The following is a 69,002-nucleotide window of genomic DNA, read 5'->3' on the forward strand; positions in this document are numbered from 1 at the left end:
TCTTCTCCGACTAGCGCAACCAGAGCTGACTGGGACCAACCGATCGGGGACGTCCGCCCGGAAGGGACCAGGGAATGAACGGAGAAAGCAAGGCAAGGTGCTCAAGTCAAACCATGATACCAGGGACCATACCCTGTCACCTACAGGAATAGTACTCTGCAACCGCCCTGACACAAACAGTATTGTAGGCGCCGACATTTTCTTCTACAGTATTGTGGGCATCGTTAACTCCCATACGATAAGGCTCCCCACATGCCTCTGGGCATCGATAGTGTTGTGGGCGCCGGAATTTACCGTACCAAGTGAACATAGTAAAACTACTCACATGCCTCTGGGCATCAACAGTATATGCAGGTGCCGACATCTGTCATACCCGAAATAAGACGACGTAACCTCCCACATACAACCGACATCCAACAGTGTTGTGGGCGTCTACCATCCTCCTGTACCCACCGGCGTGGGCAACAAGACTTAGAAGCATACGAACGCTCTCCCTCTCACTTGTAAGGCCATCCCCTTCATCTATAAAAGGAGATGCGCTCTCTCCCAAGAGACTAAGTGAATTCAAGTTCATACAAGTTAATCCAAATCGATCAAGTTCACTAGCTCACAATCACAGAACCGTTAGATTCGGACCTCAAGCACACGCTTGAACACTTAGCTCATAGAGGAGCTCTTGTCGCTCTCGGCCCTTCCAACCAGAACCGACCGGACCTCTCGTGCATTCCATCTTTCTCCTTCTCGTTTGTAACCCCACTGCAAACTTCGAGCACCTGGGCTCAGGAATAAAGTCACCGACCGACTCAAACTAGACGTAGGGCACGTTGCCTGAACCAGTATAAACCCTGTGTCATTGAGTGCTAGGCCACCTCCTATCACAACGTACGATAAAACTACAAATACTTATTTGTTGGTCACTTTCTGCACCGACAGGAACTGAGAGGGAGAGAGAGAGAGTTGAGTGAGCCGGCTCATGTTTTTTTAACTCGCGCGGTGATCCTTCGTGTCTGTTAATGCCAGCGTGGCCAGTCAAAACCAGGAATACGTCAGCGCAAACCACCTCAATCATGTCGAGGGGCTTAAACTGAACGGGTTTGAAAGTTCCGGTGCCCAGACCAAACGGTTTTATACTTGGGGGTCAAAATTAGACCGATATGAGAGTTGAAGGGGTCAAAAGTTGACTTAATCCTTATTTTTTTAGCATCTTAACGACTTCAAATGAAAAAACTCAATACTAAAAAGTTATAGATCTTATTGAGAGCTACAATTTTCATATAAAGATCATCTTCATACGGGATCATATGAAAAATATACAATTTTTCTAAGTTGTGCCACGTCAGCGAGTCAGCGCTCGGCTGACTGTCATGTGGCGGGCTTGCCGCGTCGCCGTGCATGATGCGGCAGTGTGGTTTTTGCCGCGACGCCATGCATGGCGCGGTCAAAAGGGTTAGTTTTAAAAAAAATTAAGACGTGTTGATTTGAAAATAGTGTTAAAAAAGTGTTAAAAAATCACATCGGCTCCCCTGCTGAGCTGATGTTCGGGTGGTACACCTGCGGGCGGATGGCACAATATATAAGAGATCGTCGAATCCATTGAAACGAGAAGAGAGGGATCGAGACGTACCTTGGTTTTGAAGGTGATCTTTGGGGGCTTCAAGGGATAATTGTCGATGAAGTCGATGTCGACGGGGAACGTCCCTCCGGCGAAGGGGCTGCCATCAGGGCCGTCGATGACCACCTCCCAGTGGAGGATGTCCGTCACCGGCGAGGCGCCGGGCCGGCAGAAGTCCGGCGGGTCGACCCACAGGGTTGTGAGCTCTTTTCTGGATCCGTTTTCTAGACAGCTCAGAGCCCATCATCCTTCCTCCCAGGAGTGATCCGGCCGATCTGTCGTCGTATACTCGTATCGCGGGCGGTGCCGGCCGAGCGCGCCTCCGATGGCCTGTGGAAGGTAGTAAAACCCTACTTTGTTCTGGCGAAGGCTGCGTTGACAGTTGATTTACAACGAAATTAAACGTACTAGCCCTGGAGAAGAGATCGCTTCGAAATCCACGGTGTCGGTGTCGACGCTTCAATCTACTCGACCCCGGAGATCAATATATATAACCACTTTTTCCGTGTCCGACACGTGGAGTGACCCTCGGGGCGGTACGGACCACTGTTGGTGCGCTCGCTCGCGAGCCCAACGCGCTAGGTGCTCGCTCTTTTCCTGTGCAGGTAGCATCCGGACGCTAGAGCCCAGATCGAGCGCTAGCAAGTCCGATGTATGGAAGGCTGGAAGGCCTAATCTCAGTGTCCATAGGCGTTGTCTTTTTCCTTTTCTCCTCGATAACTTTGAGCAACGCCATCTTCATCTCAGTATACACGTGTCTACGACCTCTGTCAAGTGCCGCGTTGACCTCGTCGACTCGGTCAATCTTCATCATCCTCTGTCCAGATGTCTTCTCGTACTCCATGTGAGCAATGCAGATCACCCATGGCTTCTTGAATTAGAAGTCCCTTCTTTGTCAAAGTCTTACCTCACCCTACCCTTCGCCAAGTCTTAGCTCGCCATACAACACCATGTGGCCCATAGGCGTCAAGCCTCCTTGCCATACACAAACCCACGGTCCATCAATGCCGAGCGTAGCCTACTACCCTTCACCACCCAGCCGGCTGCCATGTCACATATATCATGAGCCAAAAGACATTTTCCTTCGACACACATTCCTATCACCACTGGTTAGTCCCGTGATAAAAACATACATTACATGTGCCCTACATGGAACTACACGCACTGTATTCACACAAGCTCAAACATAATCTTCAAGCACACACAAGCACTGCCCTGCACACAAGCATGTCGATCATTCATCACACATAGAGTAGCCGAAGTCACATCTCAACTTGGTCTCTCAATAGGCATCTGTATACATTTCTTTTTATATATACACTGGGCACAGTACAACATTTATTAATTCAATTATCTTTGTCAGTTTAAGGATGACCACCTAATTTATGCTGACAACATTCAGAGCACTGCGGTACACCAGACCCAACACCCGTTTGGTTCCACATCAAAACAGGGAGTCAAGATACGAGTAGTTGCACAGGCGGCCGAACTGAAGCAGGCTGCCATACATCCTATCCCACACACCAACGAAAAGTGTGTCAGTGTCTGGGCTGAACGACGTGCCGGATATCTCGCCAAAGAAGTCCAGCTCCTGCCTTTTGTTGTAGTCACTCTTCACGTCGTAGATGTGCACAAAGTCAGCAGGTTCGGCCATGGACATGAACTGGCCATCCGAGGTGAAGCGGATCGACCTGATGGCTCCAAGGTTACCCCTCAACACATGGACGGATTTTGAGAGATTCCTCACGTCCCAGATTCGGCATGTCTTGTCTTGGTTGCCAGTAGCAAATGTTCGCCCATCAGGGCTCCAAGCCGATGCAAATGAATAATCCCGATGTCCTTTTATGGAATGAAGCGTCTGCATCCAGAAGCAAAATCAAATGGTCAACTGACCTAATTCACATCATTACAGCACTTTTACACAGTCTGGTAACCTGAGCTTAGTAAACCATATTGATTAGTGATGGTACCTTTCCAGAGTTGGCATCAATAAGTAGACCATCAGGATCATCCCCCACAATAACAACTACCTTTCTGTCAGGACTCAACGAAGTATGCTGCATCAACAAACTACAAGTAAACACAGATACAGCAACAAAAATAATGAAGAATTGCACTAAACTTGACCTACTCCCTTCATTCCAAATTATAGCTCACTTTATCTTTGTTCTAAGCCAGGCTTCTTTAACTTTTGACCAAGTTTTCTAGAAAAAATGCACCAACATTTACAACATCAAATCAGTCTCATTAAATTTTCATGAAATATGTCTTGATGGTGCATTTATTTGAACTTTACTTTGGAGAAAAAAGAACTTATTTGTGAAATTCATACAGATGTTGGACCCATTTATCCTCTACATTATGTTAGAAAAGGTGACAAGGAAGAGGGAAGCTAAGGATGCCATGTCCAGAATGACCAGGTATATTGAAGGGTGCCAGCAGTGCATGTCACTTTTCTTTTATTATTAATACTGTATCCAGAAGATGGGAGCCTACTATGTCATCAACTGCGGCAATAGAAATGTAAAGGCATTTTGGATTTGTTCCACAAACCAAGTATAGGTTTATGTATCGGTATTGCTAGATTCACCAACAGCTATAACCAATAGGTCAAAAACATGCCCAAGAAAGTAGAACAAGCTGATAATACAAGCACAACTATGGGGCATATGAAATAGCAATGAAGTCTGTATTCTGTAAATTTTATTTGCTGACAGCATGTGTAGAAAGATGTACCTTGTAATGATAGCACCAACAAGAAGATCCAAATATAGAACATAAAGGTAATAGAAATAGCTAAGAAACCAAAGGAACCTACATTCACTGGCCATTCAAACTGAAAATGCTTGAATAGCTGGAACCTCTCCATGTCATAGTATCTCACACCAGAGTCGTTATTTGATGCGATGAAGTGAACGGCGCCACTGGGGGTGCAAAAACAGAATTAAAATGAATATGTGTTCGGTGAGATAGCATCTTTAGTAACACAGATAGGAAGTTACCTAGAGGTATTAAATATCTCAACAGCATTTGTAATAGCATTATCATCATAAGTTGTTCGACAGCAAAAACTAATACCTTCCCGATCAAGGTGCTGCAACATAAGATAAATCAATTGAACAAAAGATCAGTACAGAGAGCACACAGAAACATTAACCACGTAAACACATGCACAACATCCATCAGCTCGTTAGTAAAATATGGTTGGATAGTCAATTTATATGGATCAAAACTAGATATTATGCTGCCTAATGTAGCGAAGCTGTTGGGCAGACCGTTTATTACCTGGTGCCCAATCCAGAATCTACCCATTTCCATTGACTAATTTTACCCATCCCCATGGATATGCCCAATGGGTATGGACTATGGGTATGCCCGTTTCTGCCCAGATCTTTCTTTGTTCCTACATCAATCTCTGCGTGGACTAATTATCCATGTCCTGTGATTAATTCTCCCAGTGGCGCCAAGTCCCAGGCCGGCGACCATGGCCTGGCTGCGGTTGTTGTCGCCTGCATCCGCCACCAGTGTCAGTCCCCATCCCAAACTCACACAGGCTGCAGCCGGCGACAACCACGTTACCAAAATTCTGGGGCAGCAAAGCAAACGACGCAGACGGAGGAGAGATGGCAGACAGAGAACTGCGACATAAGCTGTCGCCAGTGGACTCCTGAGACATTCTTCCGCACCGCTGATGCACGTCTCCTGGCCTCGCCTGACTAGCTGACGCCTACTCCGTGCTCATCTGCACCATCCTTTTCTCTGTTGCTGTCTCCGCCTCCCTGGCCCCACGGGTCTACTTCACCATCACCGTCTCTCATGTTTAGAGTGGGTATGGGTGTAATGGGTATTACCCGTTGATACCCTCCCCATATCCATTCTTTACTGGATAATCCATACCCACCCCAAACAACACGGATATGAATTTGGGTACAGGGACTGGATACCCAGTGGCATCATTAGCCTAATGCGTGCATTATATGTCCACGTTTCTACAGAGGATTCCAGTAGTAAGAATAGATAGTGTGCTGCAATCTTTAGGTAAATATCCAATAAAAGAAAAAATAGATATATATACTGGTTAGCAGAGATAATGTGACCACAGTCCACAGCAAAGCTGCTGTGCCAACAGCTAGCACATCAACGGCTTGGATTCAATCGAACTTGATCCATAGTTGTTAACTTACTTTACAGATTAGCTCTCCTTGAAACCCACCAGCTACCAGTAAATTGTCCTTGACTGCCAAGGTACTAACTTGAGTCTGAGAAAAACCCTCTAATAAACTTCCTGCATGCTTCTGTACAGCAATGCCCATCATCAGTATAAGTTGAATAACAAGAGAGGATGGGAAGACAACAGACAACAGAAAAAGAAAATGATATCATACCTCCCTTGGTGCCACATGTCCTTGGACGTTGATAAGTTCAGTATTCACACCACTCAATGCTGACCAGTGCCGAATTGAGTAATGTGATACTAGGTAGACGTCGTGCTTGGACGTAGCCCATACCAAATTCCTAAGCTGTAGGCACAAATCAGACTCTGTTTCATATTACACCAAAACCATATAAAAGAGAGGGCAACATTGATCAAAAGTTCAAGACCATTGCAATAGGTTAGTTAAAATGCAGGGAAATCTTAGTTTACTTTTGAAAATCAAACATAGGCAGAACTGTGTAATTGGACCATGCAGACAACCCTGGTCCCTGAATATATTGAACCATTACCTCAGCATAATATCTCCAAATAGATGGAGTTGAATTACTACTGAAGGTAGCACAACCCTTCACACATTTAACAGGTGTACCTTGTGCTTATGTCACCGCATGGCTTGCATGCAAAGCTTGAGTATTTTTTTGCGTAACTCAGTATACATCCAAGAAACCAACACAAGTGTGTCGGTGTTTCAATGTACACAGCTTCCTCTTGGAATCAATAGTTAGTTTGCAATCACAAACAGCGAGTTGAGTGAAATAGACCAGCAGTTAAGTCACAATTGAGATAATCTTGTAACTTCTTGCCATTTATCAATATTTATGGAGAAATTGCTCAGCAGATATAAAAAGGACGTACCCAGTGCAGAGAGCTCCCGCGCTGTGCGGGGTCTGGGGAAGGGTGTTAGTGGCAAGCCTTACCCTCGCCTGTGCAATGCGAGGAGACCGCGACTCGAACCCAGGACCTTCCGGTCACAGGCGGTAAGACTCTACCGCTTGCACCAGGCTCAGCAGATATATTACAGAAAAAAAATCCAAGAGACAAGGTGACTTTAGAAGTACAAAATTGGTTTATGAAAAAATTATAGCATGCTCCTGTGAGGAAATGTCCAGAAAATTGGTGCGGTCTATCAACAAAATACCTTAACTCATAATTACCCTGTATCATATTCTATCAAAGGATTAAGAATACACAAAAGGGAGTTAACTCACCTGAAAATGTAGAATAGTTGATTTAACCGATCTAGTATTTTGTCTGAACTCATAGTACATTCCACCTTTCTCTGTTGGTTTGCAATCCTATACCAAGACAAGTGTCAACCACATGCGGATAGAAAATTTTACAAAGCCGAACTTCCAAAAAGAGTAAGAGGCAAACCTTCATAGCTTCTTCTCCAGAGTTAGGTACATTCTCATAATTTTTGTACTGTTCTAATCTGGACTGTCTGTATTTTTTACGGGTTATGTTTATCTGCTCCCAGGGTATTCCTTGAATGTCCCTTCCTTTTCTTGCATCCGCTGATGAAGTATCTGGGATCTTATCATTCTAAAGAGAGAGAAAAAAGACAATCACTTAGAGCAATATAAGTGACTGTATAAGCAACATGACCAATGTTCGAGTTGTAACACAAATGGTACAACATGCCAGGGTTGTGGAGGCAATGAACTAATGAAGTGCACAATAAACAATATAACATTGACTTTATTGGAATGGATTGTATCATAGCTTCCAAGTCAAACAGCGAGTTGAATCTCAAAATTCATTTGCATGGGAAACCAGAGGGGTGGTACAATAGAAAGAAAAACCAAACTCATACAAAATTGCGTCTGCAAAGCTAGAAGATAAATATTGTAGAGTCATAGAATGAACCATGGACACGGCCATCATCTTATATACTATTACGCTTCCAAAGACAAACCCAAAATGACAGCAATTTACCAAGGGCTCAGACACCAAGACAGAATAAGCAACAACATAGCAAAGACAACAGAAATTAAGGATAGAGAGGAGCAATTTTAGAAAGATAAAAGAGAAGATAGCAGCGAATTCATAATTTGGGTAATTGCAATTTTCAGCAGACAGACATTTTGCAACTGTATGAGGACATCACTCTATATTAAAGAAAACAGACAACTGTAAGAGGCTATCAAGTACATGCAGTATGAAAAACAAGAATTGGTGTTCAATGGATTCATTTAACTAATAAACACAGGCATGCACAATAAGTGGATGAAACAAATCACTGGCAGGGGGGTCTCATTGGTTCAGTGTCTAGTCACGCACACTCGCTAAGCAATGGCATGCCAACTACATAAATGAAACACTACATCAGCATCCAAGATAATATGCTCTACATCAGCAGAACTACATGCTACCTAGCCAATAAGTTTTGCAAATGAGAAAAGCATATAGCATACTGTTACAAGCAGCATGTGGGGTAACATTGGTACATCATGCGGCAAATAAATATCTCATTGATTTGCTGCATATTGAGATACCGTTGCAACTAGCAATGTGGGGTATGTAAGAGATATGCTAAATCAGCATTCTAAATGATACAAGCTTGTTAGTCATCAGTTGATAATGTTCTACTCATCCAATGAGGATTGTGCATCTCAAAAGCGTTGTGAAGACTCAATTGCACATGCAATAGATGACAAAAAGAAAAGAAAACGCACCGATTGGCCATAATCATTATCCTCCGCATCAGAATCCCTAAGCCCTCGCTGCTCGTCTACCATGTCATCAGCAGGATCATCCATATCATAGTCATCCTCCATCTCATCAATGTCGTCGTAGTCATCATAATAATTGGACATTGATCCTCTCATACCAGAGAAGGTGTCCCCTGCCTGCAAACAAGAACCACCACGAGTGACCATGCCATCCTGAAATAAGTTGCATATTTGCAACGACAAAAACATCCTAGCCCAAACAAAAATCACTGCACTCTTCGAAATTTGTGTTGGGCACATAACTCAGCGAATTCTAGCCTCATACAATTTCGATTCTAACATCAGGGGCGGACCCAGTACTTGTAATTCGATCAGATCCGGATACAAATAGTAAGTTAGGGTTCGGGTGCTCGGTTTCGCACAGCAGGAAGGGAAGACCAAGCGATGGGCGGCGTACCTTGTGGTACTTGTCGCCGGCGAAGGGCCCGAAGAAGACCTGGGCACGTGACGTAGGGCGGCAGCGATGGCCCCCCAGTCGTCGTGACGAGAGAGAGGGGGGAGAGAGCGCGTCTCCGCGCACGCTAGGGTGAAGAAAAGGCACGGTTGCAGGCTTGCAGCGTATAGGCCCTGGAGGGGGCAGACTATAGTTCTGCAATTTACAGCCGGTTGTTTATCTATTCTCTGCTCACTCCATTCCAGATCATAATAATAACCAGTCGTTCTGACCTTTTTAATAGTTTTTATTTAGTGTATTTTTGGAACGAAGAACTGCCGATTATATAAAAAAAAAGTAGGAAAACAAACTCAACAAATAGGAAAAGAAAAATAACTCTAGTCAGATCGGATTGGGACATCGACATGAACTGCACAACGCCGAAGCTCAACTCAAAAAAAAATAAGAAGAAAAAAGAGAACCACCATCAACTCCAACCCACCACATTGCACAGCCACTTCCCGGACAACTAAGAACGTCAGGGCGAAAACACAGTCGTCACCGCTGACGCCATCGTTATCGACGATAATCCACCCCGAACTAGCCTGCTACCCAAGCAGGACTAGCCGTTGTAGGTCGCTACAAGCCGTGTAGCCCTTCCGCAATCGGATCCGCTTGCACCGCCTGTTAAGATGATGTGCCACACCGGACTAGCCACCGCCAACCAAGGCTAGTTGCCGTAGCCCGCTACAAGCTGCCAAACCAAACGCATAAGAAGCTACCTCTGGCGCTCACCAAACCGATCCCATCCACCGAGATCCATGCACGCACACTCTAGCTTCTAGGACCTAGCTGCCTCATTGAAGGTAGAAGTGCCACACATGTCCTCCACCAACTAAACTTTAGACGTTAGGGATTCAAACGAGGGTAGTTAAAACTTAACTAAACTTTAGTCGGGGGCCAAAATGTACACAATCCCTTTAGTTGTTCTAACCTAGCTAAAGCGTGGTTAAAGACGAAATTGCACCTCTATTTTTGCACATCCACATCGGGTTCAACAAAAGTAAGAGCAGCATGGTAAATAAACATCAATTAATTAGAGGATCCAAACATTCCGGCTAAACTTTAGCTGGCCAAATTAGCGTACTAAAGTTTAGGTACGGTGAATCCAACATGACCTAGATCTTTTACTCTTATAATCCTAAACCCCGCTAAGACACTCGCCATGTTCGCTTGGCTTATAAGTCGTACTTTTTCAGCCAACGAACATTATTTTTCTCTCACAACAAATCAACCAACAGTACTTTCAGCCATGGCTTATCAGCCAAACGAATAGGGCAAACTATCTCCACATGCAAGTTGTCTACTTCACTGGTCCACTAGCACATGTAATTAGTACAACTCACTAGCACATGCATTTATAATATTCATGTCAACAACATCATCCACTAACATGCATTTAGCTGTCCACATCAGCGTGCCAATCACCTGTCAACATTAACTTATTTCTAGTCTGCATAAGCCCATACGCGTGGTAGTGATGCAGGCCACCAGGGCATTTGTTGATACGGATCGTATGGATTGGCTTTTTTGAATTTCTTTTTATTTATTTATTTTCGGTGAATCTTTGAAAAATCACAGTAAATCATAGAAAAATCATAAAATAAAAAATCTAATTTTGTTGGACTCCACATGAGTAGATCTACATAGTGAATATATAATACGGTATGCTTTAGTATAAATTTTTTACAGCCTTAGATTAATTGAAAAATCTAATTTTGTCTTTAATTAATTGGAATAATTCATAGCTGTAGCTTCTATGGTTCAATTGTGGTAAAATTTTTATGGCACGCTAATTATTGTATGCTTAAACTATAGTAAAAATTTCGTACTCATTGGACAATGTATAACTTAGTTATAGATAAATTCTAATTAATTACAGATAAAATTGGATTTTCCAATTAATCTAAAGCTACAAAAAAAATTTGTACTAAAGCATACCGTATTATATATTCACTGTGTAGATCTACTCATGTAGAGTCCAATAAAATTAGATTTTTCATTTTATGATTTTTCTATGATTTACTGTGATTTTTCAAAGATTCACCGAAAAAAAAAGAAATTCAAAACCACTAGGCACTGGAGCAAACCACCGTTACTGTAGCAAATCCGTTGTTACTGTACCAAACCGCTGTCAGAAAACCACCCAGGGGTTAAAATAGACGGTTTTGGAAAGTTCAGGGGGTAAAACAGACGGTTTCATAGTTGAGGGGGTGAAGTAGACCAAGTATGAAAAGTGGGGGGTGATGTAGACTTTTTCCTTTTTTTTATGGCAGGTTCTGGACACTGCACAGTCTGTCTGTGGCATCGAAAACAATGTGTGTGTGTGTTTTTATCTCTCGAGAGCACCGAAATCTGTCGTGACTGCCATTGAACATAATCTGGAGTTGCAACAATACTTTCTAAGTATTTTCTTGTCAAACACAATAGTTAGGAATTGCAACAATACTTTCTTAGTTGCAAACACAACATTTTTCCAGAGGAACATAATATGGTGAAGCATCAATTCCATTCCTCTAACGTCTGACCCAACAGAATCAGGCAAACCATTAGTACGAATGATATTCTATATATACCCGTCCTAATTTAACACAACGGTCACAATTCAATGATACTGTTAACTGAGATCGAAGCTAACATTGACACTGACAGATAAATCAAATTCAGAAAAATATGCAGTAGGCCATGAATTACACTAGAGAGATTTTACACATAAAAGGAAGAACCTGGAAGCCCACAATGAGCACCAAAAGGTGCAACTCAAGCCTCATCAGTGTAACACACCATCTTTGGGGGAAATGAATGGAGTTATAGTTCAGTGGAACAACGCTACTACCACACTCAAGACAGTAATCAACGCAAGCAAGCTGCTCTGAGCGTGATGACCACTGTTTGCAGTGGCACTGTCCCTCTGGGGGACATCTGCGCAAGAAAGCCCCGACTTGCCTTCTTTGCACTCGCTGGAAAACAGGCCTGGTGGATACTTGCCATAGAGGTTGATGTAGCTGAACATTGTCGATGCACAGTCGTTGCTCTCGTCATTGAGGTAATTATAATAAGGGCACGCGAATTCCTTGAGTGCGGCACAGCATTCGCTGGCTGGAAACTTTGGCCCTTTGCACTTGCTTGTGATGATTGTGTAGTTTTGGAACTCAAAGTTCACAGGGCAACCTGATGATAAGCATAGGTAGGCATTAATAAAATTAGAAAATATAATTATGCGATATATAAGTAGTAGAAGTATGGAATGTGACCAGAGGTGTGTTAAGAGACAAAACACAATAGATGATATAAGATATGCTCAGTTTGTTCTACTCAGCACAAGATAAAAGCAATATATATGTATTCCTAATTGCAATGAGCCACCAAGGTTGCAGAGGAGCTACCTTGAAGAATTTGGTTTCTTTGTTGCCGATTAGTGCTAGGACCAGCCTTCTTAATTGACTTTTAGTTCCTCCAATGAAATTTTCCATGTCACACTAATAATTGATTTTAAGTATCCATTTTTTTCCTATCCAAATTCTGAACAGTTCAGTTTAGAAGGAAAAAAGGTTCCTGCTCCACCATCATAGGGACGCAGGCTTGATAATATCCTTCTTTTGTTTCGCTCTCTATTGCCTCTATGATAAGGATTGGGGATGTATAGACACGGACATGAATATAGATTGGCTAACAAAAGCATATCACCATCAGCTCCTACCATTTTGATAGCTCCTGATGTTTGGATTTTTGTTTTACAAACAGACAAACTTGGCCATACTCCCCCAATGATGGCTCATAATTCTAATGAACAGGTGTTCTCCAAGTCCACAAGCTCCATGTCACTCTGTCTATAAGCATATAATATGCACCTTGTGCACTGTTCCTCATATGCATCATTGAAGCTTTAGTAGTGAAGAGTCTGTTCCTCCTATGCATTTACTAAACATAGTAGCAAGCCTTTCATTTGCTATCACTGAGGTGACCGTCACCAACACCAGCATTGCTGCTGCAGCAGCCCTAACCATTGACGCAGCGGGCAGTGAGGTCGCTGTTGTCACGCCGACCAAGTGTTCAAAGGAATTCCCGGGCATTGACATTGACATTCTGGCTTCCATGTAGGCTGCAGAAGCTACGCTAACACCATCTCCAACATCTACACTGCTCGCCGTCTCCATTCCAAGCCTTACGACCTCAAGCTCAACTTTGCTAGTGCATGACACCAAATGGCCAAGGGTCATGCATCACTGGCCTGAAGATGTTAGGGAACATTTCCAAGGTTGTTCCACCTTCATTCTGGACTACCATGGCACTGGATATAAACATGTTTTCAAGAGAGCACTCACTTGATGGCTGCAAGTTCTGCGTCCGCAAGCTGTTGAGGCATTGTCAGCATATGCTGCTGGACAGGAGCAAGGAGCAAGGCGACCTAGAGAGGACAGTTGTTCTATGGCTATCATTGCATACACTCATGAAGATTGCTAATGGTAGTGATAAGATTCAGCCAATGCCATGGCCGTCCTTTTTTTTTTTTTGGAAGATCTGGTTCCCGGCTTTGATAAGAAGAGTCAGCATACAGCTGTTACATGCGCGAGGGGCGCAAAATCAGCCACAGCCTAGGCTGTGGAGGGTTTTGGAGCTACATTAGGCTACTACCATGGCCGTCCTTCAATGTTCCTCATTTGGTTACAGCATGGAGCAGTTCTATTTTGCTTAGGAAACCTCCAGTTCATCGAGATCTCATGTGTGCATGCTGAAACTGTAGAAAATTGGAAACACAAGATGGTGATAAGAGTGTGTTCCATTGTGCTGATTCGAGAAGGCCATGTCCATGTGGTGGTATGTTTGGACTTGCTTGGCGTAAGGGTATGCAGTGGTTATTTTGCAAACTTGTGTATTCTATCCAAAGGATTGCTGCAGTTGATTCTATGGTCACTACCACATGAACATATTTCTAGCATCTGTGAAATTTGATTGGACAGTTTTAACAGTTTTGGTTGGAGCTTTCACTCTGTGCTGTCCTGTCCTTGAATAAATGCTCAGTTGCTTCATTGGAGTGCATTTTCATCAAGCTAACCAGTGAGCAGATGGCGTGCTGGGTTGTGGAACTAATAGAATTGCAGCCTGTGCTAATTTGCTGAGAAACTACAGCTTGGGTGCAGCTTTCACTAGAGAGGATGGAACGTATCATGAGGGCTTTGACAATAAGCATTCTGTGAGTGCTCAATGGCCTAAACTTCCTGTAGTTTGGCAGCAGAAGCATGATGATGGGTTGTCAGCTAGAAGAGTTGAGATATTTCAGTTCAAATCATTGTTGACCAATGTTTTTGGACATACAGGCTTTGCTTCTGCAGTTGATAACTAGCTGTACTCCATTGTTTATTTGAGCTGCTGGAAATTGGATGGTTAAGAGTTCGTTTCTGTTTATGATCAATATTGCAACAGCAAAAGTTGCACTGTTGCATGATGGAGATAATTTGTTTGAGGTGGCATTGATAACACAAGTCAAAGCAACAGTCCAATTGTACAAATACAAGAGGTGCAAGAAGAGTATTGTGTGCAATCTTCCTTCAACATATATTGATAAGTTTGCAGCACATGCAGACAATAGTGTTTGCATTCAGTAGGGACAGGCTTTTAGGTGCTTCCAGTGGTAAAAACAGCATGCAGAATTATTTGTAAGCTTCCTCTTGTTGGCAGTGGGATTCATGCCATGCTTACATATTGTACGAGGAAAGTACAAGAGCAATGGGATCCAGGAGATATGCAGATGCATGGTGGTTTGTCTTGGAATGTGTTTGAAATGCAGTACAAGATTGAGAGGGTGATTTCTGTTGGCAGTGGCATGAGAATGACACAGGAAGAGAATGAAGTGATTCTTGAGTTGCTGTCTCCCAACAAGATTGTAGTATGTCAACAGAAGTTATAATAAAGTGATCCTTTCTGCAGGCTTTTCTACCTTTAGAAAGTTTCAGACTTGTGCACCTAAATCTAATCACACTAATTCATTGTCAAGCTCTGAACATTGGCAGCAGCATGCGCAAATTGGCTAAGCATCCACTTTTAGTCCATCGAGGAGCAACTACATCAGAATAGTCTGGGGGCAACCATGAAGATAAAGGTCTGTCAATGTACAACAAAAGAGTTGCCTGAGCTGCAGGGAGTTGAGTGTGGAACAACTGAAAAAGACAAATGGAACAAGGTCAAGTCATAGCACTGAAGAATCACAAGTGCCATGGGATACCGGTGGTTTGACATTTTTGCATGGACTTGAGGGCAAGTCAAATTTTATGGAGGGGAGAATGTGAGGAATCATCCTAGGTATGAACTGGAGTTGTGCCATGGGCCATGTTGCCTACTGGCCCAAGCAGCTGAAGGGCAACACCACAAGAAGAGCAGCTGCATCAGAAAGGAAAATTCAATGAATTTAATACAGAGACATGTCATGTTCATCTCCTCCTCCGGTTCCTCTCCTTCTAGCCCTTCTCCCTAGGTTCAGAGCTATCTTCCTTCAGCAATTCCGATTCTCCATTCCTCCATCCAAATTGCTTGCTAAACTCGAGACATCCCTCTTCCAAGAGGTTGTCTAATCCAGTTTGTACCCAAACTGTTATGCCATCAATGGAGGGGTACGCTAACACATAACTCCCAACCTCAGATCAAAATCACCCAATCCACGAATTAATCACAGGTTGAAGTGGTTAAAGGAGAAAAGAAGGAATGAAACGTACTATTCTTGGCCTGCAGCAAGCTCCTCCCTGTAGATCTGGAGCTCGGCTGGAAGACGCTATCTGCTCATGCAGAGCAAACAGAAGTACAGAACCAGCCCATCAGCTACGAGACCGGAAAGCGAAACAGACAGCAAGAAACACCGGAGCAAAGAAGTCGTACCGGACAGGAAAGGACCATTCGCCGCAGAGGTGAGCCCAGCCACCACGGCGGTCGAGATGAAGAGGACCAAGAGCCCACGCCCGGCCATCGCCATGCGCCCGGCCACAGCAAGCAAGAACTCGCCGCCGCTGTTGATGAGACACCGGGATGGCTGACCTAGAGGAAATGGAGCTCGTGAGGCTGTCGGATCTAGGACGACGACGGCAGCGGCGGTGGCGGTGTCTAGGACGACATGCGCGCCACGACGTCTTGGCTGGTGGTGTTTGCAAGCTCTAGGCTCCTTGCAGCTGGAATTAATTAGCGTGGCGGGGCGGAGTGGAGGAGCTGCACGGGTAGCTTGGAGACGCGAGACGCCAGAGTCGGGGACAGCCGAGAGACTCGACGCGTACGCGGTTTGTTTGGTGATTCTTTCCTCTGTTCCCGCTATGTGACGGTGGCGAGGTTGGCAGTGGACGCTAGCTGTAGCTGGGCTGGAGAGAGGGTGTTCAAGATCAAGGACGATGTCAAAGACGGTGATTAGGATTAGGTGTTCTTTTAAACATAACTACTACTGCATTTATTAGAGTCTCTCCATTTTAAATTTCGAACAATAGTTTTAACTATATATATCTAGACATAGTATATTTCTAAATGTATATATGTACACATTCTCTCCTTCCATTACTAATTATGATCCTTTGCTCTATGTATGTCCTCTCTCAACTTCATCTTTGCTGACACTCTCCCTCAAATTTCCTCCTCCCTCAAGTCCTCCCCCACCGATTGACCAGAGTTGTGTCCTGCCGCTCCGCGCCTACGATTGACGTGTGGCTAGGCCTCTCCCATCTTGTTCCTTGACACGGATGGGAAGGCGGCTAAGCTCAATGGTGGGGAGGTTGAGCTAGGAAAACCAAATTGTGATTGGCTCTGCTAATGGACCGTAGCGCGTCTCTCAGGATCGACTCCATTGGAGGCTGACTTGATATTGGACGACACTCCAACGACCAACAACTGTGAACGGCAGGTGCGAACGGATTGGTGCAAAGTATTAGAGGAGGTCCATCTTTCCCTCTATTTTAGGGACTTATTATCACCAATTAATGGGGATGTGAAAGAGGATCTATTATTGGAGCAAGAATTTTAAGCCAACTTTTTCAACGTGGATAGTTTTTTTGAGAGAAGGGGTCTGCTCAAGATGCTCTAAAGCGGTCTCCAGATGAGGATAGCTGACGAGATTAGCAAAAGTAGTGAAGGTTTAATGCCCACCATGTGCCGAGCAGATTGACTCGAGATTTGCACTTATGATTGACGCGGTAAACAAGTCTTTGTGTGGAGTAAATATACCTTATACCCGGTAAAGAAAAGAGGGCAAGAGACAATAAGACAATTGCAAAATGGTGGAATAATTCCACCTGTAGTGGAAAACGGACCTGTTGCTGTTGGTAATACCCTGGATCAGCGGGCAAGGAAAACTACACGAATGGGTGGAGTCTATCCGTGAACTTCAAATGTGTATGCGTGGCTTCGTGCTCAGATTCTCACGTCATTGACAGTTTCAAAAGGTTTGCAACTGGACCTTCAGCGACTCTTTCCTCGGAGGCATGTGCGCTGCTCCCATCGCACACATCATCGTCCTCGCCGTGCAAGTCCTCTCTTCTGCCAGAAGACGACGACTACCGCCGGCGCTCTGGCAAATGGATGTGGTCTAGTTGACAGCTCAGTTCCATGTGTCTTGAATTGGCAGACAGCCCATGAGTCATGATGACGTTGACGAACATCATTCCTCATCAATCATCATGCTACAGAGTCTAAATGCAAACATGCAAGGACTTTGACCGTTAGACGTGAATACGTTGAAACAATGTGTTCACCACTAGATTTTGGTTAGTTGCGAAGTTCTAAGAAAACCAAGTTCAATCAGATGTTCATACAGTATCTACCAACCAAAAAATGGATTGAATTATGGGTGAAACTAACTGTTCTGAAAAAAAAGGAAAAAAGACGCGCGGAGCATTGAGATACATACATCAGATCAGGAGGCTCAATGCTTAGAGGAGCATAACACAGAATTCCTTTAGCTCTATAGATTGGGCAGTGTCTGGTGATTTTCCAGGACGCTGTTCATGACTATCTCTTCAGTTTATCACAGGTAAGCTATCTGTTGTTATTGAGGCTAACATGCCATGGCACTCATCTCTATAGTAGACTGGGAAAGATAATCGGCAAAAGGCGGCCATGTACAAAGCAATGTAGTTCAATTCTCTGTCAGGCAGCAGACATTAGTAAATCGCCATTTTTTTTCTCTTGTTTCTGTACATTGCAGGTAAGTGTATTATATACAAAATTTCCTCCGCTGCACCAAAAAAAAAAGAAAAAGAAAAGTTAGCATGCACAAGTGTGACTATTACGAGATACATGATGATTCCAAATTCATATATTCTATAATAACAGTATATCTGAGGCAGAAATAGGTTGAATGTGTCACTTTCAGACATCAGGGCACTATCCATGCCAACCTGAACTGGATATTATGGATCCGAAGACAGACACTCAATGGATAGTGTACTAACAATCGCATGATGTCATACTTACCCTAAGATCAGGCTCTGTTACAGATTCCAAGGTTTCTGCCATCTGCATTTGTTTGATAACTGTTGCATGCAATACCTGAAAGAACAGAACAAAAAAAAAGACCACGTAACTATGTAGTATATTATTTGAAAAAAATTGACAAAAATGAGAACAAAGGAAAATAAGTTTATCAGATCTAATGAATAATAACTAGTACTCCCTCCGTTCCTTAATATAAGCCATAGATTTCTAAAGAAAATTCCAAAATATAGGTAGTATCAGCTCCCACGCCGATTAGTTTGAAAACCTTCCCACCGTACATAGCACATGCCCCAACCAATCCCTTAGATTCAGGAAGCAATCTGATTGGGAGAGAGAAGATGGCCTGATTTTCCTTTTTTTCCTCGGTCTCACATCCTTTCCTAAGCCATGCGTTAATATTAGTGCTAAAAACTATATGGCTTATATTAAGGAACGGAGGGAGTATTATTGAATAATGAAAATTATTAGGAAGTATATATGTGTATTAGGAAGCTTGTTCATTCCTTCCATGTACACTGATTGTATTCCATATATATCAAGCCTGATTGGCTATATAATAGAGGTCACCCCCCTCATTAGGGGTGAGGTGTTTTCCCATATCCTTTCTACATGGTATCAGCTAATTAGATCCTGAGCCTTCTCCTTTCTCCCTGCGCCCTCTTCCCCTTCCTCCCTGCGCCTTCCCCTCCTCTCCTGGCCTGCTGTGCCATGGCCGCCATCCTCCCTGGATCCGGCGCCCTCACAGCCCCTGCTGTTGGCCATGTGCCGCCTCCTGCTGCCAATTGTGGTACCTCTGTGCCGCCCACTGCCACCGGCAGTTTCTCCGGTGTTCCTGCCGGTGCCACGCCCGGCATCGACGGCTTCATCTCCCCTACCGTCCAACCATATGCCACTGTCAACGTCAAGTCCCATATTCCCGTGACGCTGACGATGAAGTCCACTGCCTACTCCAGATGGGCGTCCTACTTCAAGTCTTTGTGCGGCAAGTTCGGCCTCCGGTCGCACATCGATGGCACGATGCCACCTCGCCCCCAGGATCCTGCTTAGGATCAGGCGGACTGTTGCGTCCGCTCCTGGTTCTTTGGCTCCATCGACGACTCCGTCCTCAACCTCGCCATGACCGACGACAACCAGACTGCCCGGGACGTCTGGCTCGCCATTGAGGGCCTCTTCTGCGCCAATAGGCAGTCCCGGGCAATCTTCCTCAGCCATGATTTCCACTCCATGACGCAGGGCGACTCCACCATCGCCGAGTATTGCGGCCGCATGAAGACCCTTGCCGACGGCCTCCGCGACGTCGGTCATCCCGTTCAGGACTCGCAGCTTGTCCTGAACCTCCTCCGCGGCCTCAACCCCCGCTTCACCACCACAGCCGACGACATCGTCAACTCCGCCACCGGCTTCCCGTCCTTCAACCAGGTGCGGGACATGCTGGCTCTGAAGGAACTTCGCCTCGCTAACGAGGAGAAGGTCTCCAACTCCACCGCCCTACTTGTCGGGCATGCTTCGTCCTCCTCCGACTGTCCAGGCGGGTGTCGCCCACCTGCTGGACCTGTTTTGCCCGGCGGGGCAGCAACAATGGCGGCAGCGGCAGCGGCAGCGGCGGCCGCACCAGCGGCGGCGGTGGCAGCACAAGAAGGGCGGCGGCGGCGACTTCCAGGCCCCATCCGGCAATCCTCGCCCCACCGGCCTGTGGTTCTGTTTCAGTCTTGGCGCCAACTCCTACAACGCTCCAGGTTTCCAGCAGGCCGGCAGTCAGGGCAGCAGGGGCTGGCGCCCCTAGTCTTCTGGGACAACCCCCGCAGGCCCACACTGCCTACGTCCCCGCTCAAGCAGCCCCTCAGGGGATCAAGCGGGACTCGTCGCTGCCTTGAACCAGATGGCGCTGCAAAATGGTGGTTGGGTCGTTGACTCAGGAGCCTCCGGTCACATGTTGTCTACGGATGGTATTCTTCTTTCCCGCCTCCCTCCATCTCACTCCTCCATTACTGTAGGTAATGGACACACCCTTCCAGTCACGTGCCGTGGCAACTCTACCCTCAGCACCCCCACCTCCAGTTTTCAGCTTAACAACATCCTTGTTGTCCCTTCATTAATTCGTAATCTGATTTTCGTTCGTCACTTTACTAAAGATAATATCTGCACCATAGAGTTTGACGCTTTTGGTTTCTGTGTCAAGGATTTTCCGACCAGACACGAGATTCTTCGTTGCAATAGCACCAACGATCTTTACACCATTCCTCCAGCCGCCAGCTCTGCAGCACCCCACGCCGGTCTCGCCATCTCATCCACTTTGTGGCATCTCCGTCTCGGTCATCCCAGTCCTGCTGCCATCACTACACTTAGACAGAGAGCATCCATTTCTTGTAATAAAGGCAGTCACACTCTATGTCATTCATGTCAATTAGGGAAACATGTGCGGTTACCTTTCTCTAATTCTAGCTCTCGTGGTTCCACTCCTTTTGAGTTAGTCCATTGTGATGTCTGGACTTCTCCAGTACCTTGTATTTCTGGTTATCACTACTACCTTGTCATTTTGGATGATTTCTCACATTTGTGTTCACAAATCTGAAGTCACCAAACACATCACAGCCTTCTGTGCATATGCCACTACATAGTTCAGTCTTCCCGTTCGCAGCATCCAAGCTGACAACGGAACCGAGTTTGTCAATAAGACTCACATCTTTTTTGACTTCTCGAGGCATCCACCTATGCCTCTCCTGTCCCTACACCTCTCCTCAAAATGGGAAAGCTGAGCGTGTCCTCCGCACCCTTAATAATGTCACTCGCACCCTGCTGATTCATGCCTCCATGGCCGCCCCATACTGGGCCGAGGCACTCGCCACCGCCACCTATCGTCTGAACAGGCGCCCTTGTTCTGCTGTTCAGAATAACATTCCCTACCAACTACTCTATTCCCAGCCCCCCGAATACTCTCACTTGCGTGTATTCGGTTGTCTGTGCTACCTAATCTCTCTGCCACGACACGCCACAAGCTTGCTCCTCGATCTGCAGCCTGTGTCTTCCTCGGTTACCCTTCATCCCACAAAGGGTACCGCTGCCTTGACCTATCCACCCGTCGCGTCATCATCTCTCGCCATGTTGTCTTTGACGAGTCCGTTTTTCCTTTCTCCTCCCACCCTACTCACCCGTCACAGCTTGACTTCCTCTTGTCGAGCCTCTCTACTGCTCCTACTCTTGCCTCAGTCGCTCCGTCCTCGGACGTTGCGCAACAGCGGCCATCACCCGCTGTTTTGCAGGAACTTCCCGACGATGACCCCGCCATTCTGGTGCGCGGTCCAGTAGTGTACCGCGCTCCGTCTGCGGGCGGGACGCCGCCCTCTTCCTCCACTACAGGACCAGCCCGCTTGGACGTCGTCCCTGCTCCTACAGTTGGGGGTTCCACCGGCCGCCCGACGCCTACCAGACCGCTGGTGCCACCCCTGCCTCATCACTACACCAGGCGGCCACCGGCGGCTGCGGCATCTGCTTCGGCGCCTCCTGCAGCGCCGCCCATGGTCTTGGCACCAGCAGCCCCGGCGCCCACACCTCTGCCGCCGCCACCTGCGCCTGCAACACCTCAGGCGCCCGCAGTCCTGGCATCATCGCCACCTCCTGCTCCTACACGGCCTGTCACTCGGACTGTGACTGGGGCCATTCCGCGGGTGTCCTACCAGGGCTTGACGGCTTCGCCATCATCGCCCTCTCCGCTTCCGGCAAACTATCGCAGTGCTCTGGCTAACACCAACTGGCGTGCTGCAATGGTCGACGAGTTCCAGGCTCTGATGGACAACGACACTAGGCGCCTCGTCCCACGGCCGCCCGGTGCCAATGTCGTGTTGGGAAAGTGGATCTTTCGGCATAAATTCCATGCTGATGGGTCACTCGCCCGGCACAAGGCGCGCTGGGTGGTCCGAGGCTTCTCCCAGTGCCACGGCATCGACTACGACAAAACCTTCAGTCCGGTTGTCAAACCAGCGACAATACGGACCGTCCTCAGCATCGCCGCTTCTCGCGCCTGGTCGATCCACCAGCTGGACGTGAAGAACGCGTTTCTCCACGGCCATCTCGCTGAGACTGTCTACTGCCAGCAGCCTCCCGGCTTCGTCGACCCCGCCGCTCTAGATCACGTCTGTCTCCTCTAGAAGTCCTTGTATGGACTAAAGCAGGCACCAAGGGCGTGGTACCAGCGGTTCGCCTCCTACATTCGACAGCTCGGCTTCGTCGCCTCCGTCTCCGACACGTCCCTCTTTGTCTACAAAGAGGGGCCGAGCATCGCCTATCTGCTGCTATATGTCGATGACATCGTCCTCACCGTGTCGTCCACGACTCTTCTCCAGCACATCATGGGCCGCCTTCACTCCGAGTTTGCCATGACAGATCTTGGAGCCCTGCATCACTTCCTCGGCATCTCAGTGACGCGTTCTTCCCAGGGCCTGTTCATGTCTCAGCGATAGTATGCCCTGGATCTTCTTCAGCGTGCTGGCATGGCTGAGTGTCACTCTACAGCGACTCCCGTTGACACTCATGCCAAGCTCTCGGCACAGGACGGCGCCAAGCTCCAGGACGGCTCTGAGTACCGAAGCCTTGCTGGGCCCCTTCAGTACCTCACCCTGACTAGACCAGATTTGGCATATGCGGTTCAGCAGGTGTGCCTCTTCATGCATGATCCGCGCGAGCCCCATATGGCCTTAATCAAGCGCATCCTGCGCTATGTGAAGGGCACACTCTCCTCCGGACTTCACATCGACACAGGCTCTGTTCAGTCTCTAACTGCCTACTCCGACGCCAACTGGGCTGATTGCCCGGACTCTCGACGCTCCACCTCCGGCTTCTGCGTCTACCTCGGCGACAACCTAGTGTCTTGGTCCTCCAAGCGCCAGACCACGGTGTCTCGATCCAGTGCTGAGGCGGAGTATCGTGTTGTAGCTCATGCTGTGGCCGAATGTTGCTGGCTGCGCCAACTTCTCCAGGAGCTTCATGTCCCGCTCGCTTCGGCCACTGTTGTCTACTGTGATAATGTGAGTGCAGTATACATGACAGCCAATCCGGTACATCATCGGCGCACGAAGCACATCGAGATTGACATCCACTTCGTCCGTGAGAAGGTGGCCTTGGGTGAGGTCCGGGTCCTCCATGTGTCGTCCTCTCACCAGTTCGCGGACATCATGACGAAGGGCCTTCCAACTCCACTGTTCACTGAGTTTCGGTCCAGTCTTTGCGTCCGTGATCCTCCCGCTATGACTGCGGGCGGGTATTAGGAAGTATATATGTGTATTAGGAAGCTTGTTCATTCCTTCCATGTACACTTGATTGTATTCCATATATATCAAGCCCTGATTGGCTATATAATAGAGGTCACCCCCCCCCCCCCTCATTTGGGGTGAGGTGTTTTCCCATGTCCTTTCTACAAAAATAAGTTAACCGGTTAAATCAAGAACAAATATCAAACAGATATCTGATGGCCAGAAAATGGCTTTATTAATTAAATCAAGAACAGATTATTAACAGTATCTGATGAATAATAACTACTCGGTATGCACATTATGCCATAGCAAAAACCTACCACATAATACATTACACACTCTGGCAGTCTGGACAATAGCAGAACTTTATGAAATATACACAGTGGAGACTCGAGATCATCAGAAGATGTGTTTTAATACATTACACACTCTAACCTGTGGGTTCCCACAAAGTTGTCCTAAAGATATATCCACCTGGGAACAGTTAAGGGATTACCCAACAAAATCAAAAGCTTACATCAGATGGTCCCTGTAGTTGTTTTTGAACAATGAGCGGCAATGTTTTGGCCTTTAATGTGAAATTTTAGCATCACAAACTTGCCAACTTTAAATAAATTAGTAAAACCAACTTTCGTATATAAGTTCAACTCGCATAGCCTGAGAGTGAACAAAGATTTTGTTTAGTAAAAAGAAGTGATATAAAAGGTACCATGGCGCTCGAGCCATAAAGGCGAAAGCCCAAAGCAATTCTATGCAGCATGAGATCCATAAAACATTGTTTGGCAGGTACCTTCTTTGTCTTCTCCAGATCAAACTCAATGGACTTTATCCTGTCAAAAGAATCTTGTATGGCCCGATCCTTGTCCTGTGGAAGCTCTGGAGGCTTTCTGCTCAGCTGATTAAACATTGACTCAAGTCGATCAAGACGCTCCAGGCAAGGATTTACACGATCTTCCTTAATTGTCTGAAGATCTGCCAGGTTACTGGGTGCAGTTGCAGTACGTGAATGAACGTTTTCCAAGTGTTGTCGTCGACGAATGAAGAACCGCAAAAATGATAGTACTTCAAGAAATACAGCAACGACTCTTCTTGATATATATTTCAAGAACCCATCATCATTGCCTAAACCATCATTTGGGGCACGCCGACCTGCTGATTTGAACCCATATTTAAGCATGAGACAAGCTGGATATCAAGGTGAGACAACTGATTTGAAGAAATTATGGTGTATAACAAATTCTTTATAAAGCTTAACCAAATAATGTAGAAGTTTAAATGGATACCAGGCGCAGGTAAACCCCCATTTATCAGGGAACCTTGTTCTGTATTGAACTGCCTAATTTCATTTCCAGTAGAGTTGTATCTCCTGTTGGATCCTACAGCTTTATCCGCCATATGAGACATGCCAATCAAACCACTGTACGTTGCAGATCCTGATTCCCTCGCCTACAGGGTAACAACTTAGAGATGAATAAACTACAAAGTTATAAAACATGCCAACATGGTGGCATGCGGCTAAAAGGAACAGAACACCTAGTTTCTAATGAAAGCCTAAATATGCAAGTTAGAATTTTCATAGTTCCAAGATAGACACACTGACACACGAGAAAAATAATGAGATTTCTCCAAAAAAACAAAACAGAACTTAGTAAGACTTTACTTCCTCTCGAACTGGGGCCAAACTAGGATATTCAACATCTTCAGGAGCCACAGGGGATCCAAGATCATCAACATCTGAACCTGATTCAGCATTTGATGTGTCACTAATTCGTTCTGATAACTGAAAGAAGAAAGAGCAGCACATCCAATGTCAAAATTGGAGAACAGATTGGCTTATTCAGCACATGAGACACATCAAAATCAGTAAACTTACCTTGAGAGCACGCAATCTCACGGAGCCTGTAACTGTTTCTTCTATATCAGATACTTGCCCAACTTCCTTCAACGACTCCATGCTATGTACAAGCTACAATAGAAAAATAAGGTCATCACCAGCAGCAACAGCAATGACAACCAACAGATAAGTTAAATATACCGATGTAGCATAAAAAATAGTAGACTACAATACAGTAAGAAGGCATCAGTCATAAATTTACCTTCATGATTGAAGGATCGCTCCAGGGGCCTTTGTTAGACCTCAGGCACCCTCTGTGGTTAGAACACGAGCATGAACCACCAAAGTACTCCGGCAATTGACTGAAGATACATTTTGCTTAAGATTTGCACATAGGTTCACCAATAAAATAATCTTTGGAGAAAGAACCACCAACCTTGCATCAATAGCTTCAAGAAGTCTGCTTTGATATTTTGTTCCTAGAACCTGAAATCAAAGAGTAGGTATGAAGCCAAACAAAGATCAAAACATGGATAATCAATTGGGAAGGGCTGCAAAATCACTACATGTATTTTAGATGACGTTTTGGGATCAAGAAGTCCCTTAACAGTGCTCCATATCAGCTTGAAACCTGGTCCCGCATTTACAATAAACATTTGATGTAGTGTCTGCATAATTTATGACATGCTTGGTAATCAGAATGGTTTCAAACCAAGCTACATTCAATCATCTCTATACTAAGGCTAACCTCAGGATAATAGTCACCATCTATTTTTTGCATACAACGCACCAAATCCCTCGCAATCTTGCTAAAGTTTTTCCAGCCCTATATCACAGGGAACAGGAAAAGGAAATAGTCATATTAGATATCTGAACCTTTTCAAACTACATCATGCTTACAGAAACCAAATGAAGTAACAAAGATAAAATGCAATTATGCCTGCATCAGTAGTTCAGAGGACCTTAAACCTCTGCAGCTCTATCGATGGTTCTTTTTTGGATCGATGGATTTATATCCAAGCATTTGGAAAAAGTAAACAAAGTATCAGAACAAAATCCACTGCATAAATTTTTCTAAAAGGAGTAGGTTTGATTTAGATATCTAGTTGAAGTAGCATACAGAGATGGCAAAAACAACAAGAGTTGGTCCTTTTTATCTAAAAGGGTCAATTTTGCCACAAACATTAAAACATCCTAAATCCTAATCAATCAAATTACAGAATGTTTTAAACAATATATGCGTTATGGAGACTTCTGATAATTGCAAATTTAACCAAAGTTTGCATGTTTATCTTGGCAAACTATCCTGTCAGAACTGTAATTGATGGCAAAACTAATGTTCTAATCCTGATATCTGAACTATAAGATACATCTGGCAAGAATAACAAAGATGTTAAGAATAAGATTCTTGCAAATGAATTTATAGGGATGATGTTGCAAAGGAAAGCAGGAAATGCTCTTCTCTTTAATTTTATTGTGTTTATCTCTTTCGAGAATCAAGATAAGTAGTGGAGTTAATAAAACAATTTAGACAATGAACGTACCACACCGTGGACATCCAATATCGTAGTTGTAGTATCTATATGCCTTTTGGCAGAAATTGAGCATGCAGGGAATTTCTCCCTGAAAGCTCTCTCGAACTCTTGTACATGATACTTCATATAGCGCTCAACTGTCGTAATTTGTACAAGCTTGTTGGGTTCAACTTTCCCAAGCAACTCAATGTAGACAGGCCTTCCTTCCTTGTCAACCCCATGGTAACTATGAGGATAATATTGCAGGACCTCCTCCAGCTCATGAAATTCAAAATCCTTCAATGAGTCAAGTTAGCTACTGTTAGTATGCATGACATAGTTTTGCAGAATCATATGATGAACAAACTTAGAAGCCATACAGTGCATGTAAATACATCTATATATCAGTAGAGTTTCATATAATTTTTGAAATCAACTTTTTAGAATAGACAACATCCTACTTCAAAAATGGTGTCAGTACCAAACTCCTTTCTCCACTGCAGCATGTCCGCCCACATCTGTGCTGCTTTTTCAAAATCGAACTTCCTCGCCTTCAAAAATCTACAGCACAGAACTGAAAATCACCAACTGACATTGTATAGCTGAAAATAACAATATGAGCATATTTCCTCAGGTCTCAACCTAAGCATCATATGATAATCATCATGCTTGACTGGTAACAAGCCCCTAGCAAACAAAACCTCCCGAAACGAGCTCACCGCCTGCTCTTCTTCAGCATCCCTGACATCCTCTATAGCTATCCTTGGCACTCTGCAGTCCACTTTTCTCTTCCCCCTCTTCTTCAGCGAGTGTGTCAGCCTTGTCGATGCATGCAGGGCTTTCTTCCTCAGCGACCGCATCCTGGTGTGCCTCGGCTCGTCCTCCGAGATCTCGGCATCAGCCCTATTCCTCCTCTCATCATTACTGACAGAAATATCGATGCTATCCACATTACCCTCTGCAACAGAGCATGGCGAACCCCAGAACATTAGCTGCATTGCATGACCGACTCATTAAAACTGCATACATATATCTACGACAACGAGCACCTGGCCATACCTGACATTCTCTACAAAAGCAGCTCAAATGATCAGGCCCTCCCGCTTTGTATTACTCCGCCCGATCACTGATTCAGTGCACACGGCAGCCAGAACACTGATATAAAACGGTTCATAAATACATGTCAGAATTCACAGAGTTTGTGTTCGCGTCAAATTCGCAGTGCATTTCATTCCAGAGCGGCGGGCGGGTAAAACAAGGGCCATGGGGCTCAGTTGAACACCCAAATAATAAAATCGGAAGATTAGACCAAAAAGTACCAAACCACCTATATCGGTACGAACTCCACCACGCGGAAGCAGCCAACTGGATGGATTGGGGAAAACAGGGCATATTCGACTTTCAGAGCTCAGAACAGACAAAGGGGGAGAGATTTTGCGGAGAAAACGAGCAATCAGATCGGATCGTATTGTCGCTCCACGCCGGTGACGTCTCAGGGGACGAGGACACGCGGACGCCGACGGAATGGAGAAGAGAGGCGAAGGGGCGGTCCACGAAGGGGTACCTGGATCTGGATCGCCGCGCGCTCGGCTCGGATGGCGGTGGCGCGCCTAAGAAGGTCGCCTCCGCCTCCGCCGCCGCCGTGAGATCGATCCGCTGCCCTGAGATCACGACGAGAAGAGACGGGGCAGCAGCACGAAGCGTCTGGTGTGATCGGGGCGCGGGGCCTTCGCTTGCCTCCCTCCCTCGGCGCCTCGTCTCCTAACGCTTACGCTTCCGTTGCTTCGTTTCCGCCTACTCCTCCCTCCCTATACTCTGCTTTGTTGCCCCTGCCTGTGCTAGTGCTCGGTTACTGGGCGCTCTTTTCCCAGTTCTTGCTCCGGGGCCCGGCGTCAGCGGCGTTCGCGTGGTGTCGTGTACGCCAGAGCCCAGAAGGGCGTGCGCGCGTCGCGATTGACTCGCTCCTCCGCTCGGCGCGCCCGCGTTGCGTGACTGCTTTGCGCAGGCTGCGGCGCGCCGACGCTCACGTGCAAGGCCTGCTACTACTAGGCCACCACCAGCAGGCGCTGAGCGTAGGGCCCCTGTGTCGGTTAAGAAGATTTTCTCTTCTGTTTCAGGAATTTTTTGGCTTCGTCTTCGGATAGCTCAATTTATAATATCGTCACACACATATATATATATATATATATATATATATATATATATATATATATACACACACACAGAGAGAAAGAGAGAGAGAGAGAGAGGAGTGACCTAAAAACAAGATCAAGAAAGGGGTAATTAGCCGAAAAAAGGGAAAGTGGTAATTACCCACATACAAAGAAAACAGTCATTGAATTGATTATTTACTACCTTTCGTGAACAAGAAAATTTGTCACCTGATTATTATTTGGCAAATAAAAAAGTTGGCATAGAGTGTTTTCAACAAAATTCATGTCACCTACAGCCTAGAGGAGGAATAATTCACAGCCACATAATTGCAGCCGTCTTTCAAAAGTACACTTTGTGTCACTCAGTTCTCACTTAAGATTTTAATATAAACAAGGAATAAACACAACGAAAATAGAGCCAAACCGCCAAACAAGTCGAGGTTAAAAAAATGTCACAAGTTTCAATATATAAGCATGTTGCCGTTTGAGAAACTTTCAAGTTCAGCATATGCACCCATAAACACAGTCTACAATGTTTCATCAACAAAATAATTACAAAAGTCCATAACATCATGAGAAAATATAAATAACTATATATAGAATAACAAAATAATAATAGCAGAATCATGTGAACGAATGATGAAATGTCAAAAGGCACTGTGCATGGTTAACCCAGCACTATGTAAAGCTATAACATGCGAACATGTACAAGTCTTGTATGGTTGTACTAGTATAGTATGTAACTCAATTCACGTGCCAACACATATCGTGTTGATCACGGTATATATGAGTGCAGCCAAACAAGATGCATTTGTGTTATGGAGAAACAACGAAAAAACAAAATATCTTTTTTTTGTTATAAAAGGAAATAATTCAGCAAATTTGACGAGAAGTGTATGGGTACTAAAGTTAAATTTTATGGTATCAACTAAAAATTTTGAGTGCTATGGTCAGATTGTAGAGCATGATCATTACTGAAACTTTGTGGATACTAAAATCATTTCTATAAAAGTTGTTTTAAATAGAATAGCCTTCGCACCTATTCTATAATAATAAGTTGCTAAGAGTCAAAATATAAAGGGTTAAAAGGAGAAACGAGGCTAATAACTACTTGTAATAGTTATGATTTTGTTAGGGAATGGTTGGTGTAACACCCTCGGTGTTACACAGTGAATCACTTGCTAAAACAGGTCATGAGCATCATACTTAAGTGATATTGCATGTGGTGTGATGGATAGGTAAAGCATTGTAACTTAAACGAGTCGTAAAAACATAAAACGAAAAGTTAATTCACGATTTATAAAGTTAGCAAGTAGAGATGTTAACTAATTTTTATTGAACAAAAACGCTATAAAACATATACATAACACCTTAATAAAGTTTGAAGTACACTCGACCGCGTCGTTAAGACCCGCCACCGCTCTCATCGTGGCCAGCCCCTCCTCAACGTCTTGATCTAAATTAGCTACACCACTAGCCCCGCCTAGAACCCCTCCTCACCGTGCGCACCTAAGTCGTACCTCTACCATTGCCTCCTCGCCGCTGGCATGGCCGTGTCGTAGCGGTGCGTCGTTGAGCTCACCGCATGCACCCGGTCAGCCTCACTCGAGGCATCTTTGGCCGAACCATCACCTCCGCTAGGTCAGTGGTGAGTCCCAATTGCTCACCCACTATCTCTACTGCCTTGTTAATATTGTGGCTCATTGGAACACCGTCGCCATTGCCGCAGGGTGCCTGTTGTATGGAGAGGCCCTTCTACTTGCGTCTCAGTTCGTGCAGCCGCCACCCATCGCTTCGCGTCAAACCCTAGGTGAGTGTCGGTCTCGTAGATAGGTTAGCATGGGTCCTGTGTGGTCGGCGCAAGCGCCAGTGCCACCGCTCGTCGCGGCGATGCATGTGGGGATGGTCAAGGACCATATCGTTGTAAAGGAGGGAGATTGCGAGGGTGTTCTTGCAAAGTTGCTGTCTATAGGAATAGTACGAACAGCGTCGTGCGAATACTAGGTAGCGTAGGGGAGTCTCTACAAAAGCGCCAGCCAGCCGCGGGCTACCCTGTGTGTGTGTGGGCCGCACCTGCGGGCCGCGCATGCGCACGTGCACGCTACGCGCAAGTGGGGCGAGCCCGCGTGGTTGTGGGCCACGCTGGTGAATTCGTTTTTCCTTTTCTTAAGGAATTAGAAATAGCTTTATGTTTTAATTTCTGAGCTGAACTTTGAAAATTAATATCAATTCACATAGGTGTCCAAAAATTATGAAATAAATTTTGTTGAGTTCCTAAAAATGTTGCCTATCTGATGGTGTGACTAGATTATGCAGGTCTGAGTTGATGCTAAGGCTTATTAAATAATTTGAGACTGTTTAACATTATTTAGGTTAATATTTGTATGAATTTTTGTGGCAAATTGGTAATAGTTTTGTTCATAAAATTTTTACAGTAGGTTCATTATATTATTATGTGCTCATTGTAATTTTTGTGGCCCTAGTATAGATCGAGAAATAAGGTAGTTAGGTGCTCCTTGTTTTAATATACATTAAATCATTAATAAAAGAAGAAATACATTTTAGTTGCTAAGATAATACTTGAATGTTTCATACCTATTTAGTGGAAATGATGGGTAGCTTAGCATCTTAGTCATTAGAGTTAGATTAATAACTTGGTAGATGTATTGTTATTTTAAGAGTTACTGTTGTCGTAGAACTAAGTGTTGCATCATCATTGCATGCATGTAGAGAACAAGTTGGTGGAGTTCGTGATCACGGGCGAGCAGGAATACGAGGAGGTGATCGAGAAGTACGAGGAGAAGGTTCTCGTACAAGAGGGAGCCCCGGAGCCACCAATGACTGACTTTGCTAACACCCCGTCTGCCCAAGGCAAGCTCCGGTGCATAACTCTTATTTTTGAATAATCACTAGATATATATATGTGATGTGCATTTATGTTACATAATTTATATTGAAACTACATGCATAGATAAACCTACCTATGAGTCCTACTAGCATAGGTTGAGTAGCTGCTATGCTTAGGCTATCGGTAGCATGAGTAACCTGCCGTTACTCACAATATGTGATTATTATTATTACTCTCATAATAAAATGGTGAAAGGAAATGGAGACCGGACAGGGATATGGTACGGGTATTGGTGGGTATAATAGGTTATGTCCCGGGGTCAATGGGGCATAGCTTGGTTACACTGTTTTTCTTGTCCATGTCAGTTAAGGACCGTCCGTTGCTATGAATTCTAGTCAGGTCACAGACTTATTATCCTGAGCACATACTTGCTTATGGAAGCGGGAATGCTCGTTGCTCTCTTGTCGTGGGTTTCGGCTCTTTCTAGACCGACTGATTAGAGGCGGAGATGGTGGAGGTCTAAGCACCACACTAGGTCCAGGACTTAGGAGTAGGGGCTTAGAGTCCAAGTTTAGATGATGACCTAGACCCCTTGATAGAAGAGTGGTGGGTTGGTCTTACTTATGCCTAGGGTACAAGCGGGCCGTGTGTTTCGGGATACCCAGCTGGGATACATTGGTTCGTAAAATCGCCATGTGATACGGTACGACTTATCTACGATCTAGCATCATAGTAAGAACTGGATGGTGAAATAGATTTGATTGCTCAACTCTTGCTTAAAAGTAGAACAGGTACGTACATAGAATGATTAGCTAATAAACTAATCATGATTGCTAATAAGAAACACAAATAAGGATTCACTACTAGTAATGTTTTTTGCAAATAAAAAGAAAACCCAGCAAACTATAAAGCTTATCATATCCTTTGGTGTTGGGAAATTATTTCCACTAGTCAGGTAAGTATTGCGAATACATTGTGTACTCAGGGTTTATTTACCCCTGTTGCAGGTGTAGGTTGAGGAATGGTTGTTGTGTGGAGGATTGTTCTAGTGGGCACAGACAAATCCTTGTATCTTATCGTTAGATGTTTATTTCAATTCCGCTATTTAAATTCCGCACTCTGAACTTGGTATTGTAATAATGTATTTATGAGAACTCTTATTATATGAAATGGACTAAGTATTGTAAACTTGTTCTCATTATTAGATCCTAGATGAAAAACGTGGATTGTTCGAGTTCTCCATTAGGTGTGCTCATAGAACCGTTCGATGTAGCTAACTTTCGGGATGCTTAGTGTCTGGAGAAAGACAAGCGCATCCGAAAGCACTATGAAAACAAGTAGATGCCCAACATGACTTATTTTAATAATTAGGTGACTAGTGATTTATGTTTTTCGAGTTTGATGCTCAAAATCAAAGTTGTGCATACCAAGTCGACTTGGTTTTGTAGCTGAAAAATATTCCTCTAAAATTTACTTTCTTTCTTCATTAACTGAGTAGTCATGTCAGTTTTTTTTTTAGAAATTTGGTGTTTCTACCCTTCAACAATAATTTTATCTTTTATTTTTTAAACTTTATAATTTTATCCTCCTCGTTGACAAATGAAGCCGCTCTTTACCCCTGTTCTCTATCACCGTTGGACTGGTTGGGATTAAACGACAAGAAGGGGGGAAAAAAGAAAGGGAGCTAGAGAAGACAGCGATGCCCCCTCAAAGCTTTTCTCCTGCTCGCTCGAACCGGCGCTCCATAGTAGGAGAAACGCGTCGGAGCTTTTCCCGAGCGCACTAGGGTTACAGCGGCAGGACCGGGCGGCGCGGCTCCCGGCGGCGGCGCTCCCTCTCCCCTTCGCCGGCGACGAGCACCACCAGGTACGCCCACCCCTTAGTCTTCCCTTCCTGCTGTGCGAAACTGAGCACCCAAACCCTAACTTACTATCTGTATTCGGATCTGATCTGATCTAATTACAAGTGTACATGCATGTACTATGCCTACTAACCGGGTGTACATGTGTACACCCATGTCCTTTACTGGGTCCGCCCCTAACTGTACCTCGATTCATAGTTTCGTTCATTAGTCCATAAATTTATTGATACCATGAACAAATCCGTTGTTGAAAGATTAGCTTTCTATACAAGCCTACTTCAGTCTACTGTTAAGCTGCGACAGTTCATCCAATTAGGCACAGAACAAAATGTAAACTAGAGTAGGAAAAGAAGAAGAAGAAGATGCTCCTGATACAAATCTAAACATGAAATCCTGAATCCTCTCTGGCACTGAAGCAGATTACTGAATCTGAATTCGTCATGATACAAATGACTGATGTATGTCTACTAAGTATAAATTTACCATGTTAGTGTTCCTTCGAGGAAAGAACGATATAAATTGCTCCTGAAATTAGATCTTGATGATGCATGATAGAATTTCTGTGTGTACAACTTCTAACATGGGCAATCAGCAACTAAGAATTCAATACCAAGTTAGAAATGAGACCATTTTCCACTCACTAATTTAAACCAGAATGATAAGTAAACACTTGAAGTTGACAATCCTAGTATATATCTTTGATATTTCCTTCCAAAACCCTTTGTTGGCACGATATGATTACCCTCCCATCTGGCTCTCCCCTGGTAGCATCCACCTGCTCTGAGTGTTTGGTAGTAACAGTAGCAGTAAAAATCCATTGATAAAAAACGAGTAGTGATCAGGACACATCTGGTCGATGATGCTATTTTGATGAATGCATTTAGTTTTTAGGATGTTACAGAACAATATCGATGGAAGAGTGACAACTGAGCATTTGCCGTGCAGTCTAATTACTTATATGATCAACAATTTAAATATTTAATATAAACATAGATCTCTATCAATGTTAAATGAATTTTCACATACGTTTTTTGTTTTCTACAAAAGAAACTGGGGAAAAACCCTCAGTTCAACTGTATAGGCACAATTTGAAGCCAAGTTGAGCCGTTGAGGACTTATTTGCAATTTCACTTGTATGTTTGGTTAATAGGACCTGAACAATCAGGTTGTATTGTTTCAGGGAGTTCAGTAAAACGACGATTAGTTTTATATGATCACAGTAGGCATCATGTGTAAAGGATGCCTTGTTTTCCATTAATCCTAGTGCATGGTTCTCATTTATTTTTCAGATAAGGGTTCTCAAAGTTTGTTTTTGGGTTTGCCAATATGTTTACAGTCATAAAATCTCGATCTTCCTTTTTCAGATTAATAGCTGAAGAATTATTGGCTATTAATCTCCTTCCCTCCCCCCTCCCTCCCTCATGTGCAGGCTCCGTGGATGATGTTGTAAATATGTTTGCTAGTCGTAGTCTGTCATTACAACCATGTTTTTGATTTACTCTGCTACGTACTAACGTACAATACAATTTATATTGTGATTGTAGCAATTACCCAGTGCGTGCATGAATACATTTGTTCTTGTATTGGGCTAATTGTTTCAATCTGACCCTCCAAGCAATTGCCAAACGAGATAAACTAATCAAGTGATCGAGCCCCCAGCATGAATGTGCGTTGGGTGGTGGGAGACTGGGAGTGGATTCACACGACCCCCAATCCTTTAGTACACACTTTTTTTTTTTGAATTGTTGCCAATGAGCCCTGGGTGTTACTGATCGCCATGCCGTTAGGTCTTACCCTGCAACCTACTTACGATCGTGACTCTGGATAGTTTTGGCGTGCAAACATCTTGTGCAATTTGCTGTTTTTGTCTGCTAGCTAACATATTTATAAATTCTATGTACTCCCTCCATTCCAAATTATAAGACGTTTTGGCTTTTTTAGATCCATTGCTTTTACTATGCATCTCGACATAGTGTATATTTAAGTGCATAGCAAAAGCTATGTATCTAGAAAAGCCAAAAGATCTTATAATTTGGAATGGAGGGAGTAGTAGATATGTTCATGATATCGTGCCCTCTAAATCGTGAATATGAATCTTTTAAACTTGGCTGAGGATTGTTATTTAGCCCCGTAAGGCTGTAGTTTACTGCAGTTTTTTAGTATAAAATATATCTTTGTTTGCAAATACCTGCCACACTTTCTCTGTTCTTCTGTTTAACCTTGGTGCTATGTTTCCTATAAAAGGCCTTGGTGTTATACATTTTCTATGCACACGTGTCTATTTGGAGATACTGAATGTGGATGGTATTGTTGTTTTCTTTCAGGCTATAGGCAAAGTTTGTCCTAACTGTTCGTCATGGTGGAAGGCTGGGTATTCTCTGCTTTGTTAGTGGCGTTTTTAGCGTTCGCAACACCTTGCGAGTCATTCTACTTGCCAGGTAGCTACATGCACACATATCAGAAAGGCGAGGTGATAGGGGCGAAGGTGAACTCGCTCACTTCCATTGAGACAGAACTGCCCTTCAGTTACTACAGCCTTCCATACTGTCATCCTATAGATGGGGTTAAGAAGAGTGCTGAAAACTTAGGCGAGCTTCTGATGGGTGATCAAATAGATAATTCTCCATACCGTTTCCATGTAAATGTCAACGAATCTCTGTATCTGTGTACCACAAACCCACTTGATGAGGCTGATGTGAAGCTTCTCAAGCAGCGAAGCCGTGATCTATACCAGGTGAACATGATTCTTGACAATCTTCCTGTGAGGAGGTTCACAGAGCAGAATGGAATGACCATCCAGTGGACAGGCTATCCAGTTGGTTATATTCCAGAAGGTACTTCTGATGTCTACATCATCAATCACCTGAAATTTAAGGTCTTGGTCCACAAGTATGAAGGAGGCAAAGTAAAGGTACTTGGGACTGGAGAAGGAACGGAATTTATCTCAGAGGCTGACAGCGATGCCAATTCTGGATATGAGATTGTGGGATTTGAAGTTGTCCCATGCAGTGTGAAGCGTGATCCTGAAGCCATGTCGAAGTTTAATATGTATGATAAAGTCGATCCTGTGAACTGCCCTGTGGAGTTGGAAAAATCTCAATTGTTTAGGGAGAAAGAGAAGATTACCTTTACGTATGAGGTTGAATTTGTGAACAGTGATATCAGGTGGCCATCACGGTGGGATGCATACCTGAAGATGGAGGGTTCGAAGATTCACTGGTTTTCGATTATGAACTCTTTGATGGTAATTCTATTTTTGGCTGGCATTGTATTTGTCATATTCTTGCGGACTGTGAGGAGGGACCTGACTAGGTATGAAGAGTTGGATAAGGAGGCCCAAGCTCAGATGAATGAGGAGCTCTCTGGTTGGAAACTTGTTGTTGGAGATGTCTTCAGAGAACCAACCTCATCAAAGCTGCTCTGTGTCATGATCGGCGATGGGGTTCAGATTTTGGGTATGGCAATTGTTACCATTTTCTTTGCCGCATTTGGCTTCATGTCTCCTGCATCGAGAGGAATGCTGTTGACAGGGATGATAGTCCTTTATATGTTACTTGGAATTGTGGCTGGGTATGCTGCTGTCAGGCTCTGGAGGACTTTAAAAGGAACATCCAAGGGATGGAGGTCTGTCTCCTGGTCAACTGCTTGTTTCTTCCCTGGCATTGTCTTCATTGTCCTCACTGTGTTAAACTTCATGCTGTGGACAAGAAATAGTACTGGAGCCCTTCCAATCTCACTTTTCTTCGGCCTTTTGTCCTTGTGGTTTTGTGTCTCTGTGCCACTTACCCTTTTAGGTGGTTTCTTTGGCACAAGGGCTGAGCCAATAGAATTCCCTGTTCGAACCAATCAGATACCAAGAGAGATCCCTACAAAGAAGTACTCGTTGCTCTTCATACTTGGGGCCGGAACTCTACCCTTTGGAACACTCTTCATCGAGCTCTTCTTCATTCTTTCTAGTATTTGGCTAGGAAGGTTCTATTATGTGTTCGGCTTCCTCCTTGTCGTACTCCTTTTGCTGATTGTGGTGTGTGCTGAGGTATCAGTTGTTCTTACCTACATGCATCTCTGTGCTGAGGACTGGAGGTGGTGGTGGAAAGCTTTCTTTGCCTCTGGAACTGTGGCCCTTTATGTGTTCCTTTACTCCATCAACTACTTGGTGTTTGATCTCAGAAGCTTGAGTGGGCTGGTTTCTGCTATGCTCTACATTGGATACTCTTTCATTGTCTCTCTTGCCATTATGCTAGCTACTGGTACTGTTGGGTTCCTGACATCGTTCTCTTTTGTCCACTACCTTTTCTCATCAGTCAAGATTGATTGAAGATCCAAGGATGTCTTTGTGCAAAATCACCTGTGAGCTCAAATGACATGATCATTCCATCTTGAAGGCCTTTCACAGAGCAGCGCTGTTTGTAATGTAGCTTTTATTACTGAGAGTCTGACACTATTGTACCTCGTAATGAATAGTATATTTCAGCAGATGTGCTTTAAAGTTTGTCACGCTTTGCTACAACATTTTGTTGATGCTGCCAATACTGTCAGAAAAGTCTCGAGTTTATGATCCCATTGGTGCCGTATGGAGTGTTTTGTCTGTTTCTTTCTGCAAGATTGGCTTCCAGCTGGAGAACTATGTTCTTATGGTATAATCTACTCCCTCTGCCCAAGAAAACATGCAACTATGGGTTACGTGCCGGCAAAAGTAGTTTATGTTTAACCAAATTTCTAGCGAATATTATTCACATTTATAACTCCAAATTAATTTATTAAGAAAATACATTACATAATTAATCTAATGGTATTTATTTGATATCATAAATATTGATAATTTTTAATCTATAATTAATTAAACTTGAGAAACTAAACTATGACACTGTGCTAGAATTGTATGTTTTCTGGACGGAGGGAGTACATGTACAAAATGTTTCCTATGCACACCTTCTCCACGCTTTTCTTTTGTCGTTATGTATTTACCCAAGATTCCATAGAACACTACATCTAGTTTATGTTTGATAGTTAAGCTTGAAAGTTCATTTTTGCCTTTTACTCGTACCATTATGAATGAATGAAAGTAATGTGTGATTTTTTAGGTATCACTGTTATGTCAAGTCACTCAATTTCAGGCTTCATTAGGTTTGTTTCTATCATGTTATTACTTTTTCTTAGTTAAGTTGATACTGAAATCTGTGAAAAACATAGTCAGATATATTTTTGGGCATGCACTTCATTCACTTAAATTTGTGTTTTCAAATATTGTAAAGAATCTTTTAGGGTCCTATATTCATATTTACCTTTCTTCACTGTTCTAAAATGATTGTAAGAGACTCAAAGTAACTGTGTCTTGCACATGTGACTACAGCAAGGGAATCAAATTTGCAGACGTTACCACCGTTGTTCTTTTGCTTGGTACTAGAATATATATCTCATTTGATCCTTTTGCTGTTTATCATTGCTATTATTGTTTCTGCTTTAGTTATGAGACTTGAACAGTTCAACTCTCATCATGTCATTCTGAGGACCTGTGTTTTGTTAGTTGAACATGTTACGATTTTGAGGTGCTCAAATGTTTGGTTGCTACGGTTGACCCCCATGTTCATGGATTGCCTGTCAAATTCAGATGTTAGGCAACTTATTAAGCCCTTTCTTTGTCGTGCACTTCTGTCTGGTTTCTTGAATGGCAGCTAAAATGTCATTTCGGAGTTAGCTTTATTCAGTGATTGGTTATGTTGCTAGACTGATGAAATGTGTATGCCAACCCCTCTGCCTTTTTTCCCCATGTTTCTGGAAGGAAGTCCCACTCTTGGCTGTTGCTTTTTTTTATTGCTCAAATGAAATGATTCTAGCTCTAACCTTGGCGTTGCGCTGTTGTTCTCAGCCTCAACTCATAACAACCAAACAGACATACCAGAAACCTAATGCTGATGCTGACCGCTATGATTCTGCGCCATCTTTTGTTATGATTCTGCACCATCTTTTGCTATCTAGCTTGTCTATCTACCTACCTTTTCTACTGGAATGGAAATGCAGGGTTCAGAATGCATCAGATGACTTTCTTTTTCCCGGTGACCTGTCGTCTATTTGCAGTATTTCTCTCTATATAGCATACGGCAGTTGCGGTCGTCATGTGCCTGCGCCTTTGGCTCTTCGCTTTCGATGCGGAGGTGCTCTCGATTTCCTTTGACAGACGTGACCTGGCTTGTTCATGTGAAAGGTACTCCCTTCCCAACCCAAGCTGTTGTGTGCTCCCTAAGAAACGTGACCCCTTTTCGTGCTCATGCAAACCGCGATGGTTTTCGCTCCTTGTTTATTCCAACCTTTTTTCCCCCTCAGATCGTTGGACGGTTCACGTCTTGGGTGCTCCCATCCCCACTCCACCTTCCTTGCTAAGAAACGAGAAATCTAATGATCGAGCGGCAGGGGAGGGTGGGTGTGTGAGTGATCGTGAAGCCATGACGCCCTTCCTTTTGCTGGCTTCGGAAACGGAAAATGAACGGGAGTGGTGGGCGATCATCAATGAAGTAAGGCATCGCGGTCGCGCGGCGCGGCAGGTTGGAGGTAGCATTTGCGTGGCTGGACCAGGGGAGAAAATAAAAAGGACGCATCTGGTGGTCTCTCTCAAGTTCGTAGGATCTCCATTGGCGGGTTGTGCTGGGGCGTTTGTCTGATTGTCTCCTTGTTTGAAGTCAGTTTCGTGGGTGATTGTCTGATTGGAGCTGGGGCAGCATCTGATTACAACCACGGAAGGGGCATGCTGCATCCTTGCATTGTGTGTGATGTAGAGACCGGGGGCTCATGTCTTCTGCGCTCACAGCCTGAGGCCTGGGCAACGATACCGTCAAATTCGTTGGCAGCTCACTGGTACCACATGATTAGCCAGCTAAATTTAACGTGATTTGAGCTGTTAATCGGACTGTAAGCAGGTAGGCAGGCAGGCCTGTCCGTCTTTTCAACGTACTACTAGTACTGTACTGTATATTCTACGGTGTACCAGCTCTTACCAAAATATAACCTCGTCTCACAAAAATAACAGGACCAACCGACGGTGCGGATCTGCAAAGCAAACACGGATTCTTCTGGTTAGGCTCCCCACCAACCTGCCGAACCCCGCTTTGGTCAAACAACGATCAACTAGCCTTCCTAGCCCGCTAAAAAACTTCTCATACACGTGGTGATATTGTCAGTCGTGGAGAGTGGAGACCCAATAGGGCAATAGGAAGCACGGATCCAAATGTGGACTAGCGCCCGAAACACTCCACAAACCGACGAAAGAACGGATCCCAAACGTGGACCAGCGCCCGAAACACTCCACACACCGACGAAAAGGCACACGACCTAACAAAAAAATATTTAAATAAATATCAAGAAATAATCCCTTTATGTCGTAAAAAATGTTGCAATAAGATTCGTGCTGGTTATTTTTTTTAAAATTTAATTAGATTTGTAAAAAATATTAGCAACATTTATATCTTTAAATAAATTTATTATGAAAATATGTTAATGATTTATTAATAAACTAATTGTGTACTGTAACTATTATTATTTCCTTATGTGCACTTGATTAAAGTTGAAATGATTGATTTATTAGGAAACGAGAATGATACTTTTTATAGAACAAAGTGAGTATATAGGAGGACTATATGATAATGCTACTGTGTCAGAAGAAAATATCATTTTAGTTTTATCCTAAACCAATCATAAATTGGCTAAATTTATATAAATAAAATGAATGTTTATAAATACTCCATCCGTTCTAAATTATAAGTCGCTTTGACTTATTTGGTACGTTCATTTTGCTATGCATTTAGATATAATAATATGTCTAGATACATAGCAAAATAGATGAATTAAAAAAGTCAAAGCGAGTTATAATTTGAAACGGATGGAGTAATTATTATTAGATTTTATCATAAAATATATTTTTTATAGAAATCTATTTAACATTAAAAGTATTAATAATCTTTTTTATAAACTTGTCATAGAGAAGATTTAGGACTTTGTGTGTGTGTGTGTGACGGAGGTAGCCGTGTCATCAGCAAAGAAACTACTCCGTACGTATTAAAGCTGCTCTGTTGGGTGGGGTGGGGGGTGCGAAGGTCGAAGGGGAAGAAGAGGGCGGGTATAAAATTTGGCGGGCTCGTGCCGCGTCTCCCCCGCCTATCGATTCCGCCGGCGAAGCGTTTACATCTTCTCCCGTTCTCCGTCCGCGATCTCGAGGAGGGGAAAGCGAGAGAGGGAGAAAGAGGAGGCGCGCGCCCATGTTTTGACCTCGCCTGCGTCGTCTCGGCAGCGATCTAGATCTGAGGTGAGCTCCCTCCCCTCCCCTGATCTCCGCGCTCCTCACTCCCTTACCCTGCATCTCCTCGCGCCTCGGTGACAGATCCAGGCGTCGTCTCTCTCACTAGGACTTGGGATTCATTTCTTCATCCGTTGGTAAGGGAGCACTAGTTTGCCTAGAGGCATGCTCGTTTTGTTCCGCAGGAGATCTTTTCTTTGTTGTGACTCTTGCGCCCTGAATACGAGTATTTGATTCTGGCATGGATGCTCCGATCCACCAGGCTTACTGCGGATTCCTTTGCTGCGTTTAGATCCACTCCATTTGAATTGACGTTGTCTCCACCATTATAATTCATGCGGTGGAGCAACATCTCTTCGTTTTTCTTTTATTTTTTATTATATACTGTAGCAGTTTATGTTTTCAAAAGTTCCTGGGGTTCTACTGAACCTATGTCTCATGCTAATTCCATCCTGGAGTTTTATATTTTTTATGCCGTATCCTTATATCTTGATATCTCCCCGGGAAAAAGGAGGCTGAAAGGGGGAAAAAGAGAGAGGCAATCTTAAGAATGGAATTGATTTATTATTTTATACAATTGCTTGCAGGTTGTGAGGTTCTTGATTGGGCGATCACAAGAACTGTCACTGTAATGGTGGCCAAGATGTTGCCATCCCCATGGATCTCGGCGTCCGTGCTCGTTCTGCTCCTGAGCCTGCACCCGGGTGTCCATGCCTTCTACCTCCCCGGCACCTTCATGCACACCTACTCCTCTGGAGAGGCGATCTCGGCCAAGGTCAACTCGCTCACCTCCATCGAGACCGAGCTGCCCTTCAGCTACTACAGCCTGCCATACTGCAAGCCTCTGGATGGTGTCAAGAAGAGCGCTGAGAACCTTGGTGAGATCCTCATGGGTGACCAGATCGACAACTCCCCATATCGCTTCCAAGTTAATGTCAATAAGTCAGTATACCTTTGCACCACGGACCCGCTCACCAAGGAGCAGGCCGAGCTGCTCAAGAAGAGGGCGCGAGATCTGTACCAGGTCAACATGATACTGGATAATTTACCGGTCATGCGGTTCACTGAGCAGAATGGGGTAACGATCCAGTGGACTGGGTTTCCTGTTGGGTACAACCCGACAGGGAGCAATGAGGATTATATCATAAACCACCTCAAGTTCAGAGTCTTGGTCCATCAGTACCAGTCGCAGGGTGATGTGGTGGTCACGAGTGAGGATGGTGTTGCAATGGTTGAGTCTGATCGCAAGAGTGGGTTCCAGATTGTTGGGTTTGAGGTTGTGCCTTGCAGTGTAAGGCGTGATCCTGAGGCCATGTCCAAGCTCAAGATGTATGACAAGGCCGACTCTGTGAATTGCCCGTTGGAGCTTGAGAAATCTCAGGTGATCCGTGAGAATGAGCGGATTACATTTACCTATGAGGTTGAGTATGTCAAGAGCAACATCAAGTGGCCATCAAGGTGGGATGCGTATCTGAAGATGGATGGTGCCAAGGTTCACTGGTTCTCTATCATGAACTCGATGATGGTTGTCTTCTTCCTGGCTGGTATTGTGTTTGTCATATTCTTGAGGACTGTCCGTAGGGATCTGACAAGGTATGAGGAGATGGACAAGGAAGCACAAGCTCAGATGAATGAGGAGCTCTCAGGATGGAAACTTGTTGTTGGTGATGTCTTCAGAGAGCCCAGCTGTCCAAAGTTGTTGTGCGTTATGGTCGCTGATGGTATCCAGATCACTGGTATGGCAGTTGTTACAATTGTGTTTGCTGCTCTGGGATTCCTCTCACCTGCTTCCAGGGGAATGCTCCTGACCGGAATGATCATTCTCTACCTCTTCCTTGGTATCATTGCTGGATATGTTGGTGTCCGTGTTTGGAGGACTATCAAAGGAACCTCAGAAGGGTGGAAATCTGTTGCTTGGCTGACTGCCTGCTTCTTCCCTGGGATTGTGTTCATCATCCTTACTGTGCTTAACTCCATTCTGTGGGGCAAGAAGAGCACTGGAGCTCTACCCATCTCACTGTTCTTCACCCTTCTGGCCCTGTGGTTCTGCATCTCTGTGCCACTCACACTTATTGGAGGCTTGCTAGGCACACGTGCTGCAAGCATCGACTACCCTGTCCGAACCAACCAGATTCCACGAGAGATCCCTGAGCGCAAGTTCCCCTCATGGCTGCTTGTGCTCGGTGTGGGAACATTGCCTTTTGGTACTCTCTTCATTGAGCTCTTCTTCATCCTTTCCAGCATTTGGTTGGGAAGATTCTACTATGTCTTTGGCTTCCTGTTCATTGTCCTCTTCCTGCTGGTCATAGTCTGTGGTGAAGTTTCTCTGGTCCTAACCTACATGCACCTTTGCGTGGAGGACTGGAAATGGTGGTGGAAGGCCTTCTTTGCTTCTGGCTCTGTTGCATTCTATGTGTTCCTCTACTCAATTAACTACCTGGTGTTCGATCTCAGGAGCCTGAGTGGACCAGTTTCCGCAACACTCTACATTGGCTATTCTCTGATCATGGCCCTTGCAATCATGCTCTCCACTGGTGCCATTGGTTTCTTGCTCTCCTTCTACTTCGTCCACTACCTCTTCTCGTCTGTTAAGATTGATTAGAGGTGCCCGCTGCCTCTTTCTGCGATAGAGTCATCTGATCATGGTAAGAGTTACCCCCTTAGAAATACTACACAATAAATCAAATGAAAAAAAATGGATACATGGCAACAGCCATGGCTTTTGATCCTGATTAATTCAATCATTTAGCATAGCACAGTTACTCAAGTTGAAACTTATTTCTTAGGAATGATTGTAAGTCCTTCAGCTATGTTTATTACCCTCTGTAATACTATTCAGTTTTGCTTGCTCTGGGCATTTGTGAGCAGCCTTTGGTGTTGGAACACTTGAGATCTATTCAAATATGAAAAAGGAGCTATTCATTTACAGTTTGTTACGATTCTGGGAAGGCTTTACTGTAACATGGTTGCCACATGAGTCGTGAATTGTGATGCGTGCTGTTCGTTAATAGTAGCACCAGTACTACTGTTTTTTTTTTATCAAGTGAAGTTCTGCTGACTACTGAGTCAATTGATAGTTGATATACATGCTACTGTAATAGTGAAATTTCACATGACTCTGATGCTAAATGTTGAATTGTGGAGTTGTTGGTAGCTGCTACAGTTTTCTGATGCTTGTGACGAATTGCCGGTTCTAACGCACAACTTCTGAAGTGTCTATCGCCTAAATGCGCATCAGCGCATGCCATAGTTACAGACTTTTTACTGTTGTTTGATAAATACTATTGACAGTTGTAGACCTTCATATATTTTTTAAACAAGGACTAGGACTGGCTTTTTTGAAGAACCATAACATTATTAGTGTCCATCTCACCAATCAATAGATGGACGCAACTCTATTCTTTACGCCAATGCTAAGTGGATATAACAGAGGCAAAGTAACTTTGATATGTATTACTCGTTTATGAAACATCATAACACACGCTGCCGAAGGCAGCAATGGCGGACGGACGAGGACTCAACTTATACGCTGCATCGATTCAAAGTTAGGCAAGCCTGCCAGTACAATCTGGTTGCTGAGACAAATAGCGGCCAAACCTTCACAGACACTTGTACATTCTCGGAAAGTCCTCCAGAGCCCCTTTAACTATTATTTCCTCAAGAGCTCCTTTATGGTCCGATTTACTTGAACTAGAAAACCGAATCTTTTAGCTCCTCGAAACTAAAAAACCGATTGCTTTTCCTCCTTGTATAGTTTTCAAAGTAGTTTAGTTTGACGTGGGGTCACGTCAGTCATTCTACGTGGTGCCATATTTTTACCTCAAAGGGAAAGAGATTGTATCAATATAAGGTAGCACAATTACATCCATGTTCATGGGTGCCCGTTCGCTTCACTGAAAAGCTAGTTGAAAAGTACAGTTCACTGATTTGTTGCGAGAGAAAAACACTGTACCATGACTGATAAGCCAAGCTGATAAGTTCAAGCGAACAAAAATACACCAGAGTATATCCAGAGCCCTCTAATAGCAATCTTCACCTCTAAACCTTGTTGATGACTATCTAATTCTAACCCGTTGGAACTCAATAACACCAACGATGGCCAAAGTAGTGCAACCTTCTAATCATCCTTAACGATAGACACTAAGGCCTCGTTCGCTTCGCTAAAAAAATAAACCGAAATCCTGTTCTGACTGATTTGTTGTGAGAGAAAAATAATGTTTCGACTAAAAAAATAAGCTGAAAAGTACGGATTATAAGAGAAGCGAACATGGCCTAAAATTGAAAACTTAGCATGATCAACCGCCAACGCCACGGGAACTTCTTAGGACGCATCCACGTAACATCGGCCACCTCGCCGTCAAAGATGAAGGGACAAACAATCTGGCGCCGCTAGTACTAGCAATGCTAGATTGGAAACCCAAATTCAAACCCGGTCGTCGCTTGAACTTGATTATCCTCCTAATTGCGCCCCTGCAAAAACCGAAGAAGCATAAAAAACCACTGGATTGGATGCCAAGAGCAGCACCCACACGGGAGATCTCTTCAATAAATAAGATTCGGCGAGCAATCGATGAAGACGTTGCAAAAACAGAAGAAACATGAAGACCACCGTATTGAGATCGTGTTTGATTTGTGCTCTTAACTCACCACAACTGAAGTGCGGCTCGCCAAAGGTGCGGCGGCAAAATTGCTCGCCACACATTTGGCGCAAGAAACTGCAACTGAAGCGGAAATTGCGACGAGCCAAACATGTGGCAACATGCGGCCGCGAAGCAAACGCTCACGAAAATAGGGCGCGGAAGGTGCGGGTGCGGTATGCGGCTGCCAACCGAACGGACCCTGAATGCCTAGAGCGACACCCGCAGGAAAGATCCTGTCGTTAAATAAGATCTAGCGAGCAATCGACGCCGGCCCACTCCGGTACTCCGCCTATGGCGCGAAGCGCCGCCGCCCGGCTGCTCGCTTTCTCCCCTCTCCTTCTCGGCTCCAGCCACTGCCACTTGCGCCTTCGCCACCATCCCCTCCTCCTACTCCCTACATCCCGTTCTAAGACCACCTCCCGCAAGCCTCCCCGCTCACAGCCTCGTAGAAAGTTGGCGCCTGCGCCCGCCGGCAGCGGTCGCCCAGAGCCACCAGGAGCGCGCGCCTCTCTTTTCCAGGAAATCTCCGAACTCGTTGCCTCAGTGGCCAATGTCGAAGCGTTAGGACCCCGAAGGAATGGCGGCGCGCCTTGTGATGACCTCGGAGCTACTGCTGTGGGGTGCACCGAAGGTGCTCGAGGAATTGCTTCAGAGAGAGCGGCATTGGCTTCTACCTCCATTGCTGGCAGCATTTCGGACCGGGTTGTTCTTGGTGACTCTGCAGATGATGGGAGTCGTCAATCTTGTGGCACTATCGCCAATGCTGCAGAAGCATTCTGCCGGGAGGCTGGAGACACTGGCATGTCAGTAGATTCTGATGATGATAATATCAGCGCAATGGTGCACAGGATTACAGCTGTCCTCCGGTCGGAGGCACCTGGGCCGTCGGTGGAGCGGAAGCTTGAGAGACTGGGCGCTAATTACACTCCGAACCTTGTTAACATGGTGCTGAAGAGGTGCTTCAAGGTCAGGCAATCGGGATTCTGGTTCTTCCACTGGGCAAAGCGACTCCCAGATTTCCACCACACGACAGAGACGTACAACACGATGCTGTACATCGCGGGCGAAGCGAGGAGCTTTGGTATCATGGAGGAGCTCGTGGGCGAGATGGATCGGGAGATGTGCCCCAAGGACATGAAGACATGGACGATTTTATTATCCAGTTATGGGAAGGCGAGGCAGATCAGCAAGATGCTGTCAACCTTTGAGGCGATGAGGAAATCGGAATCCATCTGGATAGACAGTAAAGTCTATAGGACAGTTCTTCACGCTTTATGCAATGCTGATAAGCCTGAGCTTGCTCTTGAATTCTACAAGGATATGCCCAGCAATGTGGAGGTTGGGACTGACATTCTTCGACTACTAATGTGTTGTCTTGCAACACAGGATAATACAGCTGAAGGTGTCTATCTTATCAGAGATGATATGATTGAGGGCATGAAACATCCAGAGGAGTACTGCTACACGGAGGCTCTTCGAAGCTTTTGCATAGCAGGAAAGCTTGGTGAGGCATGGAAAGTCTTTCAGAAGATGAATAATAAATCGATGGCTAACTCATCTGCACTTGAGAATCTCCTGAGAGGGCTCTGCAGAGCAGGGAGAATGGATGAAGCTTTGCAGGTCACAGAATACATGAAGAGGACATCAGGTCTAAACAGTACAACTTTTTCGTTCCTCATCAATGGCTACCTTAGGAAACGGGACCATATCAAGGCACTTGACTTGCTGCGGGAGATGAGAGAATATGGATGTGTTCCACTTGCGTCATCTTATACCCAGGTCATGCAACACCTATTTGCAATAGATCAGTGTGAAGAAGCATGTGGACTGTTTGAAGACATGCTAAAAAACAGTGTTGAACCAGATATTGTTACGTTCACAGCACTTATTTGTGGGCATGTTCGCAGCGGACATATATCCAAAGCATGGGATGTCTTCAGGAATATCAATAAGAATGGTCCGAAACCCACATTGAAAGCATATACAGTGTTCATGCGAGAGCTCTGCAAGGTGTCCAGGCACCTTGAGGCCGTAGCACTTCTGAAGGAAATGCTGGAATATGATGTCAGGCCTTCTGAGACAACTTTCCGCTGGTTAATTTCTGCTTTACGCGACAAATTCTATTTGGAAGAGGCAAGTTATGTTGAGAGAATGCGGGCATCTTTTAATTTGCGAAACCCTAGAGATGGTTTGCAATTCGAACAGTTAGATGGCATTGACAATGTTGATAAGTTTCAAAAAATGCGCAAGTCTAATCCCCAAGATAAAGAACTGGCATTGGAGTTCACTGGCTCTCCTTCAGATCAATATGGTAAGGTCTCCAGTTTCACGCTTTCTGATGATACACATCAGAAAGAACAACAGGACTACAGTGATGGAGATGTCGATGAAATATGTCAGATTCTGTCTTCTGATGATGATTGGGGCTCAACTCAACAGGCACTGGAGATGAGATCAGTCCATTTTAGTCCTAATCTTGTTGATGCCATTTTGAAGCGTTGTAAAAGGAATAGTCGTGCTGCTTTGCAATTTTTCTCATGGGTTGGGAGACGACCTTACTACATTCCTACTACAAAAACATACAATACTGCTATGAAACTTGCGGGTTCTGCAAAAGATTTTAAGCACATGTGGTATCTGTACAGAGAAATGTTAAGGACCGGATGCTCCCCAACTGTGGATACATGGAATGTCATGGTCTGTCAGTATGGCAATGCTGATCTGTCTGAAAAGGCCTTGAAGACATTCTGTGACATGAAGGAGTGTGGGTTTCTGCCTGATAAAACTACTTACAATCACCTGATAATGTACCTCACCTGCAGTAAAGGGCGGAAAATAGATGTGGCAGTCACAATCTTCCAAGAAATGTGTCATGCAGGCCATATACCTGATAATAGGATACTTTTCATGTATCTTTTGGCTCTATGCGAGTGTAGGAAAATAGCAGATGCAACAAGCTCAGTAGTATCCTTATGTGAACGAGGATTTTCTGTGCAGGCTGGCTACTCCATATTCCTTAGATCATTGTGCAGGGCTGATAGAATGGAGGAAGCTCTCCATTTGTTCGATTGTATTGAGAAACATGGTTGCTCCAGGGACCAGTACATGTACGGGAGTCTCATCCATGTTTTGCTAAGGAGGGACAAATTTGAAGCTGCTGTTGCCAAGCTTACAGAAATGAAGAACGAAGGGATACTTCAAAGCGCACATATATATACCTCCTTCATTGTTTATTACTTTCAGAAGAGAGATGTTGTCAAGGCATTGGATGTGCTCAGGGAGATGAAAGAGAATGGATGTGATCCTACAGTTGTCACATATTCTGCTTTGATCCGTGGCTACATGGCCATGGGTATGGTTTCAGAGGCTTGGGATGTTTTCCAACAAATGAAGCTGAAAGGACCTGCACCAGACTTTGGAACCTACTCCATGTTCATGTCATGCCTATGCAAAGCAGGTAGATCAGAGGATGGGTTGCATCTTATCCATGACATGTCGGATTATGGTTTCATTCCCAGCACAGTAAACTTCATGACTGTTGTCCATGGTCTAAATGTCGAGGGCAAACATGAGCTTGCTGAGTCTGTTCTACGGTCAAAATGGCACTTGCGGAAGCAAAGAACCATCTCATATTAGTTTTTGCTTCTCTCATGCCCTCAAAATGTTTGATGGTGTTTACAACTTGGACTGCAAGATTCAATGTTCATTGTATTTTCTTGGAACAAGCATATGGTAGGAGCATGAAGTAAAATGAATCATGGACACTTTTGCTACAAAAAAACACCCTTCATTTTGTCAATGGTGGGCAGAAATCTGACGCATCAGCATGGTAAACTAGGACCAGAGATGGAGAAAGGTACAGTAAAAATCGTTGTGAGGACTGACTTGATGTGGCATGCCTTACTGCTTAGTCAGAGACAGGCGAATCCCAGTGAGTTTACTCAGGACAAAGGTATCACAATCCCAATCAAGGGACCAAAACGCCAGAAGCAACACACCCCGGTATTCTGCTGCTTCTACATTAAGCATTTTATTGGTATTATGCATGAACAAAAAAATCAATGCTTGTTTGAAAATATCAAACTTTAGGTGCTTTTAGTGATTCCAAACCACAAAAATTAATGCCCCCTGTGCCAACTGAAATTGTACTATAATCTTGCAAGATTTTGAGTTCTGATTAGATCCAGTTGATTCTGTTCTGGTGTCCATTTCACTCTATCGCATTTTAGGATTGGTGTTCGTATTCTTATGATACGATCATAAATCATCTTGAAATTCTGTCAATTGATAGTTGGGCAGTCTCAATTTAGGTAGGCTGCCATGATAGTGATTGGTTCAATTACCCTGTTGAACTGACAATGTAATCAGAAGAAAAAGAAGAAAAGAACTATCCAACAATTTGTTAAAAACTGTTAGTGATGATTGTAGCCACTGTAACTGGAACTGAATGATTGCTAGAACCTGTTAGTTCAATCATCTAGTTGCCTCCAGGTGTACAGTAAAAATCCTTGGTTACAGTTGCACCTGGGTCTTTCATATTTTAATGTGTTTATGCTACTAATTTTTTTAGTGATAAGTGCAATTAATTTGTGAAGACTGGGCATCTCTTATTTTGCAGAATTTCCATGTGTTGACATTAGAATTTAGAAACAAGCAATGTCATTTAATACTCACTAATTGGGGATGGATCATGTAACTTCTTAAGCTCTTGGTCAAACAAACTACAGAAAGGAAAGCTATAATTGTTGTTGGCTCAGATAGTCCGATTGAGATTTCCTATGGACTGACTAAATACAAATATAGATAGCAGTAAACCTCCTTTTTCCAGTCATATGTAGCAGTTTATCCACGTCTTAAGTTCTATCCCGAGCAGACAGCTAACACTCTGCATGGGATTGAGAATAAGAACTATTTTTTTTTATGTTGCTGCTTTTAAACATTTAAGCTTCATTTAAACCTGACCTAATTTTATGTCACATGCGGATACTGTTAGATGTTTAGCCTCAATGCCAGGTCTAGGAATTCTTTCCGCCCCACACGACAGGTAAGCGAAAAAGAATATAGGCTCCTTGTTAACTTATGCTCACCTTGTGCATCAGAATGTTTCCTTGGGTTTGCTGAAAATATTTTTTGACCCACCCACCAGTCCTTTGCCCTTTGTTCTTCATCTTTCAATTTGATGCATCATCAATGCAATCACTCTAATTCTTCACTGGTTGCTATTTGTTCACACATGGTATTTTTGTTTGTCACAGCGCTATCAAGTTATGTGCCAGTCAGCCCCTGCTGGACATGATTGGGCATTCTTCTCTTGTATATTCCATGGATGCACATTCTTCAGGTCTAATTGCTAGTGGCAGTGAGAGGATTGTTTTTTAGATAACGTAGTGGCAGTGAGGATTGCTCTTTGAAGATAGGGAAAGGTGATATATTTTGTATTCTAAATACATTGGTGTTTCTCATGTTGAATCTATACCTATATTCTCTGAGCAACTCGTGAAATCTGGCTAAATTAGGGTAGGCCCCATTCTACAAACTGTCTTGTCTAAACAAATGTAAAATTGTCGCTTGGGAAGTTTCGGGAAGAAATTGGAATGGAATAATATCGATTCATACAGAGGAAAAAGTTCTCTATTGATGTAAACGTTGTACCTAGAGGATAGGGATAGAGGGAGAGGGAAAAATCGAAATGAAATAAATAAAGAATAAAACCAAAAAAATAAGTCGAAGATAGAAGAGCTCAGGCGAGCAACCCCTGCTATATGTATGTATCCAGGACTATGATGTATCCAGCTCAACTGAATGTGTAAACACTTCCTCTCTTTGCTTCTGTCCAGTATGCTGAAAATGAAACTATCTACTTCGCTGCTGAACTTGTGCAGTAGAGAAGGAAAACTTTTATCAGTAAAAACCTAACGTTTGTAGTACAGAATGTTCTTGCTGTACTCGGTTCTCTGATTTTTTGAGTAAAACAATGCAGATGATGTCTCCGTTCAAAGCATTGAACACCCGGAATGTATATGGGATGCTGTCAGCAAACTATAATGAAGTGGCTACATGAAGTAGTGGACATCACCAAGAGCAACAAGAGCAACAGGCTCATGAATAAAGTTTTTTTTTTTTTTTTTGACAACAACAAAGTCCAGGTTGAATGAGGTTGGAAGACATAGAGACGGTGCTGCAATACACCAGAGAAGCTCGACGCAAGGACATATGTAGCTTGAGCAAGAGCTGGCGTAGCGAGGTAGCCTCAGCAATAGCATTTGCAACAATATGGTACTCAGCATCTACACTGGACCGAGATACACTCTGGGAATTGAAGACCAAGAAATGAGATTATCACCGAGGAATACGGCATTGTCCGTTGTGGAACTGTGGACTTGCGTGTGGACATATCGTATGTGCTTCAAAGCAGTACGATGTGGCTCTCGGGGATCATGCACACGAAGACAGACTTGCTGAATGGTGTAGACGATATCCGGTTGAGACGTTGAGTGTCGGTGAGGTACTGCATGACATCAACTAGACTGATAGTCAGTTGGGTCCGAAACAGGAGCACCGGCTGTAGCGCATAGCTTCTGATAGAATCAACAGGTGTAGAGCACGGCTTGCAATCTGTCATGCCAGCGCGATCCATAATCTCAAGCATATAATAGTGCGACGAAGCACCAGTTGCGGGTACTTACAGAGCTGCGAGGCTTTCTAGATTCAAGTACTTTAGTATCCCCTGAGGAAGTTTAGTATCAGTTCTTGATTGATTGGCATTCTTCAGCTTAAAAATTCAGCTCATGTAACATTTTTCAGACCATCTGTAGGGACTGATATACACTTACCATATCACAGTGGTTCAGTCTTACTTCAGTTTGGACAAGGTTTCTCAAATATCAATTCATCATTGTAAAAAAACAAAAAAAAAAAACTCATACATTTCTGTACAGTTTGCCAGTTTCTATACGCATGTTTGGTTGTAGTCGAACCGTACTGTCGAAAATTTCATTCTATATTGGACTGCAGATCAATGATGTTCAACTGTTTTGTATGTCGAATTCAAGAATACATCTGCCGACTGTTACTCACTTCCTTTTGAAACGCAAAAATGGCCTAAGCTTAACTAGCAAAGGGTTGTGCCAGAATTAATCTCCCTAGATTCTCCATAGCATATTAGCATAGCACCAAATCTGCAAAACCTGAGTTGATGACCTGACTGACCAATGTGAGGCCGTGAATCGGTTGTACGTACCAGCTAATGAATCAAGAAGCGATGCTTAGATGTTAACTGCAAAGCAGGAATTGCCTTGTTAAGGGGATCATGAATTTTTTTTCCCCAAAAGAGTGGCAAAAGCTTTGCCGTAAGTTTTAGTAGAAGAAGAAAATAAAAACAAGAGTCGGCCCAGATTTTCCGAAAGGATCATGCAATTGCATTGGTGGAATTGCTACAAACTCGCTGATCTAGTATTATCCTGTTACCTGGCTTCAGTTTTACTTTAAAGTAAATTGTGTTATATTCTGGCATAGCTGAAGCCATGTGAATGCTGAGTTCATCAAAGTGTAAATGCTGAGTTCGACAGTTGGTTATGAGTTTTATGCTTATTTTTCACTATTCAGATCGTGCTAGATTGTCTCCGGTGGCGGACCTAGGATTTTATCATAGGGTATGCCGTAATTTTTTTTCTTATGCAATTCGGTAAAATTATATTCTAATTTGGTAAAATCAACTACATTAAATAATATGATGAGCCTTAAATTAAAAGATTAAGCTACAAAAGACGATAAATCTCGATATAAATTGTTCAAATGAAACACAAATAATTCATAATATAGAATCGATCTGTTTGGAACTTTCGGTTAGAAAACTCACAAGTCACGGGATATGATGGACTAATGACCGGATGCTAATTATTGACCTGATGCAGTGATGCGGATGAATGAACTCACGAACTGGAAAAAAATGACTCATACATAAATAATTAAAACTATTTAAGTACACAAGTAAGAAGAAGAATAGAAGATTAATCTTAAACCTGTCTGCCACTGTGCGTCTCAGTATCTCGTCGAGCGGCAGCCGGCCGAGACGATAACGTTGCAGGCCCTCCGGCGTCGGGCTTCGCCGCGGCCGCGCCTCCGAGTCTGGCGAGTCAGCGACCGTCATGGCCGCGTGGGCGGTGGGCGCGTGGTGTCGTTCCGTGATGGCGTCGGCGTGACCGCACGAATCCAGCGGGATGGTTGCAGGCGGTGCGCATGAGTCAATACGTGGGACCGGTGGGGTTTCGAGCCAGGTGGAGCGGAGTAACTGCGCCGAGCGCCGTATGCGCGAGTTCGCGTGCCCGCACAGAAGCCGAACGGCTAGGAGGCGTCGGGTACTCGGGCGTGTCTACCAGGTAAGTTTTTTTTTTCTTACATAAAAATTTATATTGTTCACTTACACCTCGACTCCAGGGTATGCCGTGGACCACCCAGCATACCCTATGGGTCCGCCCATGATTGTCTCATGTTGACTCTGCTGCTGTTATTTTTCACTTTTCACATTGTGCTAGATTGTCTCGTCTTACTCTGCTGCTGTTGGGTTTTGGCAGAGCTACTACATACAAAAAGTAAAAATGCTGTTGGGTTCTGAAAGAGCTACTAAAAAAAAAAAGCAAACATTCCACTACTACATACAAAAAGTAAAAATGCTGTTTGGTCCTGGAAGAGCTACTAGAAAAAAATTAAAACAATACATTCCATTGCCGGGATTTGAACCCGGGTCGCCTGGGTGAAAGCCAGGTATCCTAACCGGACTAGACGACAATGGATTTGATGTGCAAGCTGTACACATAAGGATTTGAAATATATTGTTCATTACTGTTGGGTCGTGCCTATCAGGCGCTCCAACATCTCCACCGGCAGCACTCCACTCTTCATCTCTCGGCAAATTTTTTATTTTGAGATGGTCCTCTGGCTAAATTTGGCATGGCAAGGCTCCGGTACATCATTTCAACGACCAATATTTTCTTGAGAGAAAAAAAATGAATGGGAGAACAAAACACATCGCTTTATTTCGTGTCCCGCAAACCTCCCCTCCCTTTTATACAGAAGATCATGTCAACATTTGAGGACGTTCCAAAATTCTAAATTTTAAACTTCAAAATATGAGAATTTAAAATAAACTTTTAGGACTCTAAGTTACTTCAAATCAAAACTTGTCAATACAAAGTTGTATATATTGTAGATCTCTATAATTTTGATATAAAGTTTATCTATATTCAACTTTATATGCAAGATTTATGATTTTTTTTGAGACAACGTTGTAAAGAGGTGAACTTGTTAAGAGACTCGTATCTGAAATTGATTTATAGAGATTGTTGATTTTGGAATGTCTCTGTAAATGGATTGTCCGCCTCTAAAATCCACTAGGTATTTTTGAGACATACATTTTTTAACCATATATTTTATACATTTTTTCACTAGGTACCTCTAAAGGGACATGCTAAAGCTTCTTTTCAAACGACGGTTGTTGCATATATTTTATACTAAAATTATAACTTTAGTTCGTTGCAATTTATATAGCATAATCTGTAATTTTTTGTTCCGAGAATAAAAAAAATCCGTAAGACAAAACCACAAACCCGATAAAATCTTATCTGTGTTGGCACAAAGACAATTAACAATTATTTTTATAGTTAGACAAGGGCAAAAATTTGATATATCAATAATTTACTTGTACTAGTTGGTTGTACATCACGAGTGTTGTTTGAAATCATATGGCATCTGAAATATAAGAGAAGTGGTAAATAAAAGGAGTTGTTAGTTAAAATCGTTCTTATATTAGTGCACAGTATGGCTGGGATGACCCCACGAAAATGGAGTATTTTTTCCCCCACGTGCCAACCCGCCTCTGTGAGGAGAAAGGTCCGATTGCCATCTGCAGACGTCGCCTCTAGACGGGGGTGGAAGGTGGATGATGCTCACAGACCGCAAAACTAAAAAAAGGCAACGCGAACTGTTTTCTGTGAGCGGACGACACACGCAAAAGCCAGATGACTGAAATCCTGTTCTCCCAAGAGATAAGAAGATACTTACCGCAAAAGACATACGACGAACAATTGAATATTCTATGTTTTTTTATCTGTTCGCTTTGCTTATACTACGTCTACGTGTAGTTGTGTACCATTCAAACATTACTACTGTAGTTCGTTGATTGTCAGCCCGTTGGTTTGGCTGTGGCTTGTCGTAAACGATCGTAAATTTTCAGCTGGAACAGTATTTTTCTCTCACACAAACCAGCCAGCAGTATTTCTTTACGAACCAGCAACGATACGAACCGGCCATCCGAACAGACTGTGTGTTCGGTATTCTCGACTACGTACAAAGGGATTGCTGAAAAATTGTACCTGAGGCATCTGCTTGTTTCTATTATTCTAGTAGCTCGCCTGGCGTGCGTGGTGCTAAGATCGACATGGACTTCCACCACCGCCCCCACCAGCACCCGCACCCCTGGGCCCTGAGGCCCTCCCTGACGTATGTATCAACCAACCCGGATTGAACAGGCAGGGAGAACGATGGGCTTTTACACATGTGTGCCTCCAAACGAGCGATGATTTCGTAGCAGGAAAGCTTTCTTTATATTCGGGCACATTGTGTTATCGTGTAGCTTTCACTAGCTTAATCCCTCGGACAACAACATAGCGTGCAGAGAAGAAGCAGATAGGGGAGCCCGTAAAGCAGCAACCTAAGAAGTGGCGGCGATGGGGTCAGGTGGTGGCGACGGCGACGGCGACCGGCAAGCGCAGCCGCTCCTCGGCAAGCTCTCGGAGTCATCGTACAGCTTGTCCGACGAGCACCTGGTCAACAGAACCGGTGAGTGATCATCACGCGCCAAGATCATACCATGCCTGCCCCTCCGTGCATGCTTGTGATGTGGTTCATAGCTCGCTAGCTCATCAGCAGCTTGCCGTTGTTTGTTCTGCATGCACATGCGTGGGCGGCGGCGCGCGCAGGCACGATATGGACGGCGATGGCGCACATCATCACGGCGGTGATCGGGTCCGGCGTGCTGTCGCTGGCGTGGAGCGTGGCGCAGCTGGGGTGGGTGGGCGGGCCGGCGGCCATGGTGTTCTTCGCCGGCGTCACCGCGGTGCAGTCCACCCTGATCGCCGACTGCTACATTTCCCACGACCCGGAGCGAGGCGTCGTCAGGAACCGCTCCTACGTCGACGCCGTGCGCCTCTACCTAGGTACGCACGGTCAGCCATCGATCGTCGATTTGCCCTTTTTTCTCGACGGAATCTTTGACGAGATGATCATCGATCGATCGAGTGTATGAATCGATCAACCATTCCAATTAATAGCCTGCACCTTGAGTGCGTGACAGAACCAGTCAGCCAGCCTGTTGCTATTATGCATCCATCCATCCATCCATCAATAGGCCTTGTTTAGATTGAGTTTAGGGATGAGTATTTGGTACGGTAGCATTTTGTTTGTATTTGACAATTATTGTTCAATCATGGCCTAACTAGGCTCAAAAGATTCGTCTCGTAATTTACAATCAAACTGTGTAATTAGTTATTTTTTTATCTACATTTAATACTCCATGCATGTGTTCAAATATTTGATGTGATGAAGAGAGAGTGAAAAAACTTGCAATCTAAACGAGGCCTTAGATTGCAAGTTTTTTCACTATCTCTCCATCACATTAAATCTTTGACACATGCATGGAGTATTAAATATAGATAAAAAAATAACTAATTACACAGTTTGATTATAAATTATGAGACGAATCTTTTGAGCCTAGTTAGACCATGATTGGACAATAACTGTCAAATACAAACGAAAGTACTACAGTATCAAATACTGATTCCTAATCTCAATCTAAAGAAGGCCATAAATACGAAAGCGTTTTGCAGGACCATAGGTCGCTAGTCCTTGACTCCCTGTAGGAGTCTATACTAAAAACAAATAGTGACTGAAAATTGCGTACTGATTTGCATTAGCATGCATGTTACCGTGAAGCAATCAAGCGTGGGTCACAAGTTTGAAAATAAAACGGTTAGATATTACTATGTTAGGATCCGTTGCTTTCAGTGTGTGTATATATTAGGAGTATGGCCTTGTTTAGTTCTAAAAACTTTTTTTAAAAAATGTTATAGTAGTTATTATATCAAATCTTGTGATACGTGTATGAAGCATTAAATATAGATAAAAAAAAACTAATTACACAGTTTAGTTGAAAATCGCGAGACGAACGTTTTAAGTCTAATTAATCCATGATTAAATACTAATTGACAAATAAAAAATAAAAGTGCTACAATAACCAAATTCCTAAATTTTACCCAACTAAACACGGCCTAGTTGCAAAGAAACAAGTTGCTAAAAGAAATTGTGTTGGTGCGAGTACGACTGATGCGACTGACAGGCAATCGTTGGCTGCCACGTGTGCAGGCGAGAAGAGCCAGTTGTTCTGCGGTTTCTTCCTCAACTTCAGCTTGTTTGGCACCGGTGTGGTGTACACGCTCACTTCCGCCACTAGTATGAGGTACAGTCCGCTACTAGTAGACTTGCACATCAACTTCACCTCATTGTTGCGTGGCAATCAGCCAGCCACGAGCTTGTTACCTGTCCTGTGGTAGACTGGTGCTAGCAGTTGTCACTTGGTTGGTTGTTGCATTCGCGTAGGACCAAGGGTTAATGACATGATTTGATTGGAAAGAAAGGGCCGTGAAGGCGATAGACAGTGATGCATGGCAACTCTCTAGTATATAATCCCATGATCATCACGGCTTTGCTACACTGTTTCACATCACCGGTAACTAGTGGTGGGCAAATTAAAGTAGTGAAAAGCTAATGATGCAAAACTGGGGGAAAAGGGTTTGTTGGATAGACCGTACCAATAATGCAAAAAGCTAAATGAGGTCACACTCCTGTAAATGTACCTTCCGTGTGCGGTGTGCATACAACTTCTTGTGGACTTGGAGAATATTTGTTTTTTTTTCTTGTTTCTCTTTTACGTTCTCTGATAACGAAATATTTCTTTTCTGCTAGGTATATCAATGTTGTCCTTTTCGATACACGTCAGCAAATTTTATATGCCATTATGCTTCCCTACTTTTATCAAGGCTAGGCTAACTAGAGAGGATACAGTCAGATTAGGAGATATACTAAGGCCCTATTTAGTTTCCAAAATTTTTTTGCCTCCTACAGTAAAAGAGCATGTTTGGACACATGTATGGAGTATTAAATGTAGACGAAAAAAAAACTAATTGCACAGTTCTCGACGAAATCGCGAGATGAATCTTTTAAGCCTAATTAGTCCATGAAAAGCCTTAAGTGCTACGGTAACCCACATGTGCTAATGACCGATTAATTAGTATCATTAGATTCGTCTCGCAGTTTTCTGATGGGTTCTATAATTTGTTTTTTTATTAGTATCAAAAACCCCTCCCGACATCCTTCCGACACATCCGATGTGATCCAAAAATTTTCACCTCCCCAACTAAACACACCCTAATACTAGAATACCTTGTGGGCGCACGCATTCCATGGTTAGCTACCACCATGGGCAGTGCCACAGTGGATGTGGAAGTGGAACCCATGAGTCGAGTTCCCCGGCAAAGCTCGCCAGTCGCTGTCGTCGCTAGAAGGCACAAAGCAACGTCCGCATCCAGCAGTCCCGGTGCTGCCGAAATGATGAGCTTCGTTAACGAATGGAAAAAGTCCACTTTTCCTCTCTCATCTTTTACGAAAGTCCGATTTTCTTCCCTCAACTCGAAAACCAGACAAAGCCCCCCCCCCCCTCATCTAACGAATCCGTGCACAAAACCCCCATAGCTGGTTTAGGCTCTGGTTTTTGCACAGCTGCGCCACGTCGGATTTGGGCCCACACTGACTCAGCCCAACGCTATTATTGAAGAGAGCTGGCCGTCCCGTTCATCTCGTCTCCTATGGTCGTACCCCGCGCCGCCGCTCACGCTCGCACCAGCGCTGTTCCTCGGCTCCGACGCATTCTCGCCACCGTCTTGCCGCGCTGCCCTAGTCTCTTCATTGCTTCCCCTCCGAATCCCTATGCCCCCTAGCACATCGTGTATGCTCTTGCCATAGCCAGAATCCGCGACGGAGCTGCCGCTAGGAGAAAGTGGCCTGCCACTAATCTGGTGTCCATACTGTGGCATGGGGAGGATTTTGGAGCTGATGTCAAAATCAGATGAGCACCCAATGGAAATGTTCTTCAAATGTCCGAGAAAATACAAAAAGGTTAGCTTTCCTTATTAAAAATTTATGGTGGTAATTCAAAGTTAGGGTTCGTACAGTGTAGACTGAATTTTTCTTTTTTTTTGGTCGTTTCAGTTTCTCTTTGTGAGTTCTACATGTTCAAAGAAGAATACGCCAACTTTCTTATTAATTATGGGATGCTTCAAGAATCTGAGATGTGTCATTACCGTCCATCGGAGATGACAGGGAGTGTGCAGGGGATTGTGCAATCTGAGATGTATGAACATGTTAAATCACTAAAGAAACACCCATCTAACCCAACAACCTTCCTGCAGCCAGCTTTGAACCCTTCTTTGCAAGCATGCAGACATATGTACATTCTTCTAAAAATAGGAGGCTCTACATTATCTTCCTTGTGAACAATAACAGTGCTTCCTGGGTTGCTTCTAAGAAGCTCCATCTGGTAGTCATACAGCCTAGAGTACTGCCCTTTAGTTGCATCCAAAGCTTTCTTCATCACTAGTGCTTTTGCTCTCTTTAGCTTGGGCATAGAAACATGGGCAAACATTTCTTCTTGAACTGTCTGCAACATATGCCCAAGTTTCTAGCATGGGCTGGCAAAAATAAACTTCTCATATTTTCTAGCAATTACAGTTGCGGTGACTAGTTTGTTGTCTCTTTTAGGTGGACACATGTGATTATTAGTAAATGTAGATATTTGCCAACTATCAGACCTAGAAGTATTTGACAATAGACATACCCATGGGCAACCTTTCCAGTCACATATGGCCCTCACCCTCTTTAGATCATCCTTAGCAAGAATAACCTTTCTCTCATCTAAGCCATGTTTAATTACAGCCTTTTTGAATTGCTTCTTAGAACTAAACTTCATTCCCAACTTAAACTTGAGAACATGATTCTTCTTGTTAAATCTTGGATACATGCTACCTTGCCCTACACCTCCTAACTCATCAATAGATTCTGCATCACTACTATCTACATATGGAGTGTAGTTGCCATCATCCTCATCCTCTTGTCTAGTTTATGGCCTAGATGCAAAACCCTTATATATCACATCATCTAAGCTTGTTGCCTCACCCCTCTTCATCTTCTTCTTGAAATCCTTAAATTTCCTATATATATGGGCTGCTTCTTCATCATCACCTGAACTACATGAGTCTCTAGGCATGTACTCATTGTCAGTGTCAGATTTCTCATCTCCATTTGTCTCTCCTGGCATGCTATGTGCTGGTTCTTTCCCTTTATTTAGACTATTGTAAAATTGTCTGACAAGGGCAACTTGCTTCTCTACTTTTCCTTTGCTTTCACTTTTCCAAACAGTCAAAGGTTGCAGATATTCGTCTTCTATCTCATCATTCTTCGGATTATCTTCCATCTCTTCCTCATAGTCACTTGCTTTAGCTGTTGCATCCTGCTTGTGATTTTTAGCATAGACATCTGCAACACCACCTTCAACAATGCAGTTGGACATGTACTAGCACACCCTGTCATCAACCAAAGCTCTTAAGTCTGTACTCATGTCTCTCCCTAGAAATAGCTAGTGCAACATTATGCCTTCTTTGACATTGCAATGGTCATGGAGATGATCAATAACTTTAGGCAATGACAACTTGTCTCGGTCTATATAAGACATAGCTTGAGTACCTCCAACATAAAACAGTCCATTGCTATTCCTCAAGAACTCCCCATTAAAATGAAACCAAACAGGGAGGAAGTCGCAAACAACCATTTAATCACCTGATGCCTACATGCAAACCATACACGCTATGAGGTTTAGTACTAATAAAATAGGTCCACTAAAGAATAATAATGCTTAAAATATGACTACAAGTGCAACATAAAGGTGCCTACTGGCCTTAAAATATGATGAACACTCTAAAGCATAAGATATAATCAAGGTCAGATGTACCAATTACTAGTTAAATTACACAAACTCCAAGAGAATCAAGTTGTCGGTGCAGAAAATGATCAACTAGTAAATATTTGTGGTTTTGTTGTACGTTGTGATCGGAGCTGGCCTAGCACTCAATGACACAGGATCTATACTGGTTCAGGCAACATGCCCTATGTCCAGTCGGGGTTGGTCGGCGACTTTATTCCTGAGCCTAGGTGCTCGAAGTTTATAGTTGGGTTACAAACGAGAGGGAGAAAGATGGGGTGTACAAGAGGTCCGGTTGGCTCCAACCGAAAGGGCCGAGAGTGACAGGAACTTTGCTACGAGCTAGGTATTCGAGCGTGTGCTTGAGGGATTGTGAGCTATCGATCTAGTGAGTCTGAACTTGAAGAAGTCGACCTCCTTTGTTTGAAGGGAGCGCATTCCCTTTTATAGATGAAGGGGATGGCTTTACAGGTGAGAGGAAGAGGGTACGGATGTTTCTAAGCCTTGTTGCCCACGCTGATGAAGATTGGATAATGGTAGGTGCCCCCAACACTGTTGATGCCGCTGTAGAATATCAGATGCGTACGGAAGGTTAGGCTATCTTCTTTAGGAATGATGGACACCAGTACCTGTAAATATTATTTGATGCCTAATGGCATGTGAGGAGCCACGCTATGTTCACCCGGTACGACAAATCCTGGTGCCCATACTGCGATCGATGTCCAGAGACACACGAGGGGCTTACCGTATAGGAGTTTTAGTGGCCCCTACAATACCATAGGGGGAGATATCGACGCCTACAATACTGTTTGTGTTAGTGTGGCTGCAGAGTACTGTTTCGTGCAGGGTATGGTTCCTGGTACAGTGGTTTTGACTTATGAGCCTGCCTTGCCTTTCTCCGCGCATCTTCTGGTGCCCTCCGAACGGGGTGCCCCCGATCGGATGGCTCCAGTCGGCTCTGAGTGCGCCGGTCGGAGAAGGGTGGTGAGCAGGGCTCCCACAAGCCCCGGTCATGGGATCAGAGTCGGAAGTAGGGCTCCTACGAGCTCCCGGTCGGAGGGATGTGGGGTCAGAGTCGGAAGTAGGCTTGGGGCAGGCCTTCTGACCGAAGAGGCCGTCCGGAGGCGGCTGAAGCCTGAATTGAGTGCTCCGGTCGGATAGGTGGGCCAAAGTAGTCAAGGAGCGGGCGTTGCTCTTCTTGGGCTTGGCCTTTCGATTGGTTGCTGGACCGTTCCTTTGCCCTATTGTTTTTAGACTCTTGGACCGAGCCTTAGCGCAGAAGCCGGTCCTCGAGGGACCCTAGGGTTTATGAACCCGGCACAAGTATTCTGAAACAAAAACAACTAAAAACTGTAGGGATCCATGTGTGGCTTAGCACTTACCGTGGTCACCACGAGGAGTCGATCTGACCCAGTTGAAAGCTCTAGTTTGGTTTTGGTGAATTGATGAAACCCTAAGTGCTAACCTAGTTTATCAAGTGATCATGAGATAGGTAGCACATTTCAAGTGGTGAAGTAAATGAAGATCATGACATGATGATGGTGATGCCATGGTGATGATCAAGTGCTTAAACTTGAAAAGAAGAAAGAGAAAAACAAGAGGCTCAAGGCAAAGGTATAAATGGTAGGAGCTATTTTGTTTTGGTGATCAAAACACTTAGAGAGTGTGATCACATTTAGGTTTGATAGCCATACTATTAAGAGGGGTGAAACTCGTATCAAAATACGGTTATCAAAGTGCCACTAGATATTCTAACTCATTGCATATGCATTTAGGATCTAGTGGAGTGCTAACACCCTTGAAAATGTTTGTGAAAATATACTAACACATGTGCATAAGGTGATACACTTGGTGGTTGACACATTTGAGCAAAGGTTAGGAACTTCACCGGCGCCCTAGACAGAAAAGATGGATGTCATTGTAAGTGATCGGACGCTGGTCTCAGTTGGTCCGACGCGTCCGGTCAGTGGCAGCAGAGGGTGCATAGCGTCGGTCTCTGACTAGACGCTGGGTCACAAACTGATCGGACGCTGGAAGGCTGCGTCCGATCCTGCTGACGTGGCAACACACAGTGTTGAGGGTGACTGACCGGACGCTGCCTGTGTCCGGTCAAGCATGACCAGACGCGTCCGGTTGTGAAAAGTCATCTCTAGATGCTTACTGGAAACGACCGGACGTTGGGGTTCAGCGTCCGATCACTTTGAGCTGTTGCATTCGGTCATCACATGACTGTTGAGATCGAATGCTCAGCATTTGATGAGAGGGGACACATGGAACGCATTGCGTGACCGGACGCTGAGGTCCAACGTCCGGTCGATATGACCGAAGCGTTCGGTCACCGCGTGTTGTGCCCAGTGAAGAGGTACAACAGTTCTATTTTATGGGGGCTTCTATTTAAGCCCTATGGCTGGCTCAAGCTCACCCTCTTGGTCATTTGCATTGATATACCAACCTTGTGAGCTTAGCCAAAGCCCTCCCACTCATCTTCATCATTGATTCATCATCTTTGTGAGATTGGGAGAGAATCCAAGTGCATTGCTTGAGTGTTTGCATATAGAGGCACTTGATGTTCGTGTTTCGCGGCGGGATTCGCTTGTTACTCTTGGTGGTTACCGCCACCTAGATGGCTTGGAGCAGCGAGGATCGTCGAGCGGAGGTTGGTGATTGTCTCTGGCTCCGATCGTGGTGATTGTGAGGGGTTCTTGACCTTTCCCCGGCGGAGAGCCAAAAGATACTCTAGTGGATTACTCGTGACTTGTGTGATCCTCATCTTATGTTGGTTGTGCGGCACCCTATCGAGGGTTTGGCGTGTGATGCCAATTAGCGCGTGAACCTCTAAGTGAGTGAATCGCCACAACGAGGAGTAGCTTGCCGGCAAACAAGTGAACCTCGGTAAAAAATCATTGTGTTTATCATTTGATTCCGAGGTGATTGATCTTTATTGTTATTCATTCTTGTGATTGATTGGTTCCCTTCTCGACATGGTGGTATAACCTTCTTGCTCACTCTCTTTATATTACCGCAAACTAGTTGTCAAGCTTTTTAGTGTAGCTAGTTGTGAGAGCTTGTTAGTTTGGTTAGTGTGGCTCTTTAGTTAGCCTTTGAGAGCACACTAACTTAGTGTAGTGACATAACTATTGTGTGGATAGAAACTATATCAACTAGAATTGTGGTAGGTGGCTTGCATTTTTAGTAGGCTAGCGCAACACTTGTTTCGCCTCATAATTATCTAACCGGTTTGCTAAGTGTTGTTGTAGAAATTTTTATTAGGCTATTCACCCCCTCTAGCCATTAGGACCTTTCACCAGTGTCAGATGAAATCCAAATCGACAGCGGTGCCTGTGCGTGAAGTCCGGCGCCGCAACCATACGCGACGCCTCCGCAACTGGTGCGGCGATGTCCGCCACCGTGCCGTGCAAGCTAGGGTTCCGAATTGGGGGGATTTTTTTGGGTCACGGACAGCTGAATCTTGGGCACGGGGCACCTCTTTTGTATTTACCTTGGGCTGAGTCAGCATGGGCCCAAATCCGACGTGGCGCTAGCTATGCAAAAACCAGAGCCCAAACCAGCTATGGGGGTTTGTGCGTGGATTCGATAGATGAGGGAGGGCGTTTGTCTGGTTTTCGAGTTGAGGGAGGAGAATCAGACTTTTGCAAAAGATGAGGGAGAAAAGGTGGGCTTTTTCCCTAACGAATCCAGACTCCCAGAGCCGCGTGAGCTGATGCAAGCTCCATGGACCGCCCCGGTATTGGGCCGAGCTTTGCTCAGGCCTACTACGCCCATCCCCGGCTTTGCATTAGTGACGAATACCGTTTTCGGGAGATTTTAGACACCGAATTCTGATCTCTGCCTGCATGCACGGTTCTCGCAAAATAACATCTCGATAAACAAAGTAGGAAAAAGTTTGTCCAATGTCAGGTCCTCCGCAACAAAACCATGTCTTGGTCTGTTCCGTCCTTTGGCCGGCGTTCATTTTTATTTTTCCAAACGCGCGCGCGCGCGCTGCAGGGCGATTCAGAAGGCCAACTGCTACCACGAGGAAGGCCACGACGCACCGTGCTCCGTGGGAGGGGACGTCTACTACATGCTCCTCTTCGGCCTCGCGCAGGTGGTGCTCTCGCAGATACCCAACTTCCACGAGATGGCGGGGCTCTCCGTCTTCGCCGCCGTCATGTCCTTCACCTATGCCCTCGTCGGCGTCGGCCTCGGCGTCGCCAAAGTCATTGGTAATATATATATGCCGCCACGCCACGATCACCACTCATATGCATGCCATGCCAGGCGCCAGCCATTTTTTGAGATTGATCGAGCCCCTGCGTGATTTGATTACCGTCACTTCAGCAAACGGGGTGATCATGGGCGGCATCGGAGGCATCCCGCAGGTGTCCACGACGCAGAAGGTGTGGCGAGTGTCCCAGGCCCTCGGGGACGTCATGTTCGCCTACCCTTTCTCCTTGGTGCTGCTGGAAATAGAGGTACTACATGCCGGCAGTGCGTCCGATATGCATCGAATGCAGTGCAGAGCTAGCACCACTGTTGCGATCTTGTACTAATTAATCGACTTTCATGAGATTTAATTATTTATTGCCTGTTGTGTTTTCAAGGACACGCTGAGGTCGCCGCCGCCGGAGACCGAGACGATGAAGAAGGCAACGAGAGCCAGCATCGCTATCACCTCCATCTTCTACCTCTGCTGCGGATGCTTTGGCTACGCGGCGTTCGGCGACGGCACCCCGGGCAACCTCCTCACCGGCTTTGGCTTCTACGAGCCCTACTGGCTCATCGACCTCGCCAACCTCTGCATCGTTCTCCACCTCCTCGGCGGCTACCAGGCAAGGCTTCAACTGTCAGAAACACCACACCACCGTGCACACTAGTCCTGCCTTCGACCTGACGCCGCCACGCACATGTCACCCTGCCTGCAGGTGTACACGCAGCCGGTGTTCGCGTTCTTGGACCGCAAGTTCGGCGGCCGGGCCACGGTCGTCGTGGAGGCGCCGCTGCTGGGCACGCGCCGCGTGGACGTGTTCAGGCTGTGCATCCGCACGGCGTATGTGGCGGCGACCACGGCGCTGGCCGTGTGGTTCCCCTACTTCAACCAGGTCATCGGGCTGCTCGGCGCCTTCACCTTCTGGCCGCTTGGCGTCTACTTCCCCGTGGAGATGTACCTCACGAGGAACAAGGTGGCGCCGTGGACCAACCAGTGGCTCGTCATCCATGCGTTCAGCCTCGGCTGCCTGCTCATCAGCGCCTTCGCCTCCGTCGGCTCTGCAGTGGGGGTGTTCGGGTCGGAGACGAGCTGACGACGATTCAACTCTGCAAATGCAATTGTCGGTCGGGCATTTTTCGGATTGGGATCGGACTGCATCCAGCCACATGTTGTGTACATACAGTGCGCTTGTATAATTCCATTCTCCAGCCTACGTACGAAGATCTTGGTGTATAAGGATTTTTTTTTTTGGCGAATCATCTTGGTGTATAAGTTGGTGAATTGTAAGGCTTAAAAGAGAGCAAGATTGGCAAATTTATGGTCTTGTTACGTACTCATCCGTTCTGCGGTTCTACCCCTTTGGAACTCAAACATTTCATAGGAATTGTACAGGAAATTCACTGGAATCAGTTCATTTTCACATGAAAAATATAGGAAACATGAAATTTTCCTCCATTCCAAACGAGGCCTAAAATATTAAGTGTTCATGTTTTTCCACAATTCCGATAACTTGCAAGTTTATAGAATGTATCATCATGCACAATATCAAATATATTCACTATCAAAGATAGTATTTTTTGGTGTATTTAATTAAAATGTGACAGTTGTGGATTTTGGTATATATTTTTGAGTTAAATACACCTTTGGTCCATGAACTTGTTAAAGTGTGTCATCTAGGTCCATGAATTCTTAAAACATGTTTTAGATTGCAAGATCATGCTCTTTTTTTCCTGATAAGACTGAAGCAACATGTTCCATACTGCATAATATTATTTTAGAGACCATAGAAGTATTATCGATGAATGGCAAGAACAAAATGCATGATATTATTTAGAGACCATAGAAGTATTATCGATGAATGGTAAGAACA

At 44.5% G+C, this 69,002-nt stretch overlaps 8 protein-coding genes and 1 non-coding gene across 14 annotated transcripts in view; 4 read left to right on the forward strand and 5 right to left on the reverse strand.

Annotated features, from left to right (window-relative positions):
• Window positions 1–2,886: 2,886 nt before the first annotated feature.
• On the reverse strand, window positions 2,887–9,137 carry LOC136477997 (uncharacterized WD repeat-containing protein C2A9.03-like). The gene is made up of 10 exons (XM_066476315.1): window positions 8,958–9,137; window positions 8,504–8,677; window positions 7,203–7,370; window positions 7,037–7,123; window positions 5,998–6,132; window positions 5,797–5,907; window positions 4,615–4,706; window positions 4,431–4,536; window positions 3,583–3,669; window positions 2,887–3,470 (listed from the first exon to the last, which is right to left on the reverse strand). Exons 2-10 carry the CDS (start codon window positions 8,654–8,656, stop codon window positions 3,057–3,059), a joined length of 1,353 nt encoding a protein of 450 aa, XP_066332412.1. The 5' UTR covers window positions 8,657–8,677; window positions 8,958–9,137; the 3' UTR covers window positions 2,887–3,056.
• Window positions 9,138–11,632: 2,495 nt separating this feature from the next.
• On the reverse strand, window positions 11,633–16,302 carry LOC136477998 (GPI-anchored protein LLG1-like). Its single transcript, XM_066476316.1, has 3 exons — window positions 15,864–16,302; window positions 15,704–15,763; window positions 11,633–12,164 (listed from the first exon to the last, which is right to left on the reverse strand). The coding sequence occupies exons 1-3, from the start codon at window positions 15,955–15,957 to the stop codon at window positions 11,809–11,811; spliced, it is 510 nt and encodes a 169-aa protein (XP_066332413.1). The 5' UTR covers window positions 15,958–16,302; the 3' UTR covers window positions 11,633–11,808.
• A 956-nt stretch (window positions 16,303–17,258) lies between these two features.
• On the reverse strand, window positions 17,259–29,014 carry LOC136477996 (phosphatidylinositol/phosphatidylcholine transfer protein SFH9-like). 3 transcript variants are annotated; one of them, XR_010764159.1, is made up of 16 exons: window positions 28,614–29,013; window positions 28,109–28,204; window positions 27,692–28,007; window positions 27,511–27,610; window positions 27,080–27,346; window positions 26,284–26,361; window positions 26,102–26,203; window positions 25,972–26,021; window positions 25,798–25,897; window positions 25,575–25,667; window positions 25,362–25,481; window positions 24,985–25,147; window positions 24,492–24,853; window positions 18,435–18,509; window positions 17,869–18,195; window positions 17,259–17,650 (listed from the first exon to the last, which is right to left on the reverse strand). XR_010764159.1 is itself a non-coding variant. In XM_066476314.1 (15 exons), the coding sequence occupies exons 2-15, from the start codon at window positions 28,113–28,115 to the stop codon at window positions 18,175–18,177; spliced, it is 1,851 nt and encodes a 616-aa protein (XP_066332411.1). In that variant the 5' UTR covers window positions 28,116–28,204; window positions 28,614–29,014; the 3' UTR covers window positions 17,780–18,174. The 3 variants fall into 3 exon arrangements, 2 of the variants coding, with proteins under 2 accessions (XP_066332411.1, XP_066332410.1); XM_066476314.1 differs by lacking the exon at window positions 17,259–17,650 and having other exon boundaries at window positions 17,780–18,195; window positions 24,492–24,850; window positions 28,614–29,014; XM_066476313.1 differs by lacking the exon at window positions 17,259–17,650 and having other exon boundaries at window positions 17,780–18,195.
• A 4,714-nt stretch (window positions 29,015–33,728) lies between these two features.
• On the forward strand, window positions 33,729–38,472 carry LOC136478000 (transmembrane 9 superfamily member 12-like). The gene is made up of 2 exons (XM_066476318.1): window positions 33,729–33,916; window positions 36,236–38,472. Exon 2 carries the CDS (start codon window positions 36,268–36,270, stop codon window positions 38,227–38,229), a length of 1,962 nt encoding a protein of 653 aa, XP_066332415.1. The 5' UTR covers window positions 33,729–33,916; window positions 36,236–36,267; the 3' UTR covers window positions 38,230–38,472.
• Window positions 38,473–42,011: 3,539 nt separating this feature from the next.
• LOC136477999 (transmembrane 9 superfamily member 12-like) lies at window positions 42,012–45,140 on the forward strand. The gene is made up of 2 exons (XM_066476317.1): window positions 42,012–42,207; window positions 42,786–45,140. Exon 2 carries the CDS (start codon window positions 42,830–42,832, stop codon window positions 44,798–44,800), a length of 1,971 nt encoding a protein of 656 aa, XP_066332414.1. The 5' UTR covers window positions 42,012–42,207; window positions 42,786–42,829; the 3' UTR covers window positions 44,801–45,140.
• Window positions 45,141–47,045: 1,905 nt separating this feature from the next.
• Window positions 47,046–53,633, forward strand: LOC136474684 (putative pentatricopeptide repeat-containing protein At5g06400, mitochondrial). 2 transcript variants are annotated; one of them, XM_066472247.1, is made up of 3 exons: window positions 47,046–50,840; window positions 52,094–52,261; window positions 52,819–53,633. In XM_066472247.1, exon 1 carries the CDS (start codon window positions 47,130–47,132, stop codon window positions 50,472–50,474), a length of 3,345 nt encoding a protein of 1,114 aa, XP_066328344.1. In that variant the 5' UTR covers window positions 47,046–47,129; the 3' UTR covers window positions 50,475–50,840; window positions 52,094–52,261; window positions 52,819–53,633. The 2 variants fall into 2 exon arrangements, with proteins under 2 accessions (XP_066328344.1, XP_066328343.1); XM_066472246.1 differs by lacking the exon at window positions 52,819–53,633 and having other exon boundaries at window positions 52,094–52,554.
• Window positions 53,634–55,556: 1,923 nt separating this feature from the next.
• Window positions 55,557–55,630, reverse strand: TRNAE-UUC (transfer RNA glutamic acid (anticodon UUC)). Its single transcript has one exon. It is a non-coding gene; the product is annotated as a tRNA-Glu (tRNA).
• Window positions 55,631–57,282: 1,652 nt separating this feature from the next.
• On the forward strand, window positions 57,283–68,456 carry LOC136478002 (probable amino acid permease 7). 2 transcript variants are annotated; one of them, XM_066476319.1, is made up of 7 exons: window positions 57,283–57,674; window positions 57,815–58,051; window positions 59,256–59,349; window positions 66,931–67,148; window positions 67,264–67,397; window positions 67,527–67,754; window positions 67,848–68,456. In XM_066476319.1, exons 1-7 carry the CDS (start codon window positions 57,563–57,565, stop codon window positions 68,223–68,225), a joined length of 1,401 nt encoding a protein of 466 aa, XP_066332416.1. In that variant the 5' UTR covers window positions 57,283–57,562; the 3' UTR covers window positions 68,226–68,456. The 2 variants fall into 2 exon arrangements, with proteins under 2 accessions (XP_066332416.1, XP_066332417.1); XM_066476320.1 differs by lacking the exon at window positions 59,256–59,349 and having other exon boundaries at window positions 57,289–57,674.
• Window positions 68,457–68,987: 531 nt separating this feature from the next.
• Window positions 68,988–69,002, reverse strand: part of LOC136474685 (ADP-ribosylation factor GTPase-activating protein AGD12-like) — a 4,644-nt gene continuing 4,629 nt past the window's right edge. For both annotated transcript variants that reach the window (XM_066472248.1, XM_066472250.1), the window contains one exon: window positions 68,988–69,002. This exon is cut by the window's right edge and continues 741 nt beyond it. The gene's annotated coding sequence lies outside the window, so the exon portion shown is untranslated.

This window comes from Miscanthus floridulus, chromosome 8, assembly GCF_019320115.1.
Source record: "Miscanthus floridulus cultivar M001 chromosome 8, ASM1932011v1, whole genome shotgun sequence".
Classification (NCBI taxonomy): Eukaryota; Viridiplantae; Streptophyta; class Magnoliopsida; order Poales; family Poaceae; genus Miscanthus; species Miscanthus floridulus.

What these genes read in the sequence shown, in the direction of transcription:
- LOC136477997 (XM_066476315.1), bottom strand. Translation starts at nt 8,656, where the DNA reads ATGAGAGGATCAATGTCCAATTATTATGATGACTACGACGACATTGAT. An exon ending in CAACTATTCTACATTTTCAG is followed by an intron (nt 6,133 to 7,036) that starts GTGAGTTAACTC and finishes TTGTGCCTACAG; the next exon opens with CTTAGGAATTTGGTATGGGC. An exon ending in TTGATGCCAACTCTGGAAAG is followed by an intron (nt 3,471 to 3,582) that starts GTACCATCACTA and finishes TTCTGGATGCAG; the next exon opens with ACGCTTCATTCCATAAAAGG.
- LOC136478000 (XM_066476318.1), top strand. Translation starts at nt 36,268, where the DNA reads ATGGTGGAAGGCTGGGTATTCTCTGCTTTGTTAGTGGCGTTTTTAGCG.
- LOC136474684 (XM_066472247.1), top strand. Translation starts at nt 47,130, where the DNA reads ATGGCGCGAAGCGCCGCCGCCCGGCTGCTCGCTTTCTCCCCTCTCCTT.
- LOC136477996 (XM_066476313.1), bottom strand. An exon ending in GATTATCATATGATGCTTAG is followed by an intron (nt 27,611 to 27,691) that starts GTTGAGACCTGA and finishes TCTGTGCTGTAG; the next exon opens with ATTTTTGAAGGCGAGGAAGT. An exon ending in TGGGGGTTTACCTGCGCCTG is followed by an intron (nt 24,854 to 24,984) that starts GTATCCATTTAA and finishes GGTTCAAATCAG; the next exon opens with CAGGTCGGCGTGCCCCAAAT.
- LOC136477998 (XM_066476316.1), bottom strand. Translation starts at nt 15,957, where the DNA reads ATGGCGATGGCCGGGCGTGGGCTCTTGGTCCTCTTCATCTCGACCGCC. An exon ending in GAATGGTCCTTTCCTGTCCG is followed by an intron (nt 15,764 to 15,863) that starts GTACGACTTCTT and finishes CTGCATGAGCAG; the next exon opens with ATAGCGTCTTCCAGCCGAGC. An exon ending in CTTGCTGCAGGCCAAGAATA is followed by an intron (nt 12,165 to 15,703) that starts GTACGTTTCATT and finishes GCTTATCATCAG; the next exon opens with GTTGCCCTGTGAACTTTGAG.
- LOC136477999 (XM_066476317.1), top strand. Translation starts at nt 42,830, where the DNA reads ATGGTGGCCAAGATGTTGCCATCCCCATGGATCTCGGCGTCCGTGCTC.
- LOC136478002 (XM_066476319.1), top strand. Translation starts at nt 57,563, where the DNA reads ATGGGGTCAGGTGGTGGCGACGGCGACGGCGACCGGCAAGCGCAGCCG. An exon ending in GCACCTGGTCAACAGAACCG is followed by an intron (nt 57,675 to 57,814) that starts GTGAGTGATCAT and finishes CGGCGCGCGCAG; the next exon opens with GCACGATATGGACGGCGATG. An exon ending in CGCCGTGCGCCTCTACCTAG is followed by an intron (nt 58,052 to 59,255) that starts GTACGCACGGTC and finishes CCACGTGTGCAG; the next exon opens with GCGAGAAGAGCCAGTTGTTC.